General features: G+C 41.1%; 1 protein-coding gene and 1 long non-coding RNA gene across 7 annotated transcripts; both read left to right on the top strand.

Moving 5' to 3' along the window:
* The first annotated feature begins 1,403 nt into the window (after positions 1–1,403).
* On the top strand, positions 1,404–23,413 carry LHX9 (LIM homeobox 9). Of its 6 annotated transcripts, none has more exons than XM_073884485.1 (8): positions 1,404–1,494; positions 2,245–2,349; positions 2,586–2,656; positions 8,038–8,156; positions 10,152–10,354; positions 11,493–11,848; positions 17,684–17,886; positions 22,056–23,413. In XM_073884485.1, the coding sequence occupies exons 3-8, from the start codon at positions 2,629–2,631 to the stop codon at positions 22,110–22,112; spliced, it is 966 nt and encodes a 321-aa protein (XP_073740586.1). In that variant the 5' UTR covers positions 1,404–1,494; positions 2,245–2,349; positions 2,586–2,628; the 3' UTR covers positions 22,113–23,413. The 6 variants fall into 6 exon arrangements, with proteins under 6 accessions (XP_073740586.1, XP_025711083.1, XP_073740584.1 ...); XM_025855298.2 differs by lacking the exon at positions 22,056–23,413 and adding an exon at positions 19,125–19,382; XM_073884483.1 differs by lacking the exons at positions 1,404–1,494; positions 22,056–23,413 and adding exons at positions 1,753–1,858; positions 19,125–19,382.
* A 21,146-nt stretch (positions 23,414–44,559) lies between these two features.
* Positions 44,560–47,757, top strand: LOC141371114 (uncharacterized). The gene is made up of 3 exons (XR_012375768.1): positions 44,560–44,626; positions 46,080–46,166; positions 47,625–47,757. It is a non-coding gene; the product is annotated as an uncharacterized lncRNA (long non-coding RNA).
* Positions 47,758–72,089: the final 24,332 nt, after the last annotated feature.

Genomic DNA, 72,089 nt, shown 5'->3' on the forward strand with positions numbered 1-72,089 from the left:
TCCGTGCTGTTTTTCACTACCCTGCAACAATTAAAAGGTACTTTCGGGTGCCAAAACTATCCTCTCCCCTCAAAAAAGAAAAGAAAGTCATATGTTTAAGTGTGTGTGCGTGTGTGTGTGTGGGGGGGAATTGTCAAGACCCTCTTGCACACCTCTGTGGAGAACTTGATTTCTGAGAAAAGGTTGGGGAGGAACCCACAGATATCTTTACCTAGAGGTTAAGTCATTCCCGGGACTCCCAGCCTACCAGGGATCTTTAGATACCCTGCTGCGTGTCGGACGGGGCACCCCGGGCGCTGAAAGCTAACTGATCCTCGTCCCTACAAATAATTTCAAGGTTGGGGTCATGACACAAAATCTCCAGACTCACGGGCCCCCCGTTTTTTAAGACTATGGGTGTAAAAGAGTGTAAACCGGGGAATCATAGGCTGTAGAGGGATTGGGAGATTCGTGACGACCATATCTTCCCACTCGAAATTTGTACGAAAGTGTGAGCTCCTCTGTGCGCGCCTCAGTGCGCGTGCACTTGGCGCGCGCGCCCGTGCGTGTGTAGAATGAATGGGTTTTTGTTTGTTTGTTTGTTTTTCCCAAATACTAAAACGGTTCGTGACCCCAAAGAGGATAAAAACCTCTGCTTTGGACAGGAGTGAATGAAAGCATCTAAGCATTTCGTGTCAGTATCACCGTCCATCTGTGTGATGGCCTCGCCGGCGAGCATAGAAGCTAAACCTGAGAGGCTTGTCCCCTCCCTGGCCGCAAAAACGGACCAACACAGGGGGGTTCTCGAGGAGAGAAAGACCTAAGGAGGCCAGAACGGGAAAGGGAAAGTCGGGGTGGTGGTGGTGAGGGGAACTTAAGAGGTAAACTAGTGGAACTAGCTGGCTGGTGGGACTGGCTAGTAAAGCCAAGCGTTGAGGTGGAACGAGGGTCTCTGTCCTGGGTGCTCAGAGCCACATTCCGGGATTTGGGATGGAAAGAGAGAGTCAGAGAGGGCTTGGATTCGTGGCTCCCGCTGGTTCCCTTACCACCCCTAAACTGTGTGGCGGAGCTTGCAGGGATGGCTTAGAGGTGCACTTCTCCTCCCCCACCCCCGCACAGCCCAGGCCCCCCCCAACCCACGCTAGTTCCTCAGGCGGCTGGTAGGAGAGCGGGCGCCCCAGCCCTCGGCGCCCTCAGCCCACGCACCGCCGCGGAACAGCTCAGGTGGCACAACGGGGAGGGGCGGGGAGGGACGGGGAGGGAGGGCGGCAGCAGCACCGGGACCCGCATCCCGGAGCGTCCAATCTCGCGGCTCACACCCCTTTCCCGCATCCATGCCGGAGCCTCCCAGCAATCCTCCGCCCCCCATCTCCGCCTGCGAGGAGCGCACTGGGTGGGGGAGTGAGTAAATAATTGGCCAGAGGCCCGGCTTCCCGGTTCTCGCTCTGCTTCCCCGCAGCCTGACTGCGCCCAGGGCTGCTGGGGCGACGCAGCCCCTCGGGAACCTGAGACCAGGTAACCTGGCCCCCGCCCCATCCCGGGTCTGGGAGTCTGTCTGTGTTCCTGAGAATGCGCATCTCCCAAGGTTTGAGTCGGTTTTCTCCCGGTTAATCGCCATCCCCACCTCCTAGCCGGGGCGGGTGGGAGAGACACCTCCAGCCCCTGCGCTGACCCGGCTGGGAACGCCGCTGTGGCGCGCGGAGTGCATCCCAAAGTGCTGGGTTCCTGGCGCCTCGCCCGGGAGCGCCGAGAGTGAAGGACCGGGAGGGGAAGGCGGGGATGTGGCGGGGGAGCAATCAATGGCTTAGCCCAGCTTCTCGCAGGAGCTACCGCCCATTCACGGTCTACGCAGGCACCAGCTGGCGGCAGCATCTTTTAGGTACGAGCTCCAGGAAGGCAAAGGCCGGCTGGGGGGCCGGGAGCCCAGGGCGCGCCGCAGGACCCCAGCACCCCCGCTGCGCCCAAGCCTCAAGATGCTCTCGGCTTTATGAGGTTCAGTTACGGCCGAGTCCTCCATTAACACCTCCCCTGATTATTGGGAGGCTGGAAGGGCTGAACGCAGCCTCAGAGCGCGTCTCCGCGCACCAGCCCGCGTCTGTGCCCTCTGCACACCCCTTCCTCCTCCCGATTTGAAAGCATAAACTGAGAATAAAAGACAAGTGGAAGGAGCTGCGGGTCAGAGGTGAGGGATTCGGGTCAATCGAGAGAAAGAGAGAGACAGAGAGAGAGATTTCCATCCAACGGTTTATTTATTTGGATCAACAGAGGAATCCTCGGCGAGACCTGGGGACCATCCCGCACCTCTGGCCGCCGCCTCCTGCCCTCCCTCGCCGAGGACCGGGTTCTTGGGGGAAACGTCTGGACCTCAAGGTAAGATCCCACGGGGGTTGTCTGGTCGGAGCGGTTTTCTGGCCTGGGCGTGCGCCCGGACGGCCGGGCACCCCAGGAGCGTCTCGGGTACTAGCGGAGGCAGGCCGGGCTTCAAGCCGCCCAGGGCCCGAGGTCGCGGCGGGAGGAGCAGTTCGGACGCGCCCCAGCGGGGTGGTAGGAGGCTCCCGGGCCCCCGGGCCGCAACGCCCCGCTAAAGCGCGGCTTCTTTCTGACAGTGCAGCCACCATTACGGCGTGATCAACTCCTTTTGCTCTAAGAATGCTGAACGGCACCACTCTAGAGGCAGGTGAGTTATACGCCAGGTTCCTTCTCATTTCCTCTGCCCTTTTTCTTGGGCTGGTGTGCACATTGGTGTGTTTGTGTGTGTGCGCGCACACGCGTGTGCGCGCCTTCATTGGGTGAAAGAAAGAGGGGTGTGTGTGTGTGTGTGTTAAGAAATTAAATCGCGCTTCGAAGGCTCAATGCAGTCTCGTTCAGTCTCCTGCCAGGATTCCTGAAAGCTGCGTTTCCCTCCTTTTGCTTTTCCTTGAATGTCTTTCACTTTTTTGAGGATGGAGAGGGGGAGGTGGAGGTCACGGTGCAGCTGAGCCGCGAGTTGTCAGCAGCGTGATGGATGCGCCCTCGATCCTCGGTGGTGCTGCTGGGGGCGTCTCCCCGCTGGAAGGGATGGTGGGGGGCAGGGCTGACACCGTTTCTCACCTGTGTAGGGCTTAACTGGAAACTGGCTTCCCCCGCATTTTTTGTTCAATGCAAACCCCGCACAGCTGTTCCTGCGCGCGACCTCAGAGGACGCTGTGCGGGACGTCTCCCTTTATTCCTCGGGCGGCTGAGGGCCCACGGCGCAGAAAATGTCAGGTAAAGGGCCTTCGGATTTCGGATGTGGCAACCGCCCCCCGGGAGAAGAAGTCAGGGACCACGATGGACAGAGATTTGAAGGGAGCAAACGACGGTCGGGTGGCTTTGCGGGTACAGAGGATGTGCGTGGGTCAGAGTGCACGGAACGGTAGGGTCCTGCGGCGCAAGCGGCGCGCAGCTGGGGCGCGGCCCTGAGTCTCCCCTCGGTGCAGGAGGGCTCCCCCGGCCCCAGCTCCGCTCGGCCCGCTCCCATCTGTCTGGAGGGAGGCCCTTCCAGCAAGACTGAATCAGAGATGCACCCGTGCGGCAGTGCCAGTGGATCTGTTCGAACATAGAGATTCCCTATGCCCACCGACTAGAGAAAGGCCTGGCGGCTTGGGGCCATCGGCTCACCTCCTGCCCAGCGCAGCCGGGGAGACCAGGACTGAACGCGCCGTTCCCAGCCCCGGACGACGTCCACTACCCCGGGCTCTGGGGTGCTCACGACAGTGCCCAAAGACAGACACTGCTTCAAGACCTGCACCTTTCAGACCAAAGGGGCTCCCCAACCAGTTTAACAGGGTCAGGAGGAAAGGTGACCTCTGCCCTTTGAAGGGCAAACCGGGGGTACAGGATCTTGGCTTCCAAAAATCAGATATAAAGAGAACTTATGTTGCCAATGCTCTCAAGAGATGGGTCTGCAGGGTTATTTTCCTCTCTGGATCCTAAAGCCTCTACTGCTCCCTGGGTAAAGCTATGCCTTCCCTTTATTTCCCCTCTCTTTTTTTTTTTTTTAAGATTTTTTATTTATTTATTTGAGAGAGAGAGAATGAGAGATAGAGAGCACGAGAGGGAAGAGGGTCGAGGGAGAAGCAGACTCCCCGCTGAGCAGGGAGCCCGATGCGGGACTCGATCCCGGGACTCCAGGATCATGACCTGAGCCGAAGGCAGTCGCTTAACCAACTGAGCCACCCAGGCGCCCTATTTCCCCTCTCTTGCCCTCTTGGGAGTTTTTCTGGGCCAGAGCCTGGGACAAACTTGCTGCCTTCCTGGAGATTCCAGGACCCTGAACCATCAACCCCTCCCTACTTCTCTGCCCCACTAGCGACCAGCCAACCGCTTTTCTGAAAGCGGCAACAGTAGCCTGATGGATGGATCATGGAGCAAAGAAGAGAATGGACTGTGTGTGCCCAATTGTAAGGAGGGTGGCAACTGGCCAGGGTTCTGCCCCACTGCTCCAAATAGAGCTTTGAGTTCAGGGAGGAGAGTTGAGGTCCTATTATGGGCCGCAGGTGGGGGACAGCCCCTTGCACCTGTCCCATTTAGAGAGGCGGAGCCCCAGGAAATGAACCAGGGAGCACTCCAACTTTTTATAGAGCACTCTCGGGCAATTCTGAGGGACACCGGGCTCCAGTCCCTCCTCTCCAGAGGTGAAAGAAGTCAGAGCTACAAAGATGCTCTCCTTAAAGTGCTTACTCCCTTTGTAAATAAGAGGTAGTGAGGGGGGCCCTCTTAGGTAAACTTTTGGGGCTCCAAGACAAAAAGGATACCCCAGATCACACATCCAGTTCTTGGAGCAACCCCCCCCCCCCCGCCATGGGCATTCTCTTTAAGGATCTGTGAGAGGAGGCAGAGCTGGGCGGGTGGGGAGCAATTTCTGCAGAACTAAAAAGGACCTCCCAAACTCCAGCAGCACCCCCTGCCCCACCCCTAGCTCTGCAAATTTCCTGCCTTGGCTGAGAAGGAAGACTCCTGGCAGTACACTTCTTTATGGGAAGTAACAACACCCACTGGGTGCAGGAACTTATAACCTAAGTTTTATAAGAAAAAAGCAGGCATAGCTGGAATCCAACCCCAAAGCTGACTGTAGAAGGTGCTCTGCCCTGCCTGTACCCGATAGACGATTAACAAATATTTGTGGAGCAGATGAACGCATGAAGGATGTTTTACAGGACTTCTGTGATTGGCTTCCTTGGAAACTTCACAGAACTATTTTTCCTGGAGCTGTTTGTTAAACTTTCACTTCATTAAGTCTCCAAAGTTCATCTCTTGCAAGAACAGGGTTGTGTTCTTGCATTCTTTGTTGTTTTTGCTGAGCAAGACCAAAATTCAACAACAGCCAAACCTAATTCCAACACCCCCGTTTGGCAGGCGGGCGATGGGGGTGGGGGGTGAGAGCGGTAGTTTAGTCCAGAAACTAGACAAAGCAGGTCCCTGGATTGAGGTCCCAAATTTACTTTTACCTTGGAGCTTCCTTGGGTTGACTGATTTTCTTCTCAGAGACCCCTCCTCTTTCTCCTCCTCCTCCTCCCCGGGATCTGAGTCCATTTAGCTGCTGACTTGTGGGAAGGCAATCTGCCCCTTTGTGAGAGGACCTGCTGTCTCTGAAAGGGTTGCTGCTCCCAGCCCCTCCTTGGGGCCCTTCGTTTGTGCACGTGGGTTTGAAAAGCTCATTGATTTCCATCCAAAGGGGCTAATTACATTACTTACAGTAAATAGCAGCCCTGCTGTCCGGTAGGGCTGCCAAAGTGAGGGGGGAGGTCTCCAGCTTAGTTCACTTGATTGGCTTCATTTTTGTGTGAAATTGTGTTTTATGAGCTGTATTCTGGCACCCAGAGGACTGTAACAGCGTCCAGTCTGCAAATAACATTATTTTTGACCCTGAGAAAAGAGCAAGGGGAAGCAGTGGAGTCTTGGGTTTCATGGAAGAGGTGACTCCAGCAGCTTCAGAAGGCGATGCTTTGGGACAGGAAGTCAGACTGCTGCACAAGTTCCCTTCCTGCCTCCATTCTTGTCTGCCTTCGCTTCCTTCCTTCCTTCCTTCCTTCCTTCCTTCCTTCCTTCCTTCCTTCCTTCCTTCCTTCCTTCCTTTCCCTCTCATTCTCATTCTCTTATTTCTTCCCTTCCCCTTTTATCCTTCCTTCATCCTTCCCTCCTCTATCTCTTCCTCCCTCTCTTCCTTCATCTTTCCAGATTTGACCACCATCCCCTAGAGGGAAGCAAGTCTGCCAACAGGGTACTCCTCTGAAGTACCCGGGGTGTGTGGAGACACGAGCCATTCCTGGGAAAGCCGATGATGGGGAGTGGTGGGAAGCAGGCAGGCAGGAGGAAGGAAAGAAAGGGGGAGCAGCCCTGGCTTCCTCCTTTCGCTGATTATAAAGTTGGGTTGGTTCCTGCCACTGCTCTATGCTTCAGGCCCCTAGGGGGCTTCTGGTGGTTTGAATGAATCGACAATATCAGAGTGTTGTGGACACTTTTTAATAGGGCCAAGGAGGGGCCACTGCTAGTGGGAACAGAGGGAGACAGAACAATCCCGCCTCTTGTCAGGCGCAGGTCTGCCGTTCTGCTTGTCAGCTCTCACCTTCCCCTCCTCCACAGCGAGGAGCCCCTTTCACATCCTCCTAAATGTGCGGTGCATCCAGTTTTACAAGTCCCCTGTCCTGCCAGGGCGGTGGGAACAGGACGCAATAGGGCGCGCATCTAGTCCTGCAGGGGTCCTCCACTGGCTGCCCACATTGAGGAGTTTCAAGTAGGACACTAGGATCACCAGCAGTTCATATTCAATCCTGAGCTGGGTAAGAGAATACCTCACCCCGTGTCGTGGTTCAGTTGAGTACTCCCCCCGCCAAAAGTCCATGCCCTGTCCTCCACATTCATTTTTCAAACAAAACCTTTTGGCCTAAAGTAAGCTTCAGAATCTTAGGTTTTTGTAGCCTGTTTTTCACGTTGGGTGATGTTCCAGGCCCTGGTAGGGTGGAGGGCCTCTAGGGGAGGTGAGGCAACCTGCTTTTAAAAAGTGAGTTGAGGAAGAGGGGAAGGGAGGAATCTCTGTTTAACATTTGCGTATTGGGGGTCCCCTGTAAGTTAGGGACCATAAAGTCCACAAGGAGGAAACCCAAAGTTTGGAGCTGACATCCTGTATGCCTTGAGCTGGGGTCTGATCTTGAACTTGGACCAAATAGACTTTCTGCCTCCTGCACCAGGGCGGGGACAATAAGGGCTCATTTCCCCTTTAAATCATGATTACTGAGAACTCTTGGAAGGATGTGTGTGTGTGTGTGTGTGTGTGTGTGTGTGTGTGTGTGTGTGTGTGTGTGTTGGGGGGAAGTAAATGCCCCCTCCTACTAACCCCCCCTCCAGCCCCCTCCCCTTTGTAATGTTTGTCCCTGCTTGCCCATCACCAGGGGGTTGAGAGGAGTATGACAGGTCTTTGTTGTCTGAATAAAAATCCGCGGCAGCTCCAGGGAGAGAACTCCTCCTACTAAATTATCAAAAATGGGCTGGCTTTAGTCTCTTAACAAATTGGACACAGCTACGGCAGGAGCAGTCCCCAACCCAACCTACAGGCACTGGGAACTTGCAAGCAGCCAGGGACCGCTGAAAATAGCACTTCTTTTTCTTTCTTTGTGTTCAAAACTATTTTCTTTCTTCACCAGATTTTGTTTTCCTCCCCCCGCTGCAGTTGTTTCCCATTAGTAACTCGATCTCTCGGAGCAGTAAGATTCGCCTTCTTCGTCTCCTTTCCCCTCCGCCCCTGTTTGTTTGTTTTCTGCACATCTCCTTCAGGGAGCCGCTGGGGTTTCCCCCTTCTTTTGCTTTTTTTCTTTTTCTTTTTCTTTTCCAAACACACCAATTTCCACTCTGTCTGCCTTTTTCTTCTTCCCTCTCTCCCTCTTGCCTTCCGTCCCCGAGCGTCTCTGCGCTCCTCCAACACGCAGCTCTCTGCCGTCCCTTCTGCTCCTTCACTCGGATGAGCTGAGAGCCGCGGGCGTGTGTATATGGAAATAGTGGGGTGCCGAGCAGAAGACAATTCGTGTCCTTTCCGTCCCCCAGCCATGCTCTTCCACGGGATCTCCGGAGGCCACATCCAAGGCATCATGGAGGAGATGGAGCGCAGATCTAAGACCGAGGCCCGCCTGGCCAAAGGCGCTCAGCTCAACGGCCGCGACGCGGTAAGGACGGGCCCCTCGGCGGCGGTAGCCTGGCGCCCCAGCGCGCCCTGCGAAGCCGAGCCTCCATTCCCTGGCTGGCCGAGCTGAGGATGGAGGGTCCTAGGGACGTCCGTTCCAGGCTGGCGGGTGGGTTTTCTCCGGTCTGACTGCCTGCCGGGCTAAGAAAACCCCTTTTCTGACTTGAAACGTCTCCGCAACCGAGACCCTGAGTTCGCTACTCTGTGCCGCAGCTGTTCCCGGCAGAGCAGGGAGGGCCGGGAGTGAGAGAATGGGGGTGTCCCCTTCTGCAGACCTCACACTCCGGTCTCCGGCCCCCCTTGACTCCGGGCGCCTCCCGGGCGAGGACAGCGGCAGCGAGGGCGAGCTGGGTGCGGGCAATGCGCGGACGGCGCGCGCGGCCGTGGCGTCGCGGCCAAGCAGGAGCCCAGGTGGTTCTAGTCTCTGGGTGTGCTGACGGGATCTTTGGAGAGGACTCAGACTCCACTGGGCCACCTTCAGTTCTCAGGACGCTCGGAGCGCGGCACTGCCTAGCCCAGCGATTTTCGGGGTCTCGGGCAGCCAGGCCCGGCCCCTCTAGCGAAACAAGACTGCGTTCAACTTCCGGGCCGGGCGGGTGTAACGTGTAGGGGGAAATCTAAGAAAAACCCGGAGGAGCACCTAGGCTACGCGCGAGAACTTTCTACCCTTAAACGATACAATCAACTACCACTGTTACTACAATTCACATTAATAAAAGTCGCGTCCAATTAATAAAGAAAGCCAATTAGTAATCTATGTGCTTCCCTTTCCCACGTACGAGCGGGAGGGGAAAAACTACAGAAGTCTCCGGAAATGATTTCAGCGAAACAGAGCTGTGTAGATCCTTCGGCCTCACACCCGGCATTGTAGCTCGAACCAACCCTTTCGACTGCTCCCGCGGGTCAGTGGTGTTTTGGGTTACACCAAGTAGCCGAGTTGGTGGATGTTGCCGCATTTGCAAACTGAACATAGTGTGGAGGGCCCCAGGTCTGAGTAAAAGGAAGAAACTTTACTTTTCCAGGCCCGCCAAAGTTTTGTGGGAAGTCCAGCCCATTTCTGCTAGTCTTGAGGGAAATGACCAGTGGTTACTTTCTTCTTTTTCTTTTTCCTTGTTGTGGCTATCCTGTTTAAAACCAAAAAGCAACCCAAACCCGAATGTCGTGGCGGGGCTGGGCTGGTCACGGTGAGGTTTCCTCATCTTCAGCCTGGTCGGTGGGTAAGCGGAGGGGGGGGGGAGCTGAACTTGGGCACTAAACAGATTTTCAGGACACAGGTCTCCCGGGTAGGTTAATGCAGGGGGAAAAGGGGACTGTGCAGAGGGGACTAGACAACGAACTCTTCTGGGAACAGGCACTTTATACCCTTACTGGGGAGAGGACCAATATCCCTGAAAATGAGAGAACAGCCAGATACACCCCGGTCAAAACAATGTCGACCAAATTAGGAGCACAGGTATCATAATCTCTCCCTTCCTTTTAATTTAACGCTGCCTATAAGAATTTAGGGAAATGGAATGGTTTCAAAACAATCTGTGTTCGTTCAAATTTCCTTTCCATTCCCCCGTAAAAATTTCCGTTGTTTTATTTTGTGTGCGTTGAAAGCCACAATTTTTAGCATGTATATTCGAGTTTGGGAGCATCCGCCAAACTATACTCAAGGCGCTCCTAGCATTTTTAAGAGTTTCGAGGTGGACGGCGTGTCTTTAAGGTTTTAGAAGAGGGTGGAGATGGCCAGCCTGTCTTTAGGTTAATAGTCCCGGGAGAATGCGAACGCCGGGTTCAGGCAGACACTGCAGAAAGGGAGTGAGTCGCAAAAGGAAAAATCGCTAACTTTCCCCCGACGTTTGCCTTTGCGCTGTGGCCCCTGACCCTTGCCCTGCTCCCGGAACGACTGAAACTCGCGCTGCCGGGAGGGAACTCCGCGTTGTGCATCTCCGCCGCGCTCCGTCCTCAGCGGTGCGCTGTGCTTGCCTTGCAGGGCATGCCCCCGCTAAGCCCCGAGAAGCCTGCTCTGTGCGCCGGCTGCGGGGGCAAGATCTCGGACAGGTACTACCTGCTGGCTGTGGACAAACAGTGGCATCTGAGGTGCCTGAAGTGCTGTGAATGTAAGCTGGCCCTCGAGTCCGAGCTCACCTGCTTCGCCAAGGACGGTAGCATTTACTGCAAGGAGGATTACTACAGGTATTCCCGCCCCTACCCTTTACGCCCCAGTACACCTGGCGGGGCAACCTGCCCGAGCCCGGGAGCCTCCTCTCTGTCCCCCACCTTTCGCCCCTTCGGGGTACGGTTATCAATCCCGAGACCGGGGAAGTCCACTGCATACGCCTTCCAGCTGCGCCACCCCCACCAAGGGCGGTGAGGATGGGTGGGAGGAATACCCGAGGTCAAGAGCTACCAGTGACTATCCCCCACTCCCGACACTTCACAGTTCAGTAGAGGGAATCTGGAGAAATCTTGAGATAGTGAATAAATATGTGTCTGTCGACCGAGACTAAAGCGGGTATTTTTTTTTTTCTTTTTTTCCGTTTACTACGAACTGGGCGAGACCCGCACCTTGGAACTGAACTGGTGGCTGGGGCAGCCGGAACCCGGTGTTAGGTTTTTGCGAGGGTGGCGGGAGACCACGTAAATGGCCATGAAAAGGAATAATCGCCCTTGGTGAAACCCAAGCCACTCAGTTCTGAGTTCCATTTACTGCTAGTTAGAACCTTGCCGGCTAGCCTGGCGAGCAAACTCCAGGGATGTTTTTTGATGCTTCCCAGTTATTTTTTCTGGAGTGGGAAAGAGAACTATGCGCAAGTGACCTAGCTCCACTCTCAACCAAAGGGAGAGAGGTGATTAAAAAAGAATTAGATTTCTTCTGCAAAAGCGTCTGTCTGAATGCTTTCAGGCACACGCACACATCCATAAATAATAATAATACCACCCTTCATAGAGTGTTTTGTAACGGATGAAACCCTTTCCCTTGGCATCACAATTTAATATTCTTTACATAGCGTTTGAGTTAGCTAGTGCGGGTTTGTTTGGTTGTTGGGCTTTTTCTTTTTCTTTCTTTTTTTTGGCTTTTTTTTTTTAAATCTTAACTTTACAGAGAAGGCAACTGAGGATGTCACCCGATTCTTCTTATTTTAATGTAAGGGTTCTTTGTCCTGCTTCACCACCAGAACAGGTCATAAGCAAGTAAAATTAATGACCAAATGGACCGGTGTCCTCTTCTGTCAGAGCCCTCCTAGGTGTCAGTCTAGGACCACTGCTGACCAAACTCCAGGTGTCACGGGTGGCCTCACCGAGCGCCCTGACTTGACTTTTTTTTTTCCAGAAGGTTCTCTGTGCAGAGATGTGCCCGCTGCCACCTTGGCATCTCCGCCTCTGAGATGGTCATGCGTGCCCGAGACTCTGTCTACCACCTGAGCTGTTTCACCTGCTCCACTTGCAACAAGACCCTGACCACGGGTGACCATTTTGGCATGAAGGACAGCCTGGTGTACTGCCGCGCCCACTTCGAGACCCTCTTGCAAGGGGAGTATCCACCGCAGTTAAGCTACACCGAGCTGGCGGCCAAGAGCGGTGGCTTGGCCCTGCCTTACTTCAATGGCACTGGCACGGTGCAGAAAGGGCGGCCCCGGAAGCGGAAGAGCCCAGCGCTGGGAGTGGACATCGTCAATTACAACTCAGGTGGGCCCTTACTGCTCCCCCCACCCCCGCCCCCCTCCAGCCCTGGCCTCCGGCTGTCCTGAGGAGCATCCCATAGAGCTCCTTTCCCATTCAAGACCTGGTGGCAAGAGGGGGTTTTGCTTAACATGCCTCTTTCCTCAGTACAACTCCCTTTCACTCAGAAGAGGGGGAAAGAGGGAGAGAAGGAGAGGGGAAAGAAGGAGAAAGGGAGAGGGGAGAGAAAGACCTTTATTTAGGTTGTGGCAAAAAACACATTCATGACCCTGGGGCCGCAATGACTTCCCCCAAACAGGCTGAGCCAAATCCTTGTTGCCCATTAGTTAATGAGCCCATTAGTTTCTGGCTCCCAGTAGGAGCAAAACAGCCCCAGGGCAATTCCTGTGTGGAAGCCAAATTATAGATCCTGGAGGAGGTTTTCCTATATACTGAAAAAAAAAAAAAATCTTCAGAGCCCAACTTCAGTCTGTCTAGAGGAGGCAGAGGCTGTGGTCACCAGCCCAGAGTTAATCAGGAACACAGTTGGCAAGAGTGTTGAAAACCGAATCCCTGATTTTGGTGAAAAGCAGCTGTAGGGGTAGGAATCACTCTCCACAGTTGAGCTGGCCTGTCCCTTCTGTAGGTCAGGGTACTCATCCAACCAGCTCATTTCCTGTATGGTCAATCATCCGGACATCCAGACCCCTTGGAAAAATGAAAGAAGCTCCAGGTCAGGCCCACTGAGGAGCCTTAGTGGTGTGACAGGCTGCTCTTCTGTCCTCCACTGGCCTCCTCTCTTAATTAAAAACAAAATGCAGGCAACAGGCCTGAGAGCGCACTTTCTTCCTTGCTTTGGGGGACACCTATCATTTATCAATCTCTCTCATTCACCACTTTCCCATGGTTGGTAGTCTGCCCAGCTCTCCATCCCCCAGGTGAGGATGGAGATGGACATTGCAGATCATAGCTTCCTCCAAGCAGGAAGGAAGCTCTTTCTTTGAGTTCCAGACACTGGGAAAAGGGGCCTGGAAAGCCCAGGCTAACTTTTGGGAAACTAAGGCCTGGTTTCCCATGCTGGGCCCAGCCCTGGATGGGACTCTCAGAGGCAGGGGACTCAGGCTAGGGAGTCCATTCTATTGGAAGGGACCTTGGGGACCTCGCTGTGGCAACCCCACTCTGATACCATGAGTACCCAGATACCAGCCAAAGCATGGACGTACCAGAACACAGATCTTGCTGGTTTTCATCTTCCAGTCCCCAGTGCTGGGTACGGTGCCTGACCCATTGTTGCTCAATGGTAAAGGAACGTTATCCATTCGGATAAGTGATTTATCCACGGTCACATAGCCAGTGTGAACCATTTGGAACTAAAAGTCCTGCTCTGAGCCGGGAGTTTTTAGGGGAAGCCTCTCTGGACGAGCGGGCTCTCCCCAGCCTTGTGCTCGGCTTCCTCCTGGGTTCTCCGCTGATTTAACTGAGAAGAAGGAATCCCAACCCGGTCAGCGCGGCGGGGCGGCGTCCCACGGAGATTAGGGACCAGGGAGCTCAGTGCCGCTACACTTGTCCCTAGAGGGTTCATGCCAGGGTCGCTAGACCAAAGGAAAAGAGCGGCTGGCTCGCAACAGACCCCACCCGGACCGGTTTGTGTTAGGGCCGCGGGCGCAGCCCCGGGTTTTGCCAACCCCCGGCTGCGGGTCGCGGCCTCGCGCTCGCCCCTGCTGCGCTTCCGCAAGGGTTTTTGGTTCGGGGCCACTTTGCCCAGCGCGCTCATTTCATTTCCTTTGATGCGAGGTCCCCGGAGCAGGACGGGCAGGGCACTAATTGTTCTTTATTAATAGAAGATGACATCGGAATCTCGAGCCACTCACCAAGGCCCTAATGCCCTAATTAGAGAGAGACGGAGACAGAGACCAAGAGGCCGAGACCCACATAACGAGCGAGTCCTTTGCAGAGAGGGAATCCCTCAGCCTCGAGAAAGTGTGCAGAAGGGTGGCGATTTCTAGCCACGCGGCAGGAATCCTAGTTTTTGCGCTTGTTTATTTAATCTAACTAGCTAAAATTGATTTTGTCTTGGATCTTACTTTATGTTAGAAAGATCCGGGGGGCTTTAAGAACAGTAGAATTTAGTATCACTACTTCTAGAGCTTGCACATTTATTTCTTAAGAGAAAAAAAAAAGAATGAAAATCTCCTTCCACTTCAGTCTTTAGTTTGCAGATTAGTGCTGCTGCAAGGTTTATTGAGAAAGGTGATGCTGTTTTGCTCATGCGGGAGGAAAGGGTTGCTGAGGCCTCCCTATCCTGAGTTTGTACATCACACCACCTCAGACTGGATGCTTATTAATTAGCATCCACCCCATCCTTTCCGGACTTTCCCTAGAGATACAAATGAATAGTACATAATTCTTTAAAATCAGGTGAAAATAATCTAGAGAAATTGGGTTAAAGATACATGACCAGAAATCAACCCCGGTATTAAAAAAAATGTTTATGAATCTAATGCAAGTTTGTTGCAAAACTAGCAAAAGAAAAGCTTCAGCAAGTTAAAAAAATGTTATTATTTTAACTTTCTCTGGATCTTACATTGCCATCTCTGCTTAAATGTAACCTAGTCTCAGAAAGAGTAAAATTGACACTAAACAAATATAATTTATACATCAATATATTTAAAAAAATATAGAGCAAATGTGTTTAGAATTCAAAGACATCGAGAGAAGATGTGAAACTTGGTAAAGATCACTTAGTGCTTGACATCTGGCAAATACTTTTTAATGAGAATATTCCTAATTTAGTTTATACCTCCTTGTGCAGATACCAGGCAGATATTTTAGAAAGAGACATAGTTTATTTGGAATGCTGGATTGGAAAGCAGCCCTCCAGGGGTGAGAAGAAGATTTAGTCTAGAATAGGCAACTCTTATTTGGGCAATTTAGCATTAATGGAGAGACTACATTTTTGCTAGTTTTAAAAATCTCCCTTCCCAAGTGTAGGTTTTCTTCTATTCCAAACTTCAAAAGCTCCTGATGGTTGTTAAATTAGCCTGGCACTGACCCCTAGTGGTCTCCCAGGGATCAGTTAGTTCTCAGAAGGTTATATACCTTCAGAAGAGAAACTCACTTTAGTATAGGTGACCACTTCATAAGTGACTGGAAAATAAAATATTTAGATCTTCTCACTGACTTTATAATGCCAGATGTGTACTTAGAGGTGGATGGTTAAAGCAGTTTTAAGAGCGTTATCATTTCATCTCATAATTCAGGGGGAACACATATAGCTTTAGAAGTAGACCCTGGGGAAACACAATCACTTGCAAGTTTATATAATGCATTTGTAGTTAAACACAAGCAATTTAGGATAATACACTGAGTTACTCTGTGGAAGAAACAGATTGGTCTTTTAAGTTGAATAATATGATGACACTGTCACAGGAAAAGCATACACTAATATCTGTTTAATAAAGAGCTAGTCTATGTGGAAACAAGTCCCATCATTGTGTTTAATGAACTAAAGTTATCTGCTGGGTTTTTAATCTGCAATAATGAATATAGAATACATATTCAGAAAAGCAATTTAATCAAACTATTCCATAATTATTTTTCATAAACTTTATTTTAAAGACTAATGAAGTACATAGTGAAGTTAGGAATCATACTCATCTCTAAGAAATATTATCTAGGGATGAGGGAATGGCTAAGGGCATTATTTAAACACTAACTTAAATCTTCTATCCCAAGTGTAATATTCAATCTGATGTGCTGTTCAGGAAAAGTTACATGTTACTCACATATGATAGGAATGAAATTGTATTTGAAGAAGCCTCCAATGACTGAGGTGTGCCTCTTTGACCATTTTGTTGTGGGCACATTTATAATCTGGTTGTGAAATATAGCTCAGTTTACTGGAGATAAGTATAGTTTTATAGTAGGTCATAAGATGCTGTTTCATCCATTTGAGGATATGAAAGTACAATTCTGTAGAATATTTGAACTCAACATATCCCCAGTGGACTAAAATAGGGTAAAATGTAAAGTACATACTTTTTCTTATCTCTGAGTACATGTTACTCTTCTGGTGCAGTTTAAGAAGTCTGTGTTCAACATTTGTAGGTATATATCTAGCTTGGATTCCCTTTGAGTTGACTTGATTTTTCATTAGTAGTCACTCAATTTTATTGACGAACAAAGATTCAAAATCTTGGTGAAATGCTTTTGAGTCCTGGCCCTGTACTTGACTTAGCAGACACAAAGGTGAAAGTTATATAATCTTTCCCTCAATGAACTCATCTGCTCTTTTGCCAAACGTGCCCTCTACTTAAGTGTCTTATGGAAATATAAACAAAGGAGACATTAATTCATGCTTAATATAATGTCTTCTTACATTAGAGAGAATTTCTTGTTATGTGGATTTTGTGATGAAATGTGATGACCTCTTCATTGATGACCAAAACTACTGTTTCTGTATATATGCTGACTTAACCAAAAATAAGTTTTAGAACATAATTCTAACCAGACCATAGCAGACAAATAATATTTTATCAAGCAGAAGAGCTAATATTAAGAAATGCCTTACTTTCTTCAGATTCAGGTTTTGTCTGCCCCCCACCAAGTGACATGATCAGGTTGATTTTAGATATTCTATTATAATGTACTAAAATGTAGGATGATCAGATCTGCAAATGCATCATCTAAGTAACTGAAGTAAGGGTTTAAAGAAAAAAAAATGCCATGCCCTTTAAGTTGAGATGAAATCAGTCAATATTTAGCAAAATATTTTCATTTTGTAATCCTATTTTCTTTGCAGAACCAGTAGGTTATTGGAAATGGCCTTTTAAATGTACATCTTTACACCCTGGGATGATGACTTTCAGGCTGGTTTCAAAGGCTGGATTGTTTTGCCCTCAATGCTGAGCAGGGCTTTGCAAGGAGAGAGATGTCACCCTCTTTCTGCCAGGCCAGCCGGGGGGCACAGCTCAAATCCCAGTCACACACATCCACTCCCCAGCAAAAAGGGCCAAGATCTGAGCTGAGAAATAAACGCCATCAGCGTCTCTGAACTGTGAGCTGTGGGGAGCGCTTCAGGCATGAACTAAGTGAAGAGAAGTCTGGGCTCATTCTCTTTCAGAAATATTTATTAAAATAACTCCAAGGGAAAACTGTTTTCTTTCTGGGATTGCCCAATGTTAACCAGTTATAGCTAAAAACCCTCAAAAATAATATTCTTAGGATTGCATAAGAAATCTATAAATTCTTATTTTGTAACTTCTCCCTTTTCTGCAACCACTTTCTACCTTTTTCCTGATTATGAAGACTCTAGGAACATCAGGAAAAGCTAAAATTTGGAACTGACTTAGATTCTTCCTTACTTGGTGGGCTCTCAAAAACTCTCAGATTTGAGAGAGCTGAAATTACTTGTTTGCATATCCCTCATGGTAAAGAACAGTGCCTTCAGACAGTATGTTTCATTTCACAAACAGACAAAATATGGAGTCTTTAAAAATTGTGTTTGTGTAGAAGGGCAGGTGCTGATATGTATAAATATATTAGAGCTTTTCCTTTTCACTCTTGGATGCTTCTTTCACACTTAGGGCTTGTCTTCCCGAGCTTGCTAGCAACCATTATGCAAAAGAGAGAATTTATCTAATACTTTTCTGTTACATAAACTTTGGTTGTGTCCATATTAAGAGGCTGGTTTGGCGGACTTTGGCAATTAACCTCTTTGTTTGGTCTAGATACTGCTTATTACGTGGGTTGACAGGCTTTCCCACTGTTGCTTTATTATCAAAGCATTATACAGCCTGCCACCCCTGCAGCTAATGGCTGACTTTCCACTGAGCCCTTGCTTGTTCGCTGTTACCGCAACAGGTTGTAATGAGAATGAGGCAGACCACTTGGACCGGGATCAGCAGCCTTACCCACCCTCGCAGAAGACCAAGCGCATGCGAACCTCCTTCAAGCATCACCAGCTACGGACCATGAAATCCTACTTTGCCATCAACCACAATCCGGATGCCAAGGATCTCAAGCAGCTTGCTCAGAAAACAGGCCTCACCAAAAGAGTTTTGCAGGTAAGAAGCCTCCATCATTGGCTGTGTATACCTCTCCCTTACCCTTGCCAGTAAAAATAGTTCTCTTCCCTGTTTAGAGCAATACAGATATTTCCTGTACTGCTTTTCATTAGTTTATCTTAGTTATCTCCCAAGAGGGTAGGCTGAAATTTTGCAGGGGCTTCCTGGAGGGTGTCCAAAGACACTCCCAGGATCTTCTAAAATGCAGCCACTTTCTCCCCGTAGGTGGAGAGATGGGCCCACCAAAGCCAGCAAGCTTGCCTCACCACTTTGCTAATGTGGCTGATGTTATTTGTACAAGTTGTGGCTTTAGAGAGTTCCATTCACACTAGGCTCAGTACAGAGTTGAAGGGGGACCTGCTGGTGCTTTTGTATTTCAGCAAACTCTTGGCAGCCTCACTCACAGGCCATGACCTTCCAAATGCAGATCAACCCTTTTTTTTTTTTCATTTCCTGAATAGCCACAACTACGGTGTCTCAGCAACCAACTGTAGCAAGTATTTTCCCATTTTAGTAAACCATATTTCAAAACTAAACATTGGGAGTTAGATGTGCTGTCCAATTGTTTTCCTAAACTCATAATGGTAAGAATATACAACTAATGAAATTATAGTGGGTTGCTGTGGGTCACCAGTGATCCTTTTCTACTTCTCAGTGACAAATTGCAGATACTTAAATTTCCACAACCAGTTTCTGGCTGCTTGGGGTCTGTGGTCCTGGGTTTTTCCTATGCACAGACTACTTACCATGTGTCAGACTCAAGGATAGCCTGAAATCTGTTTCAATGATGTTCATTTCATACGAGTCATTCTTACTTTGCAAAACTTTCAGTGATCCTGCCTCTCCCCATTCTCAAAAGATAATAATCAGTTAAGGAATTGGATATATTTTTCCCCTTTATCTCTGTGCCTTCATTTCTATGGTATTTCCACTTAAGCATCAGTTGTCCCACGTGGCACTTGTTAATGCTGGGGGGATATATGCAGTTGAGAGAATATCTGTAGCATTACTTGAATTAATCTGTTCTAAAAGAAAGCAAAAAAAAAAAAAAAAGCCCTTCTCTCCCAAGAAAAATAAACAATTATATTTAAAAAGAAAACATTCAAAAAACAAAAAAAGAAAGAAAAGCAAGCAAGCAAGAAAAAAAAGATAAGGAAAAAAGAAGGAAAGAAAGAGAAAAAAACAAAAGAAGTCTAAAATAAACATCGGTAAAGAAATCAATTGGGATTGGTTTGCAGGTTTGGTTCCAAAACGCACGAGCCAAATTCAGAAGGAACCTTTTGCGGCAGGAGAATGGGGGTGTTGATAAAGCTGATGGCACGTCGCTTCCGGCCCCGCCCTCAGCAGACAGCGGCGCTCTTACTCCACCCGGCACTGCGACCACTTTAACAGACCTGACCAATCCCACTATCACTGTAGTGACATCCGTGACCTCTAACATGGACAGCCACGAATCCGGAAGCCCCTCACAAACTACCTTAACGAACCTTTTCTAACATTGGTTTTTTTTTTTAATTCTTCCTCTTCTTTTATTATTCTTATTATTCTTATTTTATTATTTACAAGATTTTTTTTTCCTAACCCACAAGATATTTGGGAAATAAAAACAACAGCTTGGTGTGTAGCATCTGCAGCCACTTGGCAAATGAGTTTACAGTATTGTCTCCTTTACAAAGTGGTTTTTTGTTTTTGTTTTTGTTTTTTTGTCTACAAAGTGTACTTGGGTTTTTTTTTTTAAATTAGATCTTTCAGTTGGTAAGGGGAGTTTTTGAATTATTCTAATAAGTGCCTCTTAAAATTGTATGTTACTTATTTCCAGAATCTCAAAGAAAAAAAAGTGGTATTATGATGGGCAAATAATCATATTCCCAATTAAATGAGTAGGTTAATAAAGAATCAGATAATTAAAGTTATTTTTTAAATCTTGCAATTGTATGTGTACTTACGGAATTTTGAAAACTTCACATTGTTTTTTGAATTTTAGAACTGAAAAAAATGTTTTGATCATTCTTTTTTTCTTACAAATGAGGAATATGATTAAACAAAAGCATTATCTATAGCAGCTCCAAATATTAAAGATTAATTAGGTGGGAAATCTGTTCCAAGGACGTGACTTTTCCTTCTTTTTGGGATGTACATCCCAGCAAAACTTGTTAGTTAGTTACTTGTTTTTCAACGTTTGAAAAATACTTAAACTCCCTGTGTATCTATGAAAATTCCATATAGAGTTTGAAATTCTATACTTTTAACCTAAAGCTAAAAATGATAGTTGTAAAACCATTCTTTCTAAATTAATTTTTTTCCTAGGGAAAATGGAAATAAGCAAAATATAATTTTTTAAGAAGTTAAAAAAGTATAATTTAATTAATAGATCTATTAATTGGCTTCAGCTGTACCATGATATTGTATCTGGCATTCTATATGAATAATGTTTTTTTTTTTTTAAAAAAAAAACCTTAGTAGACTAATATTAACAACAAGAAATCTTTGGTTTGTTTTACTTTATTTTACTTTGGCATAGGTTGATATATTTATCAGAAAAAAACCCTTTTCTGACAGTACAGATTGAAAGTTATTAGTCTTAAAGTAGATAAACTCAGAAGCCTTGTGGATGCTGATCTGAATATATTTCCTAGTTTACAGTAGCATTTTTTTTTCTTTTAATTTAAGCTAAAATCTTAATGGTCTGGGCAGTGGTGAATGTTCATCTATATGCTTCTGTTGTAGTTAAATACCAATTAGATTGTGGATTTCCTAAAAAAAATAAATAAATAAATAAAAAAGAAGTCAAGATCTATGTCTTGCTTTAGTGGATTGTTAAGAATAACTTTGCACATATTCCCCACTTTTTGGACCCCTTAAATCTTCGGTGGTCAAAGTGGCTATTTAATAGATTTTAAAGGTGTCCTTCTGGCTGTATAAATGTGTGGTTACATATTGACAGTTCACTGCCCACATTAAAGTGCATTATTGTAACTTTTGCTCAGGGTCTTTAGAAAATTAGCACAGAAAGTAGCTTATTTTTTAAAAAAAAAGATGGTGGAAGATAAGTTAACACTGTAACAGAAGAAAGGTGTGATTGCCATTATATATTTAGCAAGTGTGGTTATCATCTTATATGGAGCTTAAATCTTGACTTTTCATATTTCTATTACATTTTGGGCATTTACCACTAACCAGACCAAACAACCTTGGTAAGGCTGAGATCTTATTAATACACTTTTACAGGTAAAATATTGATACTTATAAATTTTGTTCTTTGACAGAACAATGTATGGTACTATAGATCTACTTTATTAAGTAGACTAATTATAACTCAGTTCTCCTATGTGCCTTATGATATAACTTGGAAGTAAGTTTGTGAAAAATCAGGATATATGTGTTGTTTGTTAAATTAACTGTTTTAAGCCCTTTTGACACCTCACTAGTTTTGTACTGTTTTACCTCTTATTTCCGAAACTCTTTTTATGGTGTATCCTGTTAGAGGGGACAAACATGTCATAGAAAGCAGTTGTGCACTCTTTCAAATATAGTTGATAAATTCAATAATCTTATATATTGAGCTTCGTGTTTATAGTACAGTAAGTGGTCTAGCAAAATTGTCCATGTTTCTTTGTTTATTGATAAATGCATTGTATAGAAACTATTTCCCCTAAATATTTATGGACCAAACAATTGTGATATATCCTATTAAATTTGTGTGAATAAACCATTTTGAATCTAAGGAGTTTTATTTCCCATCAGTTTAATTTAAGGTTTAACTGTACTAGTGTGTTTCCAATATCTGTATGTAAAAGCTATTAAAGTGGTAATACAAAAAATTTTTAAATATTCACACATACAAATAGTTTTCAGATTTCCAAACTTGATTCATTTTAAATGTACACACCATTGCATATGCAATGTAATTCAACTTAGAATTACCTTTAAATATATTTTCTTATAATAAAAGTAATGCCCCACCGATTTGACTCTGCCCAATTTTTAGAATTAAAAACAAGATAATTAGCAGATAAAGTAATTGCATGAAAAGAAACTTAACTATGATTAAGATTTAATATTAGGTCTATTGAGCACAAATGGATATTTGTAAATCAAAATAGAAATTGCAGACCCCTAAAAGCCAAGTTGCTCTGTAGTTAATAAATTGTCACTATGATTTTTTTCAGGGAGAACAAATCTTGGGGCATTACAGCCAAACATCCCGACGTTTGAAAATTCCCTAAAGTATTAAAAGAAGGGGAAAAGTTTGATCGGAAATCCACTGCAGTGAAGACAAAGACAATATTAGGTTATGATAATCATACATTTTAAAATCTATTGAGCCAAAAAAGAGAGAGAGAGAGAGAGAGAGAGACTTAAATGTCATTTACTGAATGTTAACAAAAACTCTGTTCTTTATGGTGTCTAACACAAATGGAGGCTTAAAGTTATGTGGTTTAAAACAAAATTAGATAAGCCGTGTATAAACCAGAGCAGCCTGGCAGTAATGTGCCCACCCCATATTTGAAGAAAATTATTATTGCTAAAAAAAAAAAATCCCACACATTTGTCAAGCACAGTAATTGTAAAATAAAGTCCAAAAACATCCATTTCACTTGCTTGCTAATGTGTACTAGTCCTATCTGTTCATAGAATTTTCCAATTGTAAATTCAAAGAAAAGCTATCACTCCTTTGAGAGTATAGGATCAAAACCCAGTAATTTTAGTATCATTGTTTATTCCTTCCTTTTTAAACAGAAATCTCTGCATGCACTTTTACATCTGTCACTTCTAGTGTACATCTCTGTATAATGACTTATCTTTGCTGTTTCTTGTATGATAAATAGCTTTCATGAATAAACATTTTATTTGATGCAAACATAGTTAACTTTATGTTAAATACACACTGTTGAAATTACTTTTGAACACTGTCTTAAGAGGCAGCACGATACATTTCCAACTTGTGATACTTAGGAAAAAAAAAAATCCAAACAATCTAATGAGGTAAAATTCTGGTAGTCTAGGATAAAAGGACTTACTTGGTTTTTAACTTTTCATGACATTTTATTTGTTGTATTCAATCGACCCATGTATTAAAAATTAAAAAAAAAGAAAACACAAGTTACAACAAAAAAATAAACCTTAGAATAAACTATCATGTAAAATTTCAGCAACTTTTTAGATTATTAGGGTAAAATTTATAGATCCTCTGTAAGTTTACATGTTTGCTATGCAATGAGCAAATTTACTGAAGTATACAAATATATCCTGAACTATGAAAAGATCCGATCTTTGCATGGTTCAAATTACATATGATATTACAAACAAAGGAGCAAGTGGAAAGAAAAACAAATATTTAGGAATGAGGTTTTTTTAATTGTTAAAGGGACTATTTGAAGAAAGAATTTTTTAACGATTCCTATTTAGCTGTATATCCAAAGCATATGTTAAACAAATTAACATATAACTTTCCAGAAAACTTTTCATTATGATGAAATTTTTATTATATACAAATGAACCCTATGTAAATGATGTAACTTTTATGAATGACAGACATTAAATATTTCACTTACATGTATTCTCAGAACTTTGAATGTTTTCTTAAATGCTTTCACTTCCTGAATACTAAAAAGGGGAAAGAAAATTTAAAAAGAGAGAGCAATTTACTAATAATAAAAAAAGAAAAAAAGAAAAGCACCATGACAAGTAGACTATTTTGAGTGATCATGAAACATGTTGGTTTTGTCAGTAACTTGAATGTTTATGCCTCATTGAAACCTCATGCATGGCTATAGCAACTTAAATAGATTTTCCAATACATTTCCACTCAGTTTATTCAAATCCTTGTCCTACAGCTTTGCCTTCTTTCCCTGTGCTGTCACCTATGGCAGTTTCGGTTAGAAATATTTTGGAGCCTCGCCTGGTTTTACAGACCTTTAAATATTTGTCTGGTATGTGAAATGCGGGAGGAGACCAAAGAGGGAAAGAACATAACTGCAATTAGACATCTGAAAAAAATAATACAAATTTGAAACAGGCACATTTTTAAAAAGTAAAAGAAAGGAACCCTCATTATGTGAGTGGGAAGAGAAGAAAAGCATGCGATGTAGAGTTGGAGGGTCTGTCTTGCTTTCCCGTGATGTACCGTGGTTTTTCAGTCTGGGCAACCACACACTTATTTTTGGGCATGGAAGAGAAGGATGTGGACTTCTTAGAAGGGAGCAAGGTACTAAATTTTCATAGTTTCTACCTCCCATGTCTGGGTTAGTCTAACTTCTGGCAAATTGATCTCAGGCAAAAAAAGCTTTACGGAGAGTTAGCATCTGTCAGCTTTGGTTGAGTGGCCCCCTTAATGCTGGCTTACAGGGTAGGCAGGCTTTTCATACCTCAAATAAGGAAAAAAAAATCCATAATAAAGGACCCAAAGCAAACACTTTTAAGACCTGGGTGATTTTTCATCACCTAAAAAATAGATAGCTTTATTTAACAAAACCCCTGTAGAACCCACAGCACATTCTTTTACAGTAACCTTTCTTTGAAGTCAAAGTATTTTATAAACCACATATACCTATCATCTCATTTTCTGTTGCAGCGTGCTTGCAAAGGGCATCATGGAGAAAAGTGTTAGAAGTGGGAAGTTGTGGAATGGAATCGTGGAATCATGTCATTCTAGGCTCTTAAGGAGAACACTAGGGAGAATACCGTTGTCATAAGAGATAAATATAAACACCTAATTTGGTATGGAGTTTTGCTATTTAATTTTCAACTATGCTTTAAACAAAGCTAGCTTTACTGGTAGAGAGTTTGTGTACTCTCAAGATGATTCAATGCCTTTTACATGTTATCGTCTCTAGACACAAGGATTAAATAAGGACACTGGGACTTAGTCCAAATTAGAGAAATGGCATTGTAGGGTCTTTAAAACCATACATAGATAAACTCTGGATTGACCTTTTGGATTTTATATTTTTAGCAACTGGGAACCAACTCAATATTCAAATAAATAAAAGCCCTCTGATGTAAAGCCACGGTCCTTTACTTTACAGCCAATGTGAAAACAGAAGTTATTTTCTTTATGGTGTGCCATTGATTCTGAAACACTTTTATAATACCTATTCTGCCTTCCCAACATTTTTTTCAGAATAATATTACCATTTACCTTATTTTCACCAAAATATTATAATTCTAAGCTAATATATTATTTTGAATGCCCTCTGGGAAGGTTTCCATTTTATTTTACCTGTTTCCAAAGCAAAAAAAAAAGCTCAGAACTGTGCATGGTACTCAAGGAAAAGTCTATGAATATGATGCAAGTAGCAATATAATCACCACAATGAAATTTCTTTTTCTCTGTGCTGCACAATAGATATTTTTATCCAACATCACTTCCCACTTCCAACATTTCTTTGTGAATATTAATATAGCAAACCCTCCTTTATCATGCATCACATTAACAAGTTTTTTACCCTTGGATTATTAATTTTTGCTTCTTTGCACTACATTTATCTTGTGCTGAAATGACAAAAAGCAGGCAAGAATAAAGATCCAGGTATTAGCCATATGTAGAAAGTTCCTGGTGTGCATTTCTGTGTACTTTTTCTTCACATATTAGAATTGTCAGGAACAATTTTTTTTTCCTTTGGAACTTCTTGTTTATATCTTGCATGATCTTATAAATTAATCTGAAGAGTAACTGGATACCTTTTATGGTTATTTGAAAATAAAATTTGCTACAAATAAGATGCTCCAGTCTCTGTTGCCTCATATTATGCACGAATATATTAATTTTTGTCTGGTACTTTCCCACTGAACCAGAAAATATTAACCTCAAAGGATATTTAAATTGTTATTTATGACAAATATACAAAGATGAAGAAATTCAAAGGTGAAGTTGCCTTTACTCATTCTCATTCTGCTTCTTTTCCTTCTCCGAAGTAGAAAAAATCATGCAGGGCTATCTGCTTTAACTTTGACATTCAAAGGTTTTGACAGCTTGCATCATTTAAAGTTATATTTATTATTCAGTAAACTTTAATTCTATAGAATAAATGCCCTTTATGAAATGTGATTTTTGAAAAGCACAACGGTATTTCACCATTTCAACCAGCTGAAGCTGTTTGAATTCAAGAGTGGTTTTTCAGAAGGAAAATATAGTGGGAAATTTAAATATAATTGTAGCATCTTACCAGATTGACCTAGATGCTCTGTAGGAATTTTAAAGAGCAAACTTCCAAAATGTTATGATGTAAATAATTAAATGATGGTATTTTTCTATGATATAAATTGAGACAACTTATTTTATAAATATAATTATGTAGTTACTTTATTATTTCAGTGCAGATATGAAGTCTCCTTCTGGATATTTTAATGAGATCTTTGTATTTCCAAAGGTTCTAGTATAGCTTTTTATTCAGTTTTCTTCTTAAGTATCACCAGGCAGTGTGTGTGTGTGTGTGTGTGTGTGTGTGTGTGTGTGTGTGTGTTGTATATTTTCTAACACTCATGAAAAGATATATATTTTTAAGAAAGAAGGCTCATTTCTTGTAAACCAATTTTTAATTAAAAGCAAAACAAAAGGGCAAAATAATGGCAATTTTCCTTCAGTTGGAGATATTGTAATAGGCCTTCTTTTTAACTGAATGTGGAGCTATGCTCCTGGAAGTATCCCTGCTAATTAATACTAGTAGTCTTTCTAGGTTCTGTGTAGGTTACTGTCTTCACAGAGCTTGGTCATACCTTTGCTTTTTCCTAGAATTATGTTGCTGTTTTAAACTTTTCTGTTCAACAAAGTGTGATGAATGCTAGCATATCAATATAAACAACCATAACAACAGCAAAAGGCAAATATCGTTGGAATGAATAGTTTAATTTACTTCATCTATTAAAAGAGGCACATTGAAACAAACATTTGTTTTACAATTTGAAGAAGATATTTTGGTTTAAATTGAGCATTACTAGTGTGTTAAGGTGACTGGACCTCCATGAGTTCATTAGTGAACAAGAAGTAGAAATCGGTCCATCTACCATATATATTTACATGAAAGTATACACTATGATAGGCTAAATAAGCATGTTATATCATAGACTGAGCTGGATTCTGAGTCTTCCCAAGAGACCTTTCACCATGTATGCACCTTCAATAGCCTGAAACCCTGACTATTAAGTGTTGCACTATGAAGCATGTGGTTTCAACTCTGGTATTCTCTCTTTTTCTGGAGTACCTTGCATTTGAATGTATTACCAATAAAGATGATCGCCATGGGCTTTGTTTTTGAGTTTTGACTCAGATATGGATAAACTCATGGAATCATTCTTTGTGCTGGAAAGAGCCTTACTAGGTTGTCTGGTTCAGATTCCCATTTATTACTATCATTTTTAGTTGAAACAGAAAGCACTCAGACAGATGTGTATTGTTTTTTAGTTCAGACAATTGTGGGCCTTCCTCAGAAAAGTGTGGACATCAAGAACTTAAAGTTCTGCAGATTTGCTTTAAAAAACAAAACAAGACAAAACATTGCTGAAACAATGTCATTGCAGCCATATGGCCACTACTAGAACCTCTGATCTATCACGGCTGCATTGTTAGTGCAATTTATATTCCATTGAGAAACATTACAATGGTTACAAAACATTGACGGCTTTTACTTCCTGGAATTTTCTATAAATGTTCACTGCTTCTCCTTAGCTCATCAGTTGCTCACCCTCATTCCTCTAAAATTCTCTTTCATCTCAGTTCTGTTCCCATGACACTACTGAAACACTTTTCCTTCAAGTTAGCAACGATCTTTTTCTTACCCAAATCATGGCATTTTCCCTGTCTTTATTCACATTTGCCTTCCTGCCAGATTTTACACCCCTTCTTACTTGCATGTCTTTAAAACGATTTCCCTGATTGGCATTTGCCACAGGCAGCGCACCTGCTGCTTCTCTCCCCGGCTCTGCTGACTCAGAGGGAGCACATCACGGTTCAGCACCGCATCTCCCCTCTGCTTGCTTCTCTCAAAACTGCATTCTTTCTTAAAGGTTCAACTTTTTAGTGATGACTCCAGATATATTTCTTGGGATATTTCCACCTGACTGTTCTGTTCGTTGAAGTGCAGCATAAAAGGAATTGAACACATTTTCTTCTCTTTGGCCAACTGTCCTGGACTTTTTCATTTCTGTTAATGATAGGACTCTTCTCCCGGTAGGTCAGGCAGGCTGAGAATCATCGAGTTTGCAATTTTTCCATTGCCTTTTCCTTTACAAATTATTTTGTGCCATTCTGTTACCAAGTCCTGTTTATCCTTTCTTTATTGTATGTCTTTGATCAACCCTCTCGATCTTCCTCTTTTTGCCACGCCCGCTACCGCTATACTCACTGGAACTAGGTTTTCTTAGCTTGTGGGAAAATAGGAAGTCATAAGGTATTTCAAATATTGTGCTGCTTCCCTATTCCTGTGCCCTAAGAGTAGAACTAATGGTTGGGAATATTAAAAAGATTACATTTAAATGGTTTATATGAAATAGCTTTCTTACTGATATAGAATCATATGACCTAAAAATGGTGAACTCTCTCCATGTGGATTTAAAAAGAGCCTTGTTATCATTTATTTGGAGGAACTGGAGGACAGCGTCCACAGTCCACATGTACCTGGAATAGAATATACGTATCATTAGTCTTACTTGATAAAATTTTAAAATATTAATTGCATATGAAACAAATGGGATACCCAATAGGAGAAAATAAGTGTTGCTCAAATTGGGAACATAAAATCTTCTATTTCAAAGAACATTTTGGTCTGCATGTGGACCTCAGGTCCTTAGGAATACTTGGGTGGAGGAGTTTGAGAAGTAGTGGAGTATACAGTCACCAAGATTCTTTCTTGTTCCAGCCATGTGACAGGTGTATGAAGCAGCAGAATCATAGTTTTTGGACAGACAGACCTGAATTCATAGCCTACCTCTTCCCCTGAGATTCTAGCCAAAACCCTGATTTGTCCACATTCCTTATACTGTGATTACAACTTTGTGGGTCCCTTTACTTCTCATTTCTTTCCCCTCAGAATCCTTCCTGTATGTGACAAGGGTCATCTTTCAAAATATTGTCTTTCTGTGACACCTTCTTCCTCAGGAATTTTAATGGATTCGCATTGTATATATGATTAAATATAAACTCTTGGAACCCCGTTAAGATTCTTCATAATATGACTGTCATACTTTTTCAGCTTATTTTTCACTCCTTCCTAACACAAATCCTTCATTGTCGGTATCACAGGGGTATTCTCACCATCACAGTTTTGCACACCATATCTTCTCTAATCATAAAATATTTTTTGTGACTTCTTATCTGCCTAAATCTTACAAATTCTTTTTTCTTCATTGCTTAGTTCATACATACCACTAATAAATCAACATTTCAGAAGAAATAAAATCACCTAGTATCCCCAAACCATCATATAGCATCTACATAATTTTTTTTCTATGTTCTTGTCCAGTCCTGGTATTTTTTACAAAATTATAGTAATTTTGTTAAAGCTCATAGTGTGGTACCTGGGACATGAGAAATACTTAATAAATGGTAACTGATGTGAATCTCAAAACTATCATTTCCTTAAATTATTTTAATTGTATCTCCATGAAAATTGTCTTAGCACTTGTTTTTTTTAAATTTACTTAAAAAATTTTAATTCCAGGGGCGCCTGGGTGGTTCAGTTGGTTAAGCGCCTGCCTTCGGCTCAGGTCATGATCCTGGGGTCCTGGGATCGAGCCCCGCATTGGGCTCCCTGCTCAGCGGGAAGCCTGCTTCTCCCTCTCCCTCTGTCCCTCCCTTCGCTCCTGCTCTCTCTGAAATAAATGAAATCTTTAAAAAAAATTTTAATTCCAGTATAGTTAACAGACAGTGTTATATTAGTTTTAGGTGTACAATTTAGTGATTCAACAATTCCATACAACATCCGGTGCTCATCATAAGTGCCCTTCTTAATCCCCATCACCTATTTCACCCATCCCTCCCCCCCGACCCGCCGCTTTGGAAACCATCAGTTTGTTCTCTATAGTTAAGAGTCTGTTTCTTGGTTTGTTTTTTCTCTTCTTTTTTTCTTTTGCTCATTTGTTATTTTTCTTAAATCCCACATATGAGTGAAAACATATGGTATTTGTTTTTCCCTCCATGTCATTGCAAATGACAAGATTTCATTCTTTTTTATGGATGAATAATATGCCAATATATATACCACATCTTTATCCATTTATCTACTGATGGACAGATGGACACTTACTTGGGCTGCTTCCATAATTTGGCTATTGTAAATAATGCTGCTGTAAACATAGGGGTACATGTATCCCTTTGAATTAGTGTTTTTGTATTTTGGGGGTAAATACCTAGTAGAGTGACAACTGGATCATAGGGTAATTCTATTTTTAACTTTTTGAGGAAACTCCATACTATTTTCACAGTGCTGCACTAGTTTGAATTCCCACCAACACTTGTGATGATTGATATCTTCCTTCCTGACCACCATAAAACTCACTGTATGTCCCATTCATTTGACATGAGTAATATTAGGTTATATACACATTGCATGTCTAATTATTTCTTATGTCTTCCTCAAATATTATACCTTTCTTGAGAAAAGGGATGATATCTTATATTTCCATTGTCTTTCTAAAGGTGCTAGGAAAATAACAATTGTTTGGTAAGCATTTTTAAAAATTGAGTTGTGAAGCATAGATTAGTGGATAGGATTGGCTGAAGAAGACATTTTGACCTGAACTCTGGAAGAAAACGCAGCTCTCATTATGAATTACTACTGCCACTTATAATTCTTCATGATGGAAGTCAGGGGAAGGGTTACAGATATGGGTCCACCAGACTTGTTTAAGTCTTACTTTCCTTTTTGGAGACAAATAAGTGTTTCTTGGAGTTAATCTCTTCAGAATGATGAGCATACAATATGGCATATAATGGAGCATACAACACCCATCATCATTATACATTTCTGAAACAGAGAGCGTTCCAAGAACGAGTCCTGGTGCCGTGATTGGGAAGCACAGGATCTCTTTGCCCTATGCCATTTGGTTAGGTTACTACAGAAGTTCTTTCCATTTTGTTAAGAGCACTTACCACTCCTAGCTTTTGAAGGCACACTTGAAAAGACTTAAGAAACTCAAAGGGCACTAATCACTAATGATTACAACACAATCATACTAGTGAATCATAATGCCTTACATGAAGACAAAAGCATTTAATTGTTGAACCCTTCACTTGTCTATCCTTCTGGCCTGAGTCTTGGTTTCAATAAGATTGCGTACTGCCCTGACCAGACTTTCTTACACATGCATGAGGCAAATTTCACATTTCAATACGCATAAATATTTTTTTGGTGCCAGATGAGTGTTAAGCTACATTTTCTCCGCTTGCTGGCACCAAGTGTACCTGGCTTCACAAACCTCTAACCAATAGCATTATCTTATCAGTATATAAATGCAGAGCAAAAACAAATTTTACACATACATTTAAGTTTGGCATCAAACCTTACGGTATTCACAACCTGGCTTTCACCAGCTACCTCATTCTGGTTGAGAATCCCCATGGTAGAGAAGGTGGCATGTTGTTTTCTCCCTCAGAGGCCATAGCTCACTGGTGTTCATGGATCCTATTATTTTCCTAGGATGGTTGTTGGCTTTGGTATTCTTCACAATAGAAAACAGATATTAATTTCCTCTACCAAATCTATGCTAATAGTCCTTATTAAGCATGAACTTTTTGAGATGAGTGGTGACCAGTATACTACTGGTCATCTTTCCATTAATAAAGTAAGTGTGACCTTTAGATAAATATATGTAAGGGTTATTAGCAACAAAGGTTAATGAACATTGAAATAAGAGGCTCTGAGGCATTTCTTCTTCTTCTTTTTTTTTAAGATTTTATTTATTTATTTTAGAAAGAGAGAGAGTGCCCTAGAGCAGGGGGAGGAGCAGGGGGGTAGGGAGAAGGAGAGGGAAAAGGAAAGAGTACAGAGCCCCCGTGGGGCTGATCCTACCACCTGGGCCAAAACCGAGAGTCAGACAATCAATCAAGCCATCCAGGAGCCCCAAGATAGGTGAACTTTTTAAAAGTATGATCAAGTTTGCAGATGGGAATATTTTAAATTAGTTGCTTTCAAAATCTTTTAGGCATCAAAAGCTTCCTTGCTAAGATTTTTCACAGAACTGAATATATAAAATAGGTAAGAACAAGGCTTGTTCTGTTGGAGAGAAAAAGGCATATGGAAAGTTGTAGTTCTATCGTTGTCTCCAACCCCTTAAGGACACAGCAACTCTGAGCCTTGCCATGGGGTCTGGGGGATTCTAGGTGCTCACTTTGAAAACCACAATTTTGGATCTAGTCCAGAGATCCTGTTACAGATTTTGATAAAAGTGTAGAGAGGAACAAAAATGATTTTCTGTGGCAGTTGGAAGGAGGGAAAGGTTAAGTGAACGTGTGACCTTGAATGAATCACTTGAACAGAGGTGGTATTAGTTTCAACATCTGTAAGAATGAAAGACCACCCTGTTTCTAAACTTACCTGATCCTAAGGTTCACCTGGAGGGCTGGCTAAAAAAAGGGGGGGGGAAGGTCTTGTCCCACCCTCACTCCATGCAAGAGGTCTGAAATCTGTTATTTCATAATTATTCTCAAGCGATCAGGTGAGTTTGGGAAGAAAACACAGGCTTAGATACTTTGATAACGTTCATCACCAACCTTTGTTAGGATTCCACTCAGTTCCTCTATTTCTTTCATAACGTCTGTGATGGGGACATTTCCTTAGATTGGCAAAGGTGTAGTAGCTCTGAAAGGCAGGAACTTAAACATGACAGAAGCAATGACAATTATATAAAAGTGTTTTCCTCCCACAAACCTCACCCCAACAGCTGTCAGAAATCTTTTAGAAAGTAGCAAAAACTAAGGTGGACATTGGAAGGATGCGTTTGGGGTTCAATAAAATATTAATATCCTTTAGGGTGAAATGTGTACCGGATAATGGAATGTATATTTCTGCATCTGTCCAGGCCTTGTCAGTCTGGGGCTATGAGGCATCACATTAACTTCAAACATCCAAATCTCAATGTTTACCCACTTTGTGCTTCTAAAGGACTTCTACCATTCTCTTAACACCCCCTTCTGGAAACATCTGGGAATCCCCAGGGGATGTTTTTAGACATACTAATTTATCAGTCTGTCAGGTACATAATAGGAGATGTGCTCATGTTCTCCCCTTCTGTTCTGTTTTCCTTGGGTGTCTTCTGCTTATACAGCCGTGCAAGCATACTCACCATGAGAACAGGACATTTGTGTCAAAGGTGCTATTTCCCGAATGTTCCTAAAGGAGGAGAATGCCTTCTCCCCCATTTACTGGTGTACTTGTCACTTGGGACCTGAGTAGCGCTGTGGGAACCCCCTTGCACAGTCCTTCCCTCCATTTCTGCCTGTGGCCTCTTCTATCCCCTGACCTTGATACCAGTCCACAGGATTGTGTGTGGGAGAAATAGCATTTTCATATCACCTCTCTCCCCCTTTACTCCCAGGCATCTGTACACAATCTTCCTTCCTCCTTCAGCCCCAAACAAAAGTCCTCAGACAACTAACTCCTGCAAATCTACTCTTCTTAGGCCTGTCCCTTTTGCCAGACATGATTCAACATATTTGAATCTCAATTTGGGCCCAAGGTGGGAGAGCCACTATATATAGCTATGTAGATTGATAACTGATTTAAAAAATCCAGTCCCAGAGTGTACCAATTAATGAATTAATATACCCCGAGGGAGGTGGCTAGGGGCTTTTTCAAAGACTCTGTTCTTTTCAACATTTATATTACTGAATTAGTTTGAGGACAGAGCTGTCAAGCTAATCATACTTGCAGATGGCACAAAGCTGGGAGGGACAGAAAATACAGTCGATGGAAAAATCAGAATTGAAAAGATACTTAAAGATTGGAAGGCTGGTTTTAACCCAAGAGATAAAATTTAGTAGAAAGAAAATGAAAAGCTACGTGTAGGCTCTAAAATTGTCCTGCACAGTTACAAGCTATGGTGGTGATGTTTAAATTTATTTGAACATATAATATTTCCATCATATAAAATCTTACCAGAATTCTCGTATGTAAGATAAAGTCTGTTCTGACTGACGTGGGAGTGGAAGAATGGGGGACACCTTCCTATTCCTTGCCACCTCTCTCTAAAGCCTCTGTGTTTTGGTAAAACACAGAAAACTCTTGGACTCTGGGGTGTTGGGGAGAGTGGCGGGAGAAAGGGATGGGAGGACTGAACATGGCTAACCAGCATGTGAAAGAAACTTGAACAGTTTTAGTTCAAGGTGGACTCACTGTAAACTAATAGTGTGATGTGATTGTTTCCTCGAATATGGTAGGTTAACAGACTCAGAGAAGTACGAGTGGGAAGGAGTCTCTGGTGGACAAACCATACAGGAATGTTTTCAAACCATTGTGATCATCTGGAAGGTGTAATTTTGCATCGTGCTTTTTCATAAACATTTTATCATTGTTGGAAGTTTAGACAGGGATGCCACATATGGCTGCACAGGCTGTGGACAGTGCAAGTCCAGAGACAGCATTTTCAGAGACTATAATGATAATAAAAAACTGTTCTGGTTAATTTTTTTCTCATATTTTTCCTTTAGATTGTCTGCCATTCAGAACTCTAAGATGGCTTCTTTTAAGATCAGACATACACCAATGGGTATGACTGGAAAATGAGATGAATTTAAAAAAAAAAGGGTCTTTGCTCCTCAAGGATTTAAAGAATGATAGTAACATGAAGGTGTGTTGTTTTCTCATTGGGATGTGGCATAAGAGTAACAAAGGCAATAAAAATACTCCACACAATTAAGGTTCCCAGTATTCTTTCCACAATCCACAAAGGAGATGGATTGTGTGTCTGTCTCTCCCCAGATACCAGGGTGGCTTCAGGTTTACCATTTAACTTAGCCTTGACCTTCTTTAACAGTTTCCTCATCTTAAAAACAAATGATCTGAATGGGATGATCTCTCAATGCTCCTTTTGACTTTAATGCTTTGCAAATCTATTACAGTTTCCAGGCAGTGAAAAACATGTCTTTCAGAGATGGAGGTGATAATACACAGTGCACTATATTACAGTTGAATGTATCCATTCCATGTCAGTATCATGAAATCTTCTTGTGGAAATTCTAAAGCAACTGTTCTCAAAGTATGGTGCTAGGACCACTGGGGGTTCCCAAGGGGGTCTCAGGGCTTCCACAAGGTCACTATTATTTGCATAATAATACTAAGATGTTACTTGCCATTTTCACTCTTATTCTCTCATGAGTGTATGGAGTATGAGAAGTTCATGGTCATGTTTCCAGATCCCATATTGCAGCTAACCTTTAAGAAACTATCATTGTCAAGGCTTGGTGTTATCAGGCTATTCACAATGATCTGAAAGGCAATTAAAATATTCCTCTTTTCCAATTATATACCCTAATGAGGCCAAATTTTCTTCATATACTGTAAGCAAAACAACACATTTTAACAGATTGAAAACAGAACCAGTTATGAGAATCCATTTTCATTTCTAATACAGTAAATATTGATATAAACAACCTGTAAAAACCAAAGTTCTTTGGGGTCCTCAGCAAATACTGAGTCTAAGACTGAGGGGTGCTTGGATGGCTCAGTCAGTTAAGCATCTGACTTCAGCTCAGGTCATGATCTCAAGGTCCTGAGATGGAGCCTGGAGTGGAACATTTCATTGGGGTCTGCGCTCAGTGGGACTCTGCTTGTCCCTTTGCCCCTCTCTCCCTTGTTTTCTCTCTCTCTCTAAGATAAATAAATAAAATCTTTTAAAAAAAGAGTCTAAGAGTGAGACCAAATGTTTGAGAACAGATGTTCTAAAAGGTTATTAAAATAGTGAAATTTCCTTCTCAAGCAAGTTAATTGCTGTTGTTTCTCTCTTGAACTTCCGGTTCTTCTGTCCTCATTTGGTTACATGAAGGTCCACCAGGAATTTGAAAAATGATCATCCTATAATACCTGTAGTACTCTTTGAGTTCTTATATTTTGATTTTTGAAGCTATGATGTGATTCCTTTTCATGGAAATTTTTGTCTGAGTTTTGTTTCAATTAAGGGCATTCTTCTAGGAAATCTACATAAGAACAAAAGGTAGCATAATTATTAGATCTCCAGGAAGTAGAAATGAAATGTAGGGATGAAGAAGTTTGGAGACTGACATGAGGGTGGTTAAGTAATACCAGAGATCCAAGATTTGAGAAAAGAGATAACATTCACCACCCTTTTGTATTCCCCAAACGAGGATGTAGGGAGAGCAGTTGTCATAATCACTGAGGTAGGGAGATGCTCATGGAAAAGGAAGATGATGTTTTTTGTCTGGATAACCCTACCTTGTGGTGTTTCTACTCCTGAGGATGAGTCAGGAGGTGCACAGATCACTGTGTGATCTGTATTAGCAGGGCCCAATGGTCACAAAATGAGGGCCCAGTTTGTGATGGCTGTTGCAGAGTCTGGAAGCTGTAAGGTGAATGCTGAATGCCCCCACCAAATTTCTGCATTTACTTGAAAATGTCTCACTACTTGGGCTATTTTTCCCTCCCTCTCTTTTAAAAATAATTCTTTGCTTGGATATTCACAATGCAGAAATCAGAAAAAGGAAAAGGATAGAAGAATTGAGTATACAAAAAAAAAAAAAACAACTTGAATTTTCGTAGTTTCATGCAACTTCTTAATGAATTTTCATATGATTTCTGGCCTGTTGAGTTCCTGATCTCTGCACTCCCTCCCTTCCTTCCCTCCTTCCATCCATCCTAACTTCCCTTCATTCTTTCTTCTAACTTCTCTAGGGCCATATTCCTCTTTTTGTCTCACTCGGAGTGAAGATACATATCACCTAGGTGAGGCCGATAGAGAGGCTGGTTTCAACCAGTGATGGAAAACGGGCAGCACAAGAAAGGACATGGTGGCTTCTATCAATGCCACAGGCGTAACTCCGGCCCTTTCATTCCCAATCAGGTCACCAGTAATGAGATCCTGGAACCTTTCCCCAGGGTCAGCCCCTGATGTTAAAGTCAAGCTCACTGCAATTTTGGCTCATCAGATGGAATATATGAAGAGGGGAGGTGACAGCCAAAATCCTAAGCAAATATAAGACAGACATAGTTAGATGAGGGCTGCCTTCAAGCAAGGTTAGAAGAAGTAGTGTAAGGTTACTATGATACACAAGCACATGTAATATGGTCTGGCTATGATTCTTTTCATACTCATGAATGTTCAAGGAACTAAGTTTAAAATATTTATGGAATAGAATTCTTTCATCACTCATCATTCATTCATTCATTCACTCATCCATACACTTTTGCTAATACTCTTAAGTTCTCTCCCTCCATCTTTTCATCACATTTGAGTGACAAACATTCAGACTTGGATGAGCCTCACTATGCATTTTTTCCCCATGACCACAATAAAACAGCTGAGCTCTGCTGGAGAGATTTGCACACTAGGTCAGATAGATTTTGTGATAAATTCACAATGGAAACCTCAATACTTCCTGGTCATCCAAGTATTCCTCTGATAAATGAATCTCTTACCCTCTGCAACAATTCAGGTCTGCTCCACTCTTGTCAAACCTCTAACATTATTTCCTCCATGACACCACCCAGCTGCACATCTCACTCTTTGTATGCAGATGACCTGGTTCATTCCTTAGGAAATATAATCTATCAGATAGGACTACATCAACTCTCGCTAAAACAGACAGACCTAGCCACATCAGGATGACAGCTCACTTCTCTCCTGTCACAGTAAAGGAGGTTTACCTTATCCTATATACAATTCTTCCATCTATGAGTCCATGGATTCTCCAGTATTTTCAGGAGTCATCCATAGCAATTTATTCATCTTCTCTCTTGTTTGTCAACTGATCTGATTGCTTTTCTTTTTTTTTTTATTTTAGGGACTGGCACTATCATTTACCCATTATGCAAGCCAGAAACCCTAGACTAATCCATGACACTTAGTTTTCTTTATCTCTCATATCCAACCCATCATCATGTTCTACCAATTTTTATTCCAAAATATTTTTCATATCCACTTCCACCTTTGCCACCTCTGTGGTCTAATCACCTCACCACCCTCATCCCACCCGTCTTCCTGGTTTATACTTTCTTTAAATTGCTTCTTAAAAAAAGAAAAAGACCAGTTTTTAACTAGGGATGGAAGGTCTATCTTTCATCAAGCTCTTCCTTACTTTCTGTTCTCCAGTCACAGGGGCCGCATTCCCCCTCAACACAGGCCTTTGCACACATGCTATTCCTTCAGTCTGGAATGTGCGTTAGTCCCTCTGCACCTGTTAGACATATATTCATCCTTCATTTCTAGCTTAAGTGACACTTTTCCAGAAGCACAGCTTAGACAAGATCAATTCTCTACGATAAGGTTTCATAGCCTCATGTGCCTTTCCTTTATACAACTTATGACAGCTGCCATTTTATATTTATTTGTGAGATTACTTAATTATGTCTGCCTTCCTAAGTAGCCTACAAACTCATGAGGGCAGGGACATTTCTGCTCTTGCACTATATCCCTAGCAAAATGCCTGGCATGTAGTAGGCACTCCATAAATATTCATTGAGTGAGTGTGGATTGAATAAATAATAGTATGTTCAGGGCACTGTGTTAGATGCTCTAGGGTACTGGTTCTTAAACTTTAGCATCAGAATAACCTGACGGCTTGTTAAAGCACAGATTGGTGGGCCTCAACTCCAGAATTTCTGATTCAGTAGGTCTTGGGTGTCACATAAGAATTTACATTTCTAACAATTCCAAGGTAATACTCATGTTGCTGGCCCAGGGAACCACAATTTGAGGACCACCGCTTTAGGGAATGAAATATACGATTGAGACGGGGTTCCTGTCTTCAAGATATTTACAATTTTGTCCAGGTGCAAATAATAGATAAGAGAAATCTGAGTAAAAAAAAAAATGCAGTATTTAAAAATTGTGGGAGCCAGAAATAGAAAAGACACACCACAATCTATTATCTATTGTTGATTGCTACCTCAATTTTATGGCCAATAATTGCTATAGGTGTTTATGAAAAAGAAGAATCATTTCAGACTGAAATGATTATAAAAATAGTTCATAGGATTCAAAATTAGCTTTACAGGAATTTATAAAGGGTTGAGGAGTTGAATTCTCAGGGTGGGGCAGGATGAAAAATACAGGAAAGGGTGCTGGTTACAATAATAATACCAAGGAGAGGAGGTACCTGGAGGTGTAGAGAACAGGCCGGAAGGAAGAACATAAAATTAGGCAGGAAGTGGAGAGAAGGGAAGAGGACATGGAGCAGTGAGAGCAGCTTAAGAAAAGGTGGGCCAGTAACATTTGCGTGTGCGGAGCCAAATTATGTCTATGTTGACTTTTCATTCTCTCCTACCTGGCCTCACTGATAAGGGGAACAATGGTCCTGGGGAAAACCAGAGGCTCCTCCTGGAAGGCACAGGGTACTGTGAACTATTACGTGCTCCCTTCTATCACTACAATCTCTAATATCATGTGGATAGAGCCACATTGTAGGAACAAAAGTGTCAAAATGTTTGTAATACGTGGTTTTCAGGTGATCAAAGCAGGTCCTGGTAGAAGTTGCCATAACCCATTAAGATTCTACTTTTTTTTTTTATGAAAGGTGCTAAAAATCTCACTATTGTCTGAGTAGATTCTACAGCTATTGTTGTATCAAACCATTTTTCAGAGATAAATTACAAAATACCCAGCGCTACTGTAGAATGGGTGCTGCTCAGGACATGAGGACTTAAGTCATGAGGAAGTACCGTGCTTGAAAACGGGGCAACCATTTACTCATAATCACAACTGGGGTGGCAGAGTGTCAAACCTGACACAGCCCACTGGTCATTAATTTCTTTAGAAATACAGCTGTTAGGGACGCCTGGGTGGCTCAGGTGGTTAAGCGTCTGCCTTCGGCGCAGGTCATGATCCCGGGGTCCTGGGATAGAGTCCTGCATCCGGCTCCTTGCTCAGCGGGAGCCTGTTTCTCCCTCTCCTTCTGCCCCTCCCCCTTCTCCTGCTCTCTCTTTCTGTCTCAAATAAAATAAAATCTTAAAAAAAAAGAAATATAGCCGTTGGACATATACAGGTGAAGTTCTTGGTTTTAGAATATATCACTTTAAAAACATGATATTTTTTCAGTATAATGAAATATCAAAAATTTTGGATCACTTTCTTTGTGTAATAAACTCTCAATAGATACAGAATTGACTGAAGTCTAGGGTTCTTTTTACATGGCCAGATAATTTTAGCATTTTGTTTCCTATGTTCATATAGGTTTCACAGTAAACATTATCCTTGAAATTTGCCAAATGTTTTGTATTCATTCCGGTAAATTAGGCAGGAAAAAAAATATTTTTCCCCTGAAAGACCTCAAAAACTCCAGTGCCCGTTCACAAGTGTGAAAGCAATATATAAGGAAACATTCTGCCCTCTCACACATTTACTTTACAAGATAACAGTTTGCATCGTGTGTCAGTTCCCTCCAGGGACTGACAATTTTATCCTGATTTAAAACACAGTGAGTGTACAGCCAAAGGCATTCTCACCAGTACCCAGCCCTTGCCCCTTCTTCCTTAAAGCCTTTCAGTGTCCAAAGAGGAGTTACCTGCTCCTCCCTGGTTAACAGGAAAGTGTTGTGGGACGTTTCTGCAATCCTGATCAGGACCGTTTTCTGTTGGTTTGTTTTTGAAATTCACATGGTATATTTGAACAAAGTTGACTGAGATTATAAAAACCAATACTACTTTCATACACAGAAAATCAAGAGGCTTCATTTGGTTCGAATGGCACAGAAAATCTCTAATTCTACAGCACCTACTGTCTGTGACACTGTATTTGCCACTTCACTCTATCATGTTGTGTATTAATTTTACTGCTGTGTTCTCCGATGCTGAGCTTGCTGAGCTTGAATAAAGACCAAAAACAGGGGAAAGAGGGAGCCATGGGTCTAACTGGGGAAAGGCAGTTCCCGGCCTGAGTGGCCAGGGTGTGCTGGAAGAACAGAAAGGAGGCCAGCATGGCAGGAGCATGAGAGCCGAAGGCCTTTATGCTCAGAGCTCGACTGGGGATGCCAATCATTAATCTTGTAGGGGATTAACTAGACTCTAGCTTTTTTTTTTTTAAGATTTTATTTATTTATTTGACAGAGAGAGAGAGAGGTAGAACGAGCGAGCACAAGCAGGGGGAGTGGCAAAGGGAAAAGCTGGCTCCCTGCTGAGCAAGGAGCCCAACATGGGACTCGAACCCAGGACCCTGAGATCATGACCTGAGCTGAAGGCAGATGCTTAACAGACTGAGCCACCCAGGCGTCCCTCACTGGACTCTAGTTTTAACTCTGTGTGAGATGGGAAGCCATTGGAGGGCTAGAAGCTGAGGCTTGATGCACTATGTCTAATGTCTAATGTTTTAACATGATCACTTGGTCTGTTATGTTGAAATAAAACTGAAGGACACTAAGAGGCTTGTTAGGAGACCATAGTGATAGGCCAGTTGAGAAATGGTGGGTTTAAGCAGGCTAGAACAATGGTAGTGGCAAGAAGCAATCAGGTTTGGATATATTTAAAGGTAAGATTAAAATGGATTTGTTGACAGATTGGATATGGGACATGAAAGGAAGGAATTAAGAACTACTCAAAAAACTTTAATTTCAATAACTAGAAGGATGGAGATGCCATTAGCTGAGATGGGAAAGCTATGGGAGAAAAGGCTTGGGGTGGGGGATGAGACAACAGGAACTTGGATTTAGAAAAGTTAAGTTTGAGGTAAATCATTAGGTTTTCAAGCGGAGATGTTGAGGAAGCAGTTACTACGGAATAACTGACATTCTTAAAACGGAATAAATGACCTTATGTGTGCTGGGGGGATGGGGCTGAGATGAGAAACTGATAGTAACAATAGAGAGGGGAAGTTTGCTGGGGCGAATATTCTCCAGTAGGTGAGCAGGGATTGAGTGTCCCCACGGGACATAGGGAGTTTCTTTGAAATAATAAGAAAGAGGTAGAGTTTGTAGCACAGATACAAGGGATGGGTGAAGGTGATGGTGAAAGCGGGGGGGTGGAGGTGGGGGGGGAGGTGGGAGGGTGGTCGGGGAGGGGGGTTAGAATTCTCTACTGATTACTTTCATTTTCTCAAGTGGAAAAGGCATCGAGGTGACCAGCTGAGAGAGACAATAGGTGAGGAGGTGCTGGAGGTTTGATGAAAAGTAGAGACGGAACAACGGACTAGGAACTGACAGCAGAGATGCCTACCAGCCGTAAGGGCCCCTTTAAGGTTCTTGTGGTGAATTTAAACAGAGCCCAGCCTGTCTCCAGCCACAATCAGCTGAGCAGGTGCAGGCGTGGATTAGGCAGGAGCTGGAGTTTTGCCAAGGAAGGAAGACAAAGTGAGAGAGGGTCCTGGGAGTGAAGGCCTAACCAAGGGAGCAATTATCATGATGGACAAGGAAAGCCGAGCTGCTACAGAGGATGAGTGATGACACGAGGGGCCTGAGGACCTTGAAAAGGTGGCAGGTTCAATAGATTGAAGTTCCCTAGACCCACAAAGTGGTGTTGGAGTCATGGTACCAGAGGAAGCGAGCTGGCGTGACAGGAGGAGACCAGACAGGGAGAGCCTTAAAATGGAGCTTGTGTCTTACAGCCTGAGTCCTCAAAATCCAATTTACAGAAAGGCCTTTGATTAATAGTAAAATTCATTAATTAATATGAGTTTTAAATAAAGGCTGAGAGTTCCCTGGGGCTGGGACTTCTATTTGTGACTATTTCCACAAACGGGGCAGACAAATAAAAATGTTTGTGTATTTCTGGAAGTTAGTAATAATAAAACCATATGCCTGGAAGCAACTTCAAGAGGTCCTAGTTCAGATCACTTCACTTTCTCCCAACAGGTCTGAACACCTTGGAAAGGCAATGCCACCACCAAGCTAATTCAATCCTCTATCTGCTCTAGAACTCTTTATCAGGTTATAGTTTTTGTGAAACACTTGTATTGAATTTAAAGCCTGTGTTAATTTTGTTTTTCCATTAGGGGAGGGAAGAACAGGTCAAAATCACCTGCCTAGTAACCCTTAAACACTGGAAGGCAATTTCCAGAGAGAGTTTGGTGTACCTGAAGTGTCACCCAGCAGAAGGTTTTCACCTGGCAGGGAGGCAGAGAAAGATCTCTCATGGCAAAAGGTCCATGAGAAAATTCCTTACAGTTCACCGACATGAAAATGCCTCACTTCTCCATACTGGGAAAAAAAAAAAAAAGGAGACCTGCATGACCTTCATGTGTATTATCAAGAATAGCATGAACTCTCATTCAGAAAAATTGTGAGCCCCACATCTAACAAAAGATGCAAATTTCCAAAACTCTATTTTTAATTAATATCTTTATAAGAAATAATCCACGTTGTGCCAGAGGTGGGAGCTGTCTCTTTGCTGAGTCTTTGCATCGGCCTGAATTGTACTCGGAATCCTCTGGTTGCCCGCTCCAGAACACAATCCTCCTTTCTGGTTTTGCAGGGATTTGTAGCTTATTAGGGGACTTGTTACAGAGTGAACCAGCTGACTCAGGTGCTCTCGAGGGGAAGTTTGCTCTGAGGAAAAACTCTATTATTATAAGGCCCTATTAGGGTTTTTGAGCCTTGGGCTTTTTGGCAAGTCAGTGTGCTAAATCATTAAAAAATATGGCAAAGTCAGATAGGAGGTCCCTCCCTCCCTTCCTTCCTTTTTCATGCCTGGAAACAAGCACCCCAGACGGACTAACCAGAAATCAAAGAGAAGGCAAAACAAGGGGTTGTGGGTGCTCTCGGGCGGAGGTCGTAGTCCTTTGCATGATTCTGGTTCCGATTACACGTCAGGAGATTTTAAAAGGAAATACTTTTTCGTAAAGGGGCCTCAAAGTCCCAAATTCGAGAGCAAAGTGAGAACAAAGATTGATTATTTGAAACTTGCCTCATTTACGGCAGCAAGAGACACCTACGGCTATAGTGTGAGAGACTTCTGCGCGAAAACCGTGAGCTGGAAGCAGCTGCGAAGCAAGAAGCGCGCGAGTTCAAGATGGCTCGCTTCCCACGGGGCCGGGCCGGCGGGGGGGGGGGGGGGGGGGGGGGGAAGGCAGGACACGATTAGGCAACTAGGCGAGGAAGGCAAGAAGAGCCAGAATAGACTACGTTGCAGAACTCATTCAAACCAGCCCAAGGGAAAGTCGAGCCTTAGGAAATAAACGCCACCGAAGGTGAGGGACTGGAAAGAGGAGGTGGAATGATACCCGACCGTGTATCATCTGCCTTTCCCTGCCCTCCCCTCCTCGACCCCACAGCCCCACAGGTTTTTTGTTTTTTTCCCTCTGCTTCTCTCTGTCTCTTCCCCTCTTCCCCCTCTTCCTCCTCCGCCTTCTCCTTCTTCCCCCCTCCCCGCCTCCAGTTGGACTTTGGCTGCTCTGCTGCGCCACATGTGATCAACATGGCTGCACCACAGCTCGTGTCTGTTGAGATCACAGATGAGGGCGGCTGACTGATTTTCCCCTCTCATAACTCCTGGAGAGCGATTCTGATAGGCCGCAGGTAGTCAGGGCCGTGCCAGAGAGGCAGGGTCGTATGGTATAAACCAGAAGGCTGTATTTTCCCCCAGACGTGGGTGGGCACCGGAAGTTCTCTGAGAAGGCTGTGGGCTGCGCCAACGCCCCAGGACTGATGAATGTAGCTGACTTTATACACTACTTGTTTTAAATGGGGCTTTGGCAGACGTAGAGTTTGCATAGTGGTTCACTTTTTTGTACAACTGTATTGCTGTTGACATGTGGAACACTTTCTCTCCTGAGACGAGTAGATTTGGGGGATACCATATATCATCATTAATTGCTAGCTCGGTCTGGCTCTTCTTTCCGGTGCATCACCGTTCTGCTATATTCACAAGCCTTCTCGATGACGTGGTGTGAATGCGTAGAGCTCACCACCAGTGGTGAACAAGGGTCTAGGTGCCTTCTAGACCCTTCTCTCTCTTTAGTGCAATGACTTGGAATCATGGATGGTACTAAGGCGGAGTTCATTTTTCTTTAAACTCTGATCATTTTAACACCAATTTAGTAAATATTTATTTAAATGTATTTATTTCATTACATTTAAAAATATTTGAGGAAATTGCCGTATAAAAGATTTTCAGTAAGTTTGACTACAGGCCCATTTAGTAGCATGTTTCCATGGTAGGAACATGATAAGCAGAAGGGAAATTTGCATTTTTAGGGAAGATTTCTGAATTTCATAAGTAACCTAGAAACTCTTTACTGAATGAGTGGCTGTGTATTTCTGCATCTGTTTGGATTAGTGTAGTAACAGAGGTGTGAAACCGTGTAGTCTGTTGTTAGTCAAATATTGCTCTCTGGGGGCTGTAATACTTCACACATCCTTCGTTTTAAGAGTAAAATGGGGAGGGGAGTGTCTCTTTCTTTTCTTAAGAGGATATATGTTTTCATTTAATAGATTTTGGAAATAAAATTTAGGGCTCATTTTTCTTTTCCCAGTTTTGCATGCCTTTTGGTTCATAGATTTGTCTTGCTGAGGAGCTTTTAAAAACCAGTGGTCCGTATTTTGAGATGCCATCCTTAACCAAGAAGTAAACTGTGAAATTCTCTGTAATTCTTTAATTTAAAATACGTGGGAAGCATTTAGCTTGTGTTCAGTGGTGTTGATATGACTATATTTTTAAAATAGAATGCTAGATTCTATTTTCACTTAAACAACTTTAACACATCTTTTGTGGGTGAGTTGTTAGAAACATCTCAGTAAAGACCAGACTGGAAAGATAAAGGATAGCCTTTTATTTTACTAACCAAGTTTTAGGGGCATATAGGTTACTTTAGAACTTATGTAGATTATCGTAGTATACCAAGATTAATATACCTATATAGGCATTCTTAATATATTTCCTACTATTGGCCTGTTAATAATAGTAAATAATATTTTATAAGGGAAAATGACTATCTGTATAAAGGTAGGTTTGAGATAATATCAGAGTCTAGGGTACAAAGGATTTTCATCCCTGTTCTGTTAATACTTGATGTACAGACTTCAGCAAGATACCTAGTATTATTTTGAGAGTCTTCTTGTTCTATGTGTAAGAAAAAGAATGGCATCTGATGGTTATCCTTTTTAGGGCTGAAAATCATCAAACTGAGTCATTCATACTACACTTCAGTGGTTGATGTTAAAGACATACTGTCCGAGTAGAGATGTTGTGGAGGTAAGTGGGCTGGCCAGCTGGACAGGTTTTCCCTGGAAATAGTTGTGTGGTGGGGTTTTCTTACCCAGGGAATTTTGCCCCTGATTTGAAAGCAAAGCATTCTGATTTTTGGCTATGTCTTTAGACTTCATTAGGCTCATCAAGTCTGGCTCATGTTAACTGTATTAACAACAACAATAGCAACAAACAACTAATTTCATTAAAAGCAATAATTTATTAATTTCCAGAGAATATGTCCTTCCAATATCCAGATATTTGTTTCTGCCACTCGAGGGTGGCAGTTTCTGGAATTAGGTTACAAGAGAGGATGTATTCATAAATGAAATATTGCTTGGTGATTGTGGAATCAGAGCAAAAGAGTTAGATTACTTTGAGTGATATTTTAATGACGCCATGGTGAATCCTGGTAAATTTTCTCTGCTCCTCCACAGGGTATACTTCTGTTGTGACTCATCTTCTAGGCTTAGTGTCTCTTTTTCTCCTTTCTGACTCAGAGTTGGATAAACACTGTCAAAATCTTGAATCTCGTGTTTCCATGCATTTCACATTCTATGCAGATTGCAGCCCTTCTGTTAACACATTCTTTTAGTAAATCATTGCTGTTTTTTTCCAGTCAATCATATTTTCCTGTAGCTAAGTGCCTAGTAAGATTGATTGACTTGGGGTTCCTAAATGTTTCTCAACAATCTACTTTTAGACCATATTTCAAGGTGGGTTTCTTTCACAGATGGCTGATCTCATGGTAATAATTGCTGTCATTTTTTTGAGACTATAATATACCACCAGGCTCATGTTATCTCTTGTGGGTCTGCAGACTATGTATTATAACACCTGTTTTTTTTTTAAATATTTTTTATTATTTTTTTAAAGTTTTTTTTTTTAAGATTTTATTTTTTATTTATTTGACAGAGACACAGCGAGAGAAGGAACACAAGCAGGGGGAGTGGGAGAGGGAGAAGCTGGCTTCCCGCTGAGCAGGGAGCCCGATGTGGGGCTCGATCCCAGGACTCCGGGATCATGACCTGAGCCGAAGGCAGATGCTTAACGACTGAGCCACCCAGGTGCCCCAGTGTTATAACACCTGTTTTAGAGGTCAGGAAACCAAAGCTAGAGGAAGTTAAATGACTTGCTGAGGCTTGCATAGCTTGATTTTGACTGTGTTGGTATTTGAAACCAATTCTGCCTGACTCATAACTTATCCCTTCAAAAGTTGATTTTTCCTACTTATACTATTAGGGGATAACTCATATCTAAGTTTTGGAAGAGCCCTAATCTTAATCTTAACTGCCCTTAAATCCTGATTATAGTAAATGTCTTATATTTTGAAATAAAAATATGTGATGCAGAGTCTTCACATCAATATGACATAAGTTTTATATAGCTAACATTTATTTAGCACTTAATATGTAGTCAGTATTATTGGATGTACTTGACATGGGTAATTTTCTTTATTCCTAGGGACAGTTCTTTGAAGTTGATTGTACTATCATCAACAATATGTATCGGAGGAGATTGAGTCACAGAGAAGTTAAACAAGTCTTCGAATGACATAAACCATGACTTGAATCTAATCTGTCTGTGCAGGTTTGACCTCTTACCTATTCCCGTACTACCTCTTTGGTTAATAGAAACTTTAGAACTTGAGGTCCAAAGATCATAATGCCTGAATTGTTTTTACTGGAAGTTTCATTCAACAAAATCTGAATCTACTCTATACCAGGCTCAGTGCCAAAATATAATACTAAATAAGTCCTTGCCTTTAAAAATTTTATTGGCATGTAAGCGACATAACCCTAACACAAAGTGATAAATAAGGAAGTATATGAGGCCATGACAATACAGGTGAGGAAATTAATTCTGCCTGAGGGAGGGGGATGGGAGGGCACTGCAGGTAGGAAATGAGAAGTGTTGAGTAAGGTGAGTCCAAAAGTCGAAGTAGGACTCAGCAGGGGAGAGGGACTGAGAAAGAGAAATATCATATTAGGCAGCAGCAAGAGGCCTGGGGGCAGGAAAACACAGGGCTGGTTATAGAAGAGTGAATGGAGGTAAGCTGCTGGAACAAGCCAGAAGAGGGTGCTGCTGGTGGATGATGGGAAAATAAGACTGGGAAGTCAGAATAGGAGCAGATTTTGAAGAGCCTTTTAGGCATGGAGTTGGACACTGTAGGCAAGCTTTTAAGCATCTTGGTGACATGATTAGATGAGATGTGTGTGGAAAATGGGAGTTGGAGGGGAAGAAATACTGTGGTATTTCTTCCTGAAATACCTGACTGGAAGTGGAACTGACTTCTAGTTTATTGGAGCAGCTTTACGATAATTCAGGGAATGTCTAGTGTAGAAAAGCAGTGATGGACATGGAGATCACTAACGTAGAATCTACAGGAACAGGTGGTTGTTTAGATGGAGCCAGGGAGCCAGGGAGGACATTGGGATTTCCAGTTTGGGCAGTGGAATGAATGGTGATAGTTCTTAACCAATATTGACTATATAAGACAAGGAGCAATGGTAATGTTTTTGTTGTCATTATTTTGTTTGTTTTTTGAAATAATAGTTTTCATTTTCAAGTGCCTTGAAAATTCTGAAGTTGTTAGTGTGAGTTTTAGTTTGTGTGGTCTTAGTTTGGGTTTCCCCCTCCCGACATAATATTTTATTTTTGCTCAAAATACTTCTAGAAGATGATAGATACTATGGTCTTTGCACTGCACAACTCTGACATCTCTTATAACAACCTCCCAACCACTTGAAGATAATTAATTAATCCTTTTTTTAGACTTATCATGTTCGTGTGCAGAGGGTTTTCTTTTCAGTCTTGCATAAGCATTTGCCTCCAGAAACTTATTTTTCACATGGTCACTAGGTTTAATCCCGGTTCCTCAAACCAGGAGCAGCCTATAACAAAGACTGGACTTTGGAAACCTAGAGGGAAAATTCTAGCAATGAGAAAAATGCATTTCTTTTATTCTTCTCTATTCTGATTTTTGAACTGTTTCTATATACACTAATCTAAATTTTTTGTTTCAAAGTTGTACCAGACTGTATTGATTCATTAAATGCTGTCCCAACAAAGCAGCATTTAGTGAGTAAGACATCTTGTTCAGGGCTTTCAAGCGATCCCAGGCACAGGATTTGAGATAGACTATTTGGATAGACTATGTTTGGATGATCATTGCTTACATATTAAAAAGGGTCCTTTCATATTCCATGAATGGAAGAAAGCTCAACACAGCCTTTTGACTTGTGCTGGGAGGCTGCTAACATATGCCATGAAAGTGGGTGGCCTGGCGAGATCAGAGACAAGTGAGGGCAAGGCAGTAAGGCCAGTCTGCTTTCCTCTCCCCAGGAACTTGGGGATCCTCGCTTTGATGGCCCACCGTAACCAGGAGTATGCCCACATCATCACCAACACTTGTTGTTATCTGACTTTTTGATTATAGTCATTCTGGTGGGTATGAAGTGGTATTTCATTGTGTTTTTAATTTACGTTTTTCTGATGACTAATGATATCAAGCATTGTTTCATGTGTTTGTTGGCTATTGGCATATCTTCTTTGAAGAAACGTCCTTGCCCATTTTTTAAGTTGGGTTATTTGTCTTTTTATTATTGAGTTGTAAAGATTATATATAAGATACCAGTCCTTTGTCAGATATATGATGGGCAAATATTTTCTCCCACTTGTGAATTATCTTTTCACTTTCTTAATGATGTCATTTGAAGCACAATAGTTTTTAATTTTGATGATTTCCAATTTATCCTTTTTTTTTTTTTTTTGGCAGATCTTACACTGGATGTCATCTCTAAGAATCAGTCGCCAAATCCAAGGTCTTTAAGATTTACTCCTAGGTATTCTTCTCAGAGATTTATAGTTTTAGCTCTTACATTTAGGTCCTTCATCCATTTTTGAGTTAATTTTTGTACAAAGTGCACATTCTTTTGCATGTGCCTATGCACTTATTCCAGCACCATTTTTGAAAAAACTATTCTTTCTCCATTGACTGCTCTTAGCACCCTTGTAGAAAATCAGTTGCCATAGACAAAACTTCAGAATTTCCATTTGATTCTTTTGTGTAATTTCTCTCTTTATTAATATTTTCTATTTGATGTGACATTATCATTATATTTTCCTTCAATTCTTTAATCATGGTTTCCTTTACCTTATTGAACATATTTATAATGACTGCTTTGAAATCTTTATCTGTCAAATCCAATATCTGATCACTCTGATGAGTAGTTTCTATTGCCTGCTTCTGGCTCCCCTCCCTCCTCAATGTATTGGTCATACTTTCCTGATTCTTTGCATGTCTAATAATTTTTTTTGTTGGAAACTGGAGATTTTAGCTAATATAGCAACCCTGGGTACTGGTTTCCCCTCACCTAGGGGCTTGTTACTGACTTTTTAAATTTGTAGTGACTGGCTAAATTATTATAGTGAAGTCTATTTCCATCCACTTTGTGAAGTTTTGAGGTTTCTCCTCAGGGGTGCAACCTTGGGTATGACCATAGTCACCTTTGGATGATGGTGGTTTTGGCAAGTTTCTTTTTGACTCTTTTCCTCACCACACCAGCTGTTAAACTCCACTGCGGGCTGCTCCTCCATTGTTTTCAACAATGCCCCGAGGCATAGATTGTTACACAAATGGATCCAATCAAATACAGGCTCCTTTTACAGCGTAATCCTTGTGGTTAGGGCTTGAGATTTGTTCTGACTTCAGGAGGGCTCTTCCCAGCTGTCTTATTCCTCAGATATCTTCAGAAAACTAGAAAGCCTTCAGTGTAGCCTATATCTTCAATGAATCTACCAATCTCATCCCAATTATGGAAAGAGATATGGAGTTCTCTGTTTTACAACTTGCTTCTCCTTCCCTGCCCTCCCACATCCCTGCCAAATCTCTGAGCCATGACTCTGAAGCTGGGAATTGGGACAGTGGCATTCTTTCCTCTCTCTTTTTTTAAAAAATATCTATTTATTTATTTTAGAGAGAGAGAATAAGAGCAAGAGAGAGAACATGAGGAGGGGAGGGTCAGAGGGAGAAGCAGACTCCCCGCTGAGTGGGAGCCCGATGCAGGACTTGATCCCAGGACTCCAGGATCATGACCTGAGCCGAAGGCAGTCGCTTAACCAACTGAGCCACCCAGCGCCTGGCATTCTTTTCTCTTAATTACGTCTTCACTTTAGGAACTGCATGCTCTGTGGATGGGAGATCAGTAGGTTCTGATTTTCTTGCTTGCCTCTCCAAGTGTAGAAACTCCATTTTATAAGCCTGGGCAAGAGCAATTGGTGCTCCAGAATTCTTAGTGGTGCCGTTCCCAAGACAGAGCTTCCATCTTATGAGTGGGCTTTGGGTGGAAGCAGGAGCCTCTACCTTTTGGCTGCACTTGTCAGGAAATACTCAGCAACTGGTAGTTGGGGGCAGGATGAGAAACGTTGATATCCGGCTTCTCCCCTGCCCCATCCCCTTCCTAAGAAGATAGGCCTTTGACTAGGAACTGAGGAGAGAGGGAGCTCTGATTCCTGGCTGCATCAATCTGGAGTAAAATTTCAGTCAGTGAGCTGGGAGTAGGGAAAGAAAAGAGTAGGTCTTCATCAAATACCACTAACTTCTCATTTTTCTTACTGAGTTTTTGTAGATTCTCTTGAACAAATGTTTTTTCATTTGCTGTATGACTTTAAGACTATTTCCAGAAAATTTAATTTTTCTTTTTTTTAAAGAATTTTTTAAAAAAATTCATTTGAGACAGAGATACAGAGCGAGAGAGCAAGAGAAAGAGAGAGGAGGAGCAGTGGGGAGAGGCAGAGAAAGAGGGAGAAGCAGACTCCCTGCTGAGCAGGGAGCCCGATGTGGGACTCGATCCTGGGACCCTGGGATCATGACCTGAGCTGAAGGCAGACGCTTAACCATCTGAGCCACACAGGTGCCCCTCTTTGTTTTTTTTTTTTTTTTTTTTAATAATTTTCACTAGTTTTACTAGGGAGTGGGTCCTTGGATGTCCTGACACGGTCATGCTGAAAGTGGAACTGACTTCTAGGCTCTTGTTTCTTACATATTGTCATTATTCTAGAATAAGTGACAACACAGTTCCTTTGGGTTATTCAGAAATAATATTGTATCTTCATGTGTTCGCCTATCTCTTCAATAATAGTGTTTTTTTAAAAAATAACATTTCTCTTTCATTTATACGTTTATAAGCTCCCATCTGTGTTAAAAAGAAACTGCTTCACTATAACAACACTGTTGCTCCTATGTTCCTTCTGAATCCCAAACCATCTCCCTCCATCTTTATACTGACCACCCTTCCTTACATGAGCAGCAGTCACCCATGGGATCAGTTAGCCTTCTTGTGACACTGAATAAGCAGAGAGAGTACATTCATTTGTGGAATCGAGCTTCTCTTTTCCCTTTTCCATGAGGACCTCCAGTATTTCTGCCTGCCTCACAGTCCTGAGGAAGGATTCGGAAGGAAACCATTCCTGTATAGAGGACTCTCCAGATTCTTCTTAATCAATACACTATCATTTCCTCACTTAACAGTTTTCCAGTTTCCACTGTTGTCTTTGCCTTTCCTCCCAGATGTGGGCATTCATTGGCATGTGATCTGTATAGACACACTGCACCTCACACTGCCCCTTACTATTGATTTGATGCTCTGCTGTTACTGTTCTGAAATTCTTAATAATTTTTGGGCAGAGGATCTGCATTTTCACTTGCCTCTGGACGCACAAATTATATAGTTGGCCTTGCTGAATGGGAAGTCACTGTGTCCTGCAGCATATTCCTAGTGACCAAATGGCAAACACAGAAGGTTTCAGTCAATCTGGGCTCCCTTGGAAGTACAGTAGCCCCAGAAACATCTGTGTTCTTTGGAAATATTCTTGGGCCAGTTTAGACACTAGCACATTGAGTACCACATCTCCTAAGACCTTAGCCTGCCCATATTCCTTATAAGTTCTTTTAAGACTAATTTAACAAGTATTTGTTGAGTACGTATTATATTCTCAGTCCTACTTTGGCTCTAAAAGATATAAGAGACTAAAACCTCATTGAAAAGGATCAAATTATATTTAAGTGATAAAATTATAACTGTTTTATTCCAAGAAAGGTTAGAATATCCAAGAAATATTTGTGTTGCATAAGATATTAACAGAGATGCACTAAAGAAAAGTTATTACTAATAAATAAGTTTGAAAATCACTGGGTCAACAAGTTCTGCACTCTACGAGTTCATAGAGACTTTTACATAATTATGTACATCTTGAACCTCTTCATTTTTCTTTAAAGAAACATCTTTTATTTTTTAAAAAGATTTTATTTATTTATTTGAGAGAGAGAGTGAGAGAGAGAGAGCACATGAGAGGGGGGAGGGTCAGAGGGAGAAGCAGACGCCCTGCTGAGCAGGGAGCCTGATGTACAACTCTATCCTGGGACTCCTGGATCATGACCTGAGCCGAAGGCAGTCGCCTAACCAACTGAGCCACCCAGGCGCCCTAAAGAAACATCTTTTAAAAAAGTGCCAATTATTGCTCAGCTACTTTGTGCCAGGTATTGACCTTGTTGCTCCTTCCAAAGAAGAAATTAAAGTGGAGAGGATTTAATGGGGTTTCCCAAGTATAAGAACTTACGAATCAAACTCAGTTCTGATACCTTCACATTTCTAAATCGCAAATAAATGAATGAGTGAATAAATCTGGACAGATCTTTTCAAATTGGTTTTTAGGATACGGAATTGGATGTAGTATTAATATATGAGATTAAGAAAGAAATACTGTCTTAAAACATCACAATTCTCAGAAAATTCAAGAGTTTGACCAAGCAGCTATTATTTATTATGTCTAAGTTCACAGAATAATGTAAATATCTCAAGGAAAACAAAATTTTGCTTTGGTTTCTCCTTTTTCAGATTTCTTTTGGTTACTTAACTGTGAGGACATATTCTTTTTTTTTTTAAGATTTTTATTTATTTGAGAGAGAGAGAATGAGAGAGAGAGAGCACATGAGATGGGGGGGAGGGTCAGAGGAAGAAGCAGACTCCCTGCCGAGCAGGGAGCCCGATGTGGGACTCGATCCAGGGACTCCAGGATCATGACCTGAGCCGAAGGCAGTCGCTTAACCAACGGAGCCACCCAGGCGCCCGTGAGGACGTATTCTTTAAATATCAGATGTTCTTATTTGATATTTAGTGCACTCTGTAGCAGCTTTGTGGGAACTAGCTTTTTGAAAAACTTTCTTTATCTGAAAATAACCTAAAGACGCTCACCCTGAACATTACTTGAATGTTTGTAGATTCCTGGTTGGATATCACTTCAGAGGGGCTCTTGTTTAAGTTATTTTGTAGTGAACAACTAGAGACCAAAGAGAGAAGGACCTGCCTATGACCTCTGGAAAATTATAATAAAGCTAGGGTTGGATCCTGGCATAGTTCTCTTTCTTCTAGCCCTGTGTGATAAGAAATATCAACTATCTGTTAAGTAAATAGTAGACATATTCACCGTTCATATTAAAGAAACACCTTTCACATCTTTCAGTACACTAGCGTTCTGTGGAACACAGTTTGGGCAATGATGAATTGGAGACTAATGTTAAGTCCTCATTTGTTTAAAAATCCAAAATATGTGGAATAGGTAACACATGATAATTTATAAGATGGTAGAATCCATGTGGTGTGAAGTTGTCATAATAAACATTTTATAATTGGAAAGGCCCTTGGTGCCAAGATTTAGACAGTTGAGACCTCAGTGACAGGCAGGGGGAGAAAAAGGGAGAAGCCAGAGCAGAAGGAATTAAGGCCAAGAGAAACGACTGAGGTAGGTAACTGTTATAGAAATACAACTTCCTGGCAGAGTTTATACTTGAAGCAAGAGAATGGCAACAACATGGTTTCTAATGTTATATTTAGGACGATAATCCAAGACAATACCTGGGGCTGGACTCAGGGAGTTCCTGTCTTCTTTTACACACACACACGCACACACACGTGCACACACGCACACGTATACACGCATGCACACACACGTACGCACACGCACACACATGTACACACGCACACACACGTGTACACACGTCCACACCCGCACACACGTACACACATGTATACACACACGTACACACACGTGCACACACATACAAGCATGTATACGCACACGTATACACACACGTGCACACACATGCACACGTGTACACACACGTGCACACAAGGCACACACGTACGCACACGCACACACACACGTGTGTGCACACACACGTGTACACACATTATATAATCTCTACCCTTGTTCATTCCTATCGTTCTGTCCCCATTCCCACCCACATTCAGGGTAAGCCTTGTTAACGATCTGATGTGTATCTTTCCATATTTTGGCTATTACAAATAATGCCTCAATAAATTCTCTTATGTAGTCTTTTTCTTTAAAAAGTGCTTGATTGCAAAATAGTTGATGTTTATTAGAGGATGCAATATAAAGAAAAGGATAATGAAGAAAATAACAGAAGGAAAAAGCAAACAACCATACTCTACCTTTGAGAAATAGACACTTTCCACATTTTGGTGACTATCTCAGTTTTTTTTTTTTTCCTATGCAACTACATATGCTTCCTTGAATGCATGGGAAGGCACACATTCCTTTTACAATATTGGCATCGCCACCATAAGGCCGTTTTGTGACTTTTTTTCTCTAGGTTGTGTACTTTGTATTTTACCATATTGCTAAAGACTCCTCTTTATCTAAAAAATGTATTTTTCCTCTAATGTAAAAATGACACATACTCATTATATGTACATATATGTGTGACTGTGTGTGTGTATGGAAAATATGCATACATATATGTATTGGTTGTAGATTAGATTTCATATTTAAAATATATAATTAAATATGCACATAGATAATATCAGACATGAGATCATATGATACATACTGGTCAACAAATGGGCATTTTTTACTGGAGAATGTATCTTGAAAGAGTCAATTTATAGAGAGCTATTTTTACATGGATTGCATGGTAGCCCATTATTCATTAATCAAACTCTTATCAGTAGGTTATCAGTTAGCAATTAACCATCAGTGGATGGACATTTTAATTATAAGGATCTGAAAGAACTGAATATAATTAATAAACATCTCATTTTTAACAAATCATGATGAAAAATTCCACCTTTAGTCAAATGCTGCTGTAGATTATAATTAAGACTCAAACCAAACTTTCCTTGGATGAGTGGTGTTTGACCCCTAGCAATTGCAAAGTACAGCTGGCTGAAGCAAAGGCAGAGGCCAGTTTCACTGGCAGCAGTAAAAAAAAAAACAAAACATCAAAGTAACAGGCAACCTGGTGTGGGCACTGTGCATCCTGTTGACAGTCAATACATGTGTTCTGACGATTGACTGTTAGAATTATTTTAAGCATATATGAAGAGATGAAGGTCAAGAAAAAGCAGTCTTGGGATCTATTCTTTTAGAAGGGGCCATTTCTGATAACAGAAACTTGAACCCAGAGAGAAAAGTTCCTCAACAAAAAGAATGAGGGCTTTCTAACCATGAGCCATCTCTGACCAGGTGATGCCTGGAATCAGCGCCAGGAATAGCTAAGCTGTCAAGGAAGACTTATTGGAGTTTGTTATTTATAAATCATGTATTTGTTCAATGACTTCTTCAAATCATTCAACCATTATAGCATGGCATCAGAGTATTTCACCTAGAATCAGAGTCCTCTCTGTGTTTTCTTTAGAAAAAGTTGAAGCTCCTTTTCTCCTTTCATTTGGTATGGAAATCCTAGGGGGTCACCTTCAGTGTTATAGGTGATAAATCATAGCAAAAACATTATTTAAAATACGTTGCTTTAGTGTAATGTGCTGTGCCTTTCCTTATGTAAACAAAAAGCTTTTATAACATGAGTAATGTATATTTTGTTGGCTTACAAATGAAGGTCCTTATAAGCATGTAACTAAATATGCATTATATTTATTTATTGAAGATAGAAAATGTTATTTACATAAACAAAATCATAAAAGATGCATATTTGAAGCATCCCTATCCAGGTTTAAGATAGGAATAGTGAAGGTGGCTTCTAAACTAGTGACACTTTCAGGAAAATATATTGTAGGCCAATGTATGCTAGTCAAAGCTCTTGGGTAAATGGTTTTCTTAATTATCATGGCTGTGAAAGAGAAAAACTAGTGAAAACATCAACTCTCCCTTGGTTTAAAAAAAAAATTAACTTTTTTCCCCCCAGTAAAAGTAGAGACACTTTAGATTTTAGGACCCTCTTGGCTCCTAAAACCTAAGTGCTGCTTGAAAAATGGCCCTTTCAGCTTTTAGCCAGCAGCCACAGCTTAAATCCACAAGAGAGGCGCCTTACAACTCTGCTTTCAATGGCAGTCTGCCATTTCGGAAAATTGTAGCTTTTGAAAGAAGAGAAAAAAAACTAGTAAGCCATTTAATTCACCCCCTTGGAACTAATGTTAGTTAAGAAAAAAATAAGTAAGGTGAGCAAGAAAGATGCCTAATTCCTATTTTAAAACTCTTTCAACGTTTGGTAGAAGTAGAGGCAAAGTCACAGCCTCTGCAGTAGCCATTCAGATAGAATAATTGTAAAGAACTCTGCTCCTCTCAGAGTGAAGAAGTATGGATACCCTTTTTCCACTTGTATCTGGACACACTGAGAATCAGCAAACAACTAAGGAATGGGTAATCTCGAAATGGTATGACTCATAAATTTGAGGAAAAAATATTTAACACTAGATCCCAAATTTCTTTTCTGTTGTATTTGCTGCATGTATATCTGGTCCTCTGTATGGATATGCACACACACACACACACACACACACACACTTATAGTTATCCATATCAAAAATGGCTCCTAAAAATGAGAGCATACTTATGACCTTGTCAGTGTTCATAAAGGACAAGAATAAGTTCATTTAAGATTCCATTCCAAGTCCAACTCTGTGATTGCCAACATGACATAATAAAATGTGATTTGGAGACCCTATGGATGAAAGATATTCGAAATTCTAATACTCTTAAAAAATACATAGTAATTTTTGTAAGTGTATGCATTTCATAGAATGTCAACACTCACCATGTGTTTACTGAGCACCTACACTGAGTGAGATCATGTGCTTAGGCACTGGTGACACAAGAGAAGCTAGAAAGCTTCTCTAGTTTTTAAGACTTTAAATTATAGCAGTAAACATACCAACAGATCTTGGTTTCCAAATTCTATTTTACCCTCTTAAAAGAAATAGGCTCCATTGGGATTCCATACTGATTCCATGCCTGGGGCAAGGAAAAATACAGTGTAAGCCTGGAACATTCTGTTTCAGAAAGCAAGAGAGTACACAAAGAATGATGGGTGTTTGTCAAAAGGACACAGGGGCTGCATAGAGAGGATCCAGCAAGCCAAACATTGGACAATCTGAACATCCATAAAGAATAAAAAGGTCATGTATGATAACCATAAATAAACAAGAATGTGTAAATGCATAAGGATATTTGTAAGAGAGAGGGAATAGGAGTTCTGTATAGAACAATACTGGTTTATAAATGTAAAAGGAATAATAGAATTAACAAAAATCACTACTCCACAACCACCTCTATAACCAACTCAGGCAAGGATTATCAATGGGTATGAAACTCATTAGGTAAACATTTGTGGTAGAATAAGATAGTCACAGTCTTAAGTTATTACCCACAGATTATGTATTAAATACAAGTAGGAAAAAGGTACCTTTATAATGGATAAATCTGGCAGATATCATGTTAAAGAAGAGATCAAACGTATGGTCACCAGTGATGGGATGAATACACATTATGTGTCTCCTGTTGTGAGGCCATGGGAAGGACATACCATCACCCATGTAGTACCCTTGCAAAGGATGTGCAACCTGAATATAATCATGAAGTAGGAATCAGAAAAATCCAGATCCTGAAACTTTCGACATCTGCAAGACAATTAGCTGAATTCTTCAAAAATATCAATGTCATGAAAAACAATACAAGACAGGGGAATTATCCTAGGTTAAAGTCTTTTTTTTTTTTAAGATTTTATTTGTGCACACACACACGAGTGTGCATGAGCAGGTGCGTGTGTGCATCTGTGAGGGGAGGGGCAGAGGGAGAGGAAGAGAATCTCAAGCAGACTCTGAGCTGAGTATGGAGCTGGATGCAGGGCTCCATCTCTCGACCCTGAGATAATGACCCGAGCGGAAACCAAGAGTCAGTTGCTTAACCAACTGAGCCACCCAGGCGCCCCTAAAGAAGTCTTTAAAAAGAGACAGGGCAGCCAAAAGTTAGGTGTATTCCTTGATTGGATTCTGGACACCACATACACACACCTGTACACACACACAGCACAGCTATAAAGAACATTTTGATGACAATTGAGGAAATTTGAAGTGGACTTATGTTTTTATTTTAAAATGTTAGTGTGTAATATTACATTTATTTAGTATGATAATATGGTTGTGAAGGAGACTATCCTTGCTCTTAGGAGATACATGCTGAGTAATTTAGGGTGGCTTATCATGTTTGTAACTTATTTTTATTGATTGATTGACTGATTTTAGAGTGAGCGAGCAAGTGCAGGGAGGGGCCAGAGGGAGAGAGTAACGTGAGCAGGCTCCGCACAGAGCACAGAGCCTGACATGGGACTCGATGTAACTTATTTTCAAATAGCTGAGGAAAAATTGAAATATATATGATAGGTATATATATATATACTATATATGATAAGTGTGTATATAATATATATGTATACATATATAATGCACACAGATATTTGAGAGAGAAAGCGGAAATAGCAATATGCTGAAAATTGGTAACTCTAGGTGAACAATATATGAGTGTTCATTATACCATTTCAACATCTTTGTAGGTTTGAAAATTTTCAAAATTAAACATTGGGGAAATAAGAGTTAAAGTCTAATGGGAACTTAGTTAAAACAAAGTTATTCCTTTACTTGAAAATGAGCATATAAACAGGCCTGGATTTGGATCATAATGTGAGTGAGATTGGTTCTCACTCCCACCCCCTCCTGTCCATTCTAGAGTTCTGGTGTTAATAAGTATGTTCAGCAAAATTAGGACCCCTTAACTAAAAAGAATTGCAGAGACACTGTCTGTTCTAATTTCTCAACTAAAGAAAATTTTTGAAGAAACATGTTATGACTGTATTTTTCTTGGCTCTCATTAATTTATCTGTCCACTCAACCAATGACATTTGGGGTCAAAGCCCAATGCCGGGCACCAGGGACACAGATGGCCAAGAGAGGGATCTGACCATCTGGGAGCCCAACTCTCTAGTGAGAGTTACTCTAAATCACATGTAAACACACCTTAGTGTTTAACTAGGTGGATGGATTGCATGGAATTTTTTAAAAGAAATCTACTTTCATAAATTTTCTAACAACAGGTATTTAGTATCTGTAGAATCAGACTGCTAATGTCTATAACAGAAGGTTGTAGAACCATGGCATTCTTTTGGAAAGTGGCAGCCTTTGTTGTTTGTTGAGATAAAAATGTGGTTTAGGATTGATTATGTAGAGATGTTTATCTCACTCTGTAGAAATGTTTATCAAAAATCTCTGAGCTCTCTCATCAGAAATTGTCATTTGAAAACCATGAGTAACTTTTTGGATAAATAATTCATTCATTGAGAGATGAAAGCCAAGTTTATCTCAAATTTTTATCATAGTACTCTGCATGGACCTTCTCCCTTAAGAGGAACAGGGAGATTTCTTTTTTTTTTTATCATTTTATTTATTTTTCTCATCATGATAAGTGTGCTCTTTAATCCCCATCCCCTATTTCCCTCACCTCCCCCAACTACCCTCTAATAACCACCAGGTTGTTCTTTATAGTTAAGGGTCTGTTTCTTGGTTTGTCTCTCTTTTTCCCCCCCTTGCTCATTTGTTTTGTTTCTTAGATTCCACGTATGAGTGAGATCATATGGTATGTCTTTCTCTGACTATTTCACTTTCCATTATACTCTCCAGTTCCATCTGTGTTGTTGCAAATGGTAAGATTTCATTCTTTTTTATGGATGAATAATATTCCAGTATGTGTGTATGTGTGTGTGTGTATGTGTGTGTGTGTGTGTGTGTGTACACCTCTTCTTTATCCATTTATCTATCAATGGACACTTGGGCTGCTTCCATAGTTAGGCTGTTGTAAATAATGCTGCAATAAATGCACATATCCCTTTGAATGAGTGTTTTTGTATTTTTTTGGGGGGGGTCAATACCCAGTAGTGTGATTACTGGATTGTAGAGTAGTTCTATTTTTAATTTTTTGAGGAACCGCTATACTGTTTTCCATTATGGTTGCATCAGTTTACATTCCCACCAACAGTGCAAGAGGGTTCCTTTTCCTCTACGTCCTCGCCTACACTTGTTTCTTATGTTTTTGATTTTAGCAATTGCAACAGATGTGAGGTGATACTTCATTGTAGTTTTGATTTGCATTTCCCTGATGATGAGTGATATTGAGCATCTTTTCATGTGTCTGTTGGCAAAGACAGGGATATTTCTAAACTAAGAGAATGGAATACAGATATTGATAAGTCTGTGGTTGTAACATCTGTCAAATGTTGATCAAATGGTTTGTGTAAATGATCTAGCTTTCTAAGTTGGTGTCTAGTTCATTAATTCAGTAAAATTTATTGAGCACCTATGAAATGTCAGTGCTGTGCTAGACACTTGGAATGCAAAAATAAATGAGTAATTCCCCACCTTGGAAGAAATTACAGACTGATGAGATGAGAGGAAAGAGGACACAGATATGTAAACAAAATAAGTGTAAAGTTATTATTCATTCTATAATAGGAATACATTAAGGACATTACCTTAAAGTAAATCATAAAATCAAAATTTCAGGCAAATGAGGGAGAGGAGAGAATATTATCAGAGGAAGAATCAGTGTGAGAAGAGACATATTTGGGGACTGTCTGTAGTATATAGCTGGAATCTGGGACATAGGGAGCTGTATAGATGAAGCTGGAGGTATAGATAGAAGTTCAACCATGGAGAACCTTAGAGAACGTACTGTGTCTGGACATTAGATCATGGGAGTGTCTGATAATTCTTATACTTTAAGTGTAGAAACAAAACTATCAGAGGTGAGGGACACCTGGGTGGCTCAGTCAGTTAAGCGTCTGCCTTCAGCTCAGGTCATGATCCCAGGGTCCTGGGATCGAGCCCCGCATTGGGCTCCCTGCTCTGCGGGGAGCCTGCTTCTCCCTCTCCCACTCCCCCTGCTTGTGTTCTCTCTCTCACTGTCTCTCTCTGTGTCAAACAAATAAATAAAATCTTTAAAAAAATTATTAAAAAAAAAAGGACGTAGAATCCAGAGGACTCAGCAATAGATGGACTGTCAGGGATGAGGAGTTGAGAATGACTCCCAGGTTTGTGGCTTGGGTGTCTGAGAGTCACTGAGCATGGTATTCAGTGAAAGTGGGGTACTGGATGAAAACAGGTTTAAGTCAACATACTGTTTTGCCATGTGAAATTTTAGGGACCACTGGGTCAGCCAACAGATAGTTGGATACGCAAGTCTTAAAGACTAGAGAGTAGCTTTACCAATCCATAGAGATATGGATTGATGGGTCAACAAAATATGACTGTTGAGAGTTGAAAGGATAAGAGTAGATAAGATGCCTAAGGAGAGTACACAGAGCCAGAGATGAAGTAAAAAAACCTGACTTTAAAGAGTGAGTGAAGGGCAAAGAGACATCAGAGAAGACCCATCAGAGTCTTGAACTGGTAGGACTGTTTTAAGACCCCGAGTGTAGTCCCAAGTCACATGGCCAACAGAGGCTCTCTACTGCAGTATCATCTTAAAGCTACATGGCATATTCCCACTGAGACAACTGATGGACAGAGGAGTGGAATTAGCAAGCCTGGGATTGAATTCCAATTCTTCCATTTGTTGTGTGACATTGGGCATGCCATTCAACTTCTGAGCCTCGGTTTTTCATTCATAAAATGGGGAGTGAGGTAGTGTATAATACTTGTTATTCCTGTTTCATGGTGTTGTTGACAGTCAGATAACACATTTGATAATGATTTATAAACTGCAAAGTGCATTAGAATTGAAGGCTCTATGATCAACCATTGGAGCTTTGGAGTATACTTTGGCTTATATTCTTGGACTGGAATAGAAACTGAGTGGGGAAAATTGGGGCCAGAGTGAGAGCAGGGACTTGCTTAATTTTCAGCCTTTTCTTTACGTGAAGGCATTCCTGAAAGACTGCAAAGCAGGCAGCCAGAAAACATATGCTAGTTTATTTCTTTATTTGACTTCTAAACATTTAATCTCATGAATTTACAAATCGATTCTCTTATGAAATTGGTTTTATTGGTGTATTGTAAGATGTGTGAAGGTAGTGGAAACTATCAGTGCTCCAATCAGAATCTCTTGGATCCCTTTATCCCTTGTACTGTTGTTGAGTGTTCCCTCTTCCTCCCCGCCCCCCTTCTGTGTGTTTGGGGTTTTTACAGCCCACCTGCCACTCTCTCTGGAGGACTGCCTTTGGCCTACTGGAGCTGCTTGGTCTACTTGCCACAGAGTCTGAAGTGCTTGGAGTTCACATTCTCGGCTCTTCCAACCCCCAATCTCCCGCCCTTTGCTAAAGACTAAAGGGTGCCAAGCCCAGCTCTCTTGCTGTGAGCAAATATGAACCCAACCCTGGTACATAATTTGTACTCCAGAGCTCCTCTACAGGACCCAGGAAGGTTGGGATTTGGCCTGAAGTGGCTCCTTGCTTCACTTCTTCCTTTTCCTCTCCAGCCTCCTCTCTCTGTTATGGGTTTCTTCTGAGAGTGCTTCCCCAATAAATCCCTGGCATATTCTTTTTCATCTCAGGGCAGTGTCTGCTTCTGGGGCACCTGCCTGACAATGACGTTTCACTTGAATAACTAAATATATTTCTTTCTGCATGATCCCTTCTAATACCGAACTATTTTGATTTAAGGTTCAGTTTACACAAATATTTGTTTTTATTTTAAACATTTTTTACATGAAAGTCATAATGGTGATACTGATATAAAGAAGTCTATGAATAAATTGATAGACCTAACCTAGAATCCTTAAGATTATTCTCTTATAAGTATCTCTCACAATTTTGAAAGTCTTAAACTAAATCATAACAATGCAATATTTTCATTTAAATTTTTTTTTTAATTTTTATATTTTTTAAAGATCTTATTTATTTATTTGACAGAGAGAGACACAGCGAGAGAGAGGGAACACAAGCAGGGGAGTGGGGGAGGGAGAAGCAGGCTTCCCGCTGAGCAGGGAGCCCGATGTTGGGCTAGATCCCAGGACCCTGGGACCATGAGCTGTGCCGAAGGCAGATGCTTAACAACTGAGCCACCCAGGCACTCCTTCATTTAAATTTATAATGTTAATTCCAATTGTTAATGCATGCTATATGTCAGGCACTGTGCTGCTTTGCCTGTATTATCTTATTTACTCTTCCTAGCCAATCTCTAAGATTGGTCTCATTATCTCCAATTTACAGATAAAGAAACTAAGGCTCTAGAAGTTAAGTAACTTATCCCAGATTGCATGGTAGATAGCTGGATTCTGAGTTTGAACTCCTAAGCCCATATACTTGCCATCAAATATCATTGCATTAAAATGGATGAAATAGGGCGCCTGGATGGCTCAGTTGGTTAAGCGACTGCCTTCAGCTCAGGTCATGATCCTGGAGTCCTGGGATCGAGCCCTACATCGGGCTCCCTGCTCAGCGGGGAGTCTGCTTCTCCCTCTGACCCTCTTCCCTCTCGTGCTCTCTATCTCTCATTCTCTCTCTCTCAAATAAATAAATAAAATCTTTAAAAAAAATGGATGAAATTGTAAGAAACATTTCAATACAGTTTCTTCCATGTTAATTAAACAGGAATGTGTTCTTTTGGAGCATTCTTGTTCTGAAGTGATTCATAATCCCATGAAAACTTTAAATAAAGTATGAGAAGTTTCTCATGAATAATCTTTTTCCTTAACAGTGGTTTGGAAAGGAGTGCTCTCTCATAGTAATGATAGAAGCCTTCATGAAAAGACTCCGAGACAGTGTGTCTAAATGAAGAAACAGTTCTTTGAAAAATGTTCATTTTGGTATTTTAGGCCACTTAAAAATATTACATCAGCTCCCTTCAGACATTTGACGGATGAGATGGTAGAAAACCATAAGTCAAGGAAGATAGTCTCTTGAGTAACTAGATTTTTTTGTGTCTCTGCTATCTACACAATGGATTAAATAGTGCTTTTCTTTTGAGGATGTTTTAAGAGTTGTTAGACACACTGTTTTCATCTTTCTAATCAATTTCCATATCATTCCTTGGCCCCAAGAAAGGCTATTGATAGAATTCAATCAGGCAGAGGAAGGGTCATGGTCCTTGCTCTGGCAGTTGTTTGAAAACTCTCAAAGGACATGTGGTCAACTCCACTTCTGTGTGATGACAGATAGGCCATATATTTCTCTCAAAAGTTAGCCATTGGCTGTAGATGCTAAGTCATAGCAATGAAAACTGCAGAAGTTTATCAAGAGGAATTGCGTGTAACCTTACAAAATACATGGCAACTAAATAAAAACAGTGTTACCGGAAACACTAAAAAAATACCCATGTGCCAATGGAGTATAAGACAAAAGAAAAGCAAGTTCAGAGACAGCTTGGCCCTGAAAGTCTGATTTAGCCTCTTGCCTGGGAGTTGAGTGTATAAATGAAAGAGGCATGCTATCCAATGTGCTGAGAGGAAAAGAATTAAGAACATCTGAGTTTCTGTGAGAGAAGAAATGGCCTTCCCAAACCCACTCATTTCTATGGGAAGTAGCTGCACAAATGTTTTACCATTCAATAAAATTTCCCGACCATGTGCTTGTTTCTGTTGTGTTTAATGTGCTGGTTGAGTGCTGTACCTGAAATAGCTTTTGTAGCCTGGCATCTGATACGTGTGCATTGTAACTGGAAGCAGGCATGAAAGCAGGGTAGTGTAGTGCGGGTGTTTGAGAACCGGGACATGGACATTGGAGTCATTTGGAAAAATGGCCCGTCCAGACGAACCAGAGATATAATAGGATGGTGAGGAGGAGATGAGGGAACCTATAGAAAAGAACAGGGACAAGAACGGGGAAAAGAGGAAAAAGGAATTGGGGAAGAATGCCAAAAATAGGCAATTGTACTTGTGAAGAAACTCTCCAACTTCAAATTATATCTTTTTAGTTTGAAATCCCTCCTCGTGTACTTGGCAGACCTCTACATGTTTATATATTGTCCCTGTTTTTGACTCTTGTGCCTATTCTGAATCTTTAGCCTTCCATCCCCAAAATTTTACTTAAAATGGTTCAATTCAAGATAGATCTTGCTCAGGGAGAAGCATATCCAAATTCATATGACAGACTTGAAATAATATTTATTTAAATAGACACTCTATTTCCATGAAACTTCTCTGGACACTGAAAAAAAAAAGAAAAAAAAGTAGCTCTCCTCATTAAAATATCTCTTCCTGTGTGAGCCCAGAATGTCAAATGGCCACTGCATTCTCCTCCAGGGAGTTTATAATCAAGCCCAGGACCCAGTTAGATGGAAAAAAAAAAAAAAGGCTTTTTTTTTTTTTAGACTTAACAAAGTCATATTCTTTCTTCCACCAATCCTTGCCCTCTGTAAAAAATAAAATAAAAATTTTAAACCTGTTTATAAAAAAATGTTTCCACCTATTAGGACATAATAAGGAACAGGAGTTTTATTTAGTATGGAGGCAGAATAAAGTCATATTTTGACTCTGCCCTGCACACACACATAAGAAACTCTAAGAAGCATAGACTTTGTGATAACCATTTTTTCACAAATATTAAGTGTTTGCCAAATCCCTGTAATACTCAATGCCTACACTGTTTCAGATGTTAGGAAACTTGCAGTAGATATTAGACATATCCTACCTTCAGTTCACAATACGATAGAGAGACGCACAGACCTGAGGGTCAATATGGAAGTACTTTTGCATAAAATTCAGAGATGCAAATTCAAATGCCTGCAGGGGCCAGACAGGTAATATAAAGGTGTGAATGTTAGCGCATGTAAGGCATCTGGGGTTGGTGGGATTTAGGTGAAACTGAAGACATTGAAATAATAATAAAAAAATCTTAAAAAAGCGCTGCCCCACGGAACGGCATCAGATTTGGCAGATGTAATCTGCAACTTAAGTGTGCCACGTCTGGCACAGATAAATGGAAGGCTTACGTGATTATATGAATGCACTGAGGAGAAATAAGGAAAGGGATTAAAAAGAGTGCTAGTAGGTTGGAGATTAAGTGACCTTTATGAGGGAAGGTTTTCTGGAAAAAGGTCATGAGCTGTGGTCTAAAAGCATGCATTTTATTTTACTGAAGACCCTGAGAGTGCGGAGGAAATTGAAGGCCGAGTGGCTTGTTCAAACTGGTATTCCTCTTCTAAATATCCCTTTTATACTATCACATTCTCTTAGCTGATTCTACAAATTTCTTTTGAGGCTGGGAAAGTCAAAGAAGAGAGATGGGAAGAAGAGATGGTGGGGCTGAGACTATGGGGAAGAACCTTTTCCTCTTTTCCTAACCAAGGAGAAAAAGGGGGTGGTTCTGGAGTAGAACAGCCTCCATTTTTCAGACTCTTGCCCACTGAGAGTACCAAAATCAACTGTTCATTGCAGTGGAAGTAAACCAAGTAGCTGAGTTATCATTTCTAATTCTCTGATGATGAATCACATGTATTTATTTTAGCATCAGGGAAAAATTTCCTGAGAAACTTCTGTGAGCATTAGGATGCTATTTATTTCAAGGGGAAGGAGGCTCAAGTATTTATCTCTCTGAGGGCATATATTATTCCCCAACACATTAATTGGCCATGTTAGATTGATTTTTGAAAGATGTTACCTTACTGAGGAAAAATTCTGATTTCCTGGTGCAATTATCTTCTGCGTACGTATCTTTCCAGTAAAAGCTCTTCACCAAAGGCTTTTCGGTGGCTAATTCCAATGAAGGTTTTTAAAACATGATTTAAAAGAGCATTTTAGGAATGGTTCTGTTGAGGATTTAAACTTTTCTTTCTCATTTTTTAAAAGATTTTATTTATTTATTTGATAGAGAGAGCACGAACGCAAGCTCGGGGGAGGAGCCGAGGGAGAGGGACTAGCAGGCTGCACGCTGAGCACAGAGCCTGATGCAGGGCTTGATCTCACTATCCCAAGATCACGACCTGACCTGAAATCAAGAGTCAGTCGCTTAACCGACTGAGCCACCCAGGCGCCCCTAAACTTTTCTTTAAAAGAATATTAGGTGTTGGCAATTGCCTGAATACCAGAGGCCTGAAAGAAATTAGCAAAGATGTCTAGAAAATTAGAGAGCGAATCTGCTAAGAACCTCTGTGTCTGCAGTTGCTTCAGAGGTTATACACATGGTCCAATTCTCTATTCAAGGCTTGAGTTTCTTCTACAGTATCTTGACTGGTAATCCAACTTCTGTCTGATGTCTTCCAGGGTTGAGAGAATTTACTATCTCTTAATGAAACTCATTCCATTTTTCTTACTTCTTAAGTCATTCAGAAATTTTTCCTTAAAGTAAAGTAGTATAATTTTTTATTGCTTCCAGTTACTATGGAACACCCTAGATAAGTTTGAATCTTTTTGTAAATACTCATATATTTGAAGATAATTATCACACTCTAAATAGAAACACTGAATCTTGTTTCCCTTTCTGTTTTATTTTTCTAGTTCAATTATAATATTGCTAGTATAGAGGGTGTGGGGATGTTTTCTGTGGTCAGATGGCTGTTTTTTCTCAACTCAGTGGGGAGCAAGATGGAGTGGATGTACATGAAGATCACTTCCCTGGACTAGGAGTTTGGGGAAGAAATAAAATTAATAATAGATCTGAATCCTGGGCTTGTGAGTTCTGCTATTTAAAGGAGGGACACAACACATTGCTAAGAGCTACTTCATGAAAGAACACTTGAGGATGAATGGCATGCATACTCTTAGGTGAGGTTAATCTGGGAAGACTTCAGTAGGAGGTGAGATGTACTCAGGAATTAGAAGACCATGAGGTACGTCGTTACAACAAACTCTGGGTCACAAATAAGATGTCAAGAGTTACTCTCAAAGTAGTTGTGCTTACTTACTGTTGACTCTACAGCAACTGGTAAATAAAATCAAAGCAAGTTTAGGCGGAGCCAAAAGTTCATTTCACTATTTAATAGCAAAGTTTTGTGTGTCTACAAGCTTTTGAGAATTTGCCAGGTGGAAATAAATTTCCTCAAATTATTTGATAACTTTCCTTAGTATATAACAAATTTTTGTTGAGATTTTAACATAAATATTTTAGATTAATTATGTACTTTCAAAATAATTTCTTTGTGATAAAATTAAAAAAAAATTTTTTTACCCTTCATAAATCATTAGTCTTTGTTGAGCATTTTCTTCAACTCCCCAACAGTGTTTCCCCTTTGGGCTGAAACCAAACATGGAAAATTTCACCTTACCAGACATGCCTTCTTGGAAACCATAAGCAGTGGTAAGGGAGTTTAAATTTATATTTAACTTCAAATGCTTTTTACCACAAATGATATAACATGGGGTACTGAGCAATCATTTTTTGGTATAATTGAGCTAGCTTGTTGGTTTATTCAATTATTTATGAGCCACTTAAAGATTTATTTAGGTATTTCGGCATACTCTGACTCCATCTCCCAGAATCGAACATCTACAGCTTCTATTTTTCCTTTTTGGGTACATAAATAAGAGGATTTCATACCTGTAAAAAATATTTCCATGATGCAAAACAATAAGGGGATTATGTATTATATGAGGTTGTTGGGAACCCCCAAACATAAAGAATATAGGAATAAAATGACATGAATCTCAAATATACTCTTTGTTGATATGATTTGAGCCTGAATTAAAGAAAGCAGTAGAAAGCAATGTTGTGAGAATAAGGCATTTGCTTCTTCTTTTTTTTTTTTTTTAGGCATTTGCTTCTTTTTTATTTCCTCATTTAAGGTTTTATGGTTTTAAAAAATGGACAAAATAAGGATTTGAGAAATTGGAATGTTAAGTCAAAAGTGACAAACTCATACTCAATAGAAGTGCCAAGAATTAAACATTAAGATTGGGCTCCTGATTATTTACTTATTCCTTTATTTATTTTATTCATATATTTATTTATTCATCACTTTGAGTCATTTGGATAAAAACTATTATAATAAAGGAATTAAAAAATTTCAGAAGGGGAGAAAAAAATAGAGTAGAAAAAATTAAGAAGTAATAAAAGAAATTTGGTGAAAATCTAGAATACTTTTGATTAGATTCAGGAGGCAGTGGGAAGTAATAACTTTGATTAGGACTGCCTTTTTGTTATAGGTGTCTTGGAATTCTTTGGGAAGGTGTAGACAGAGCGAGGTCATGGAAGTCAGAAGTATTTAGAATGAAATGGGGAACAATGCTAGTGGAACAGTTGCCACTTATAACTGCTGGAAGGTGTGCCCTGAATCTGTCAGCAGGATTTCTGTCTGGGTTGAGTTGTATAAACAGCAGGGCAAGGAGATCAAACCTAACTTATTTTTACTTTGGGTCTTCATCGGCCCTTGGAGAAAGTGACAATCTTACTTACATTATTATTATTTTTTTATGACTTTTTGGCCTTAATTCTGCTTAGCTTAGTCAATGCGAGTCTCAATATTGGGGTTTCCAGGCCTTCTATGGGATTAGCACCTTTTTATGCCTCTAGTTTACCCTCAGCTGCCTACAGCTCTAACAGCATCAGTTATAATTTGTTAATTTTAGAATTTTGATCGCATCACTTATGGGATTTCACTTGTTCGTTTATAATTCAGCTCTGATTATTTTAGATGATAGACTCATTCACCACAGCTTTGTGTGGCTAATTTCCTCCATTCCTGCCTTCCCTATATGCTGCCAAGAGAAGGCTGTTCTCGAAGAAACTTTAGAATAAAAAGGGACATAAAACTAACCCCCAAAGCGTCAACATGGCAGGGCATTGTCCTGAATGACCTCTAAACAGTAACAGTTATTTAAATAAAGAGAGAGCAATAAAATAACCACTACAACAACAAAAATCACAACCGGACAGGATTTAGGTAGATACTTTTTATTCAAAGTTTATTGCAGGAATTCAGTATACTAGTGTGCATTATGAATCATCAGTAAAGGATACTGTGTTCCATATTCCCCACCAATTTACTTAAGATTAAACCGATTTTTGGTAGAACATCTAATAGATTTAGCAGAACATGCTTTGAGAAATGTTGCCCTATATTAATTGATTAAAGCTTTTCAATCTCCAGAGAAGAGCCTTGCTTTTAATATAAGAAAATTCATACAGACTTTGAGTTATAAAATAAATCAGTCATGGGTGTGCAATATTCAGAGTATAGTCAATAATACCATATTGCTGTATTTGAAATTGGCTAAGACAGTAAATCTTAAAAATTCTCAACACACACACGCAAAATTTGTTAACTACGTATGGTGACAGATGTTAACTAGACTTATTCACAAATATCAAATTGGTATGTTGTATACCTGAAATTAATATAATGTTTTAGGTTAATTATTTATAATTAAATAAAAAAAAGGAAGAAGATTCATTGCAGGAATCTGGTTATTATATCCACACACAGGGTTTGCCAAGTCAGTTTAGCTATGAATGGGCAGGTCTTCATTTTCCACTTGTCCTACAGCCCGAGGTGGGCCTGGAGCCCTTGGAGAAAGTCAAGTGACTAGTTCTGAACATGTATTTTATGTCACCTGCATGGCTCTCTGGAGTGTTTCTCTCAAACTTGGAGGCAACATAATTTGCCTGATGACATTTCAACAAAAGCCAAATTTGCAAATGCCAACTCATCAAAGAATCAATTCACCCAAGGACCAGTTTTCTAAATTTACTGATTTCAA

The sequence above is a fragment of the Callorhinus ursinus genome, unplaced genomic scaffold (assembly GCF_003265705.2).
Source record: "Callorhinus ursinus isolate GAN/ISIS: 27379988/994484 unplaced genomic scaffold, GSC_fseal_2.0 scaffold57, whole genome shotgun sequence".
NCBI classification, from domain to species: domain Eukaryota; kingdom Metazoa; phylum Chordata; class Mammalia; order Carnivora; family Otariidae; genus Callorhinus; species Callorhinus ursinus.

Coding starts and splice junctions, on each gene's coding strand:
- LHX9 (XM_025855297.2), top strand. CDS start 7,983: ATGGAAATAGTGGGGTGCCGAGCAGAAGACAATTCGTGTCCTTTCCGT. Junction 10,355..11,492: donor TGCAAGGAGGATTACTACAG/GTATTCCCGCCC, acceptor TTTTTTTTCCAG/AAGGTTCTCTGTGCAGAGAT. Junction 17,887..19,124: donor TCACCAAAAGAGTTTTGCAG/GTAAGAAGCCTC, acceptor ATTGGTTTGCAG/GTTTGGTTCCAAAACGCACG.